The sequence below is a fragment of the Haliotis rubra genome, unplaced genomic scaffold (assembly GCF_003918875.1).
Source record: "Haliotis rubra isolate DU_JTF1 unplaced genomic scaffold, ASM391887v1 Scf87, whole genome shotgun sequence".
In the NCBI taxonomy this organism is placed as follows: Eukaryota; Metazoa; Mollusca; class Gastropoda; order Lepetellida; family Haliotidae; genus Haliotis; species Haliotis rubra.
The window spans coordinates 2,311,059-2,383,147 of record NW_025767601.1 but is presented as its reverse complement, the minus strand read 5'-3'; the positions used below and the strand labels follow the sequence as shown (position 1 = coordinate 2,383,147).

Here is a 72,089-nt window from a genome sequence, read left to right as displayed (position 1 = left end):
ACCGTTAATCATCAGGCACTTAAATCTTAGGTACAGTTTATCATTACATCCACATCCTCTTGTTACCAGTTATCAGTGGGTATTGTAACTTGGTACTGGCATTTTAGTTCCCTCGTCATGTGATTGAGTGGCCATGAATGGCAGACACCGGAACCACCGCAATTCGCCATCAGGCACGCCAGAAACTTAACATTGTGGTCTGACATCCTCAATGGTTTCTAGGTTTGTCAACTTGTTAGTCTCACCACACTGGTGACGTCTGAGGCCTGCATCATTTTGTCCCTCCCACATTGAGGTATCCCCACAGACACAAATTTGTATAACTTGAAAACGGCATTAAACAAATATATTAATGTTAGAAGAGGTTTGTTTAAAATTCAAATTAATCTTAAAATTAAACTTTTTACAATGGTCAATACGTTTCACAGTTTGCCAGTTGGTAAACTGTTAGCCTCGTCTATGACCATGAGTGATCGCTCCGTGGTGTAGTGGTAAGAGCGTCCGCCCGGAGTGCGGAAGGTCGCGGGTCTGATCCCCGACCGCGTCATACCAAAAGACGTTAAAATATGGTATTTGTTGGTCCCTGCCTGGCGATCGGCATTAATGGGTACAACAAGGACTGGTCGGCTCGAGTCAGTATAATGTGGCTGGGTGGGGGTATTCATGCTTCACTGCGGCATGGTATCTCAGTCGGCTAACACTATAAAACCAGCTTAAATCTGGGCTAGTACAAGCAGCCGCACATACACATACACACACATGCACTTCGTCATATGAGCGAAATATTCTCAAGCACGACGTTAAACCCAATTCCACCACCACCACCACCATGACTGATCGTACTCGAAAATGAAACGTCCTGGGGTGTGCGTATTTTAACTGTGTCCTTTGCACTCTTGTAATGGCAAATTCATGATATAATACCTAACGAGTTCAGATTTGGACTGATCAATGGAAACACAAGTTTTAAAAAAATGTGTTCATAGCAGTCATCTAAACTGTATCTATGTCAACAGGTAAATGCTGAAGTGAATACTAGAATAAATTTTCCCTTGTTGGCCCGTCTCGTGTTTTTCTACCGCAATGAAAGGGTGAATGAAAATATTAGTGACTCGCTATTATAAATTATACGAGCATAAATGCAAATTGTAAATCTTATTAAAAATATAATTGGAGATACAACAGCAATATTTAAAAAATGCCCTCTCTGGTACTCTCACATTTATATAGAAGGAGTGAGTGGGTATGGATTTACCCCGCTTTTAGCAATGTTCCAGCAATATAACGGCGGGGGACACCACAAATGGTGAGAGAGAGAGACACACACACACACAGAGAGATAGAGAGATATAGATAGAGAGATATAGATAGAGAGAGAGAGAGAGGGAGAGAGAGAGAGACTATTACATAGAAGTGACATAATATATGATAAAAGTAACAATATGAAATTAGCCGTATAAAAGATGTCTTCTTCTTTGTTGAAGTATATAAAAGCAGGTTTGGGCTGTAAAATAAACATGTTCTTTAAATAGTAAAATCATTTTTTCATTATCACATAAATCTAGGAAGTTGGGATGGCTGAAACATATATGGCCATATAAACTTTCACGTAAATCATCGCACAGCGGACATTCCAACAGTACATGACGTTCATCCTCAATCTTATCACTGCATTGAAAACACACCCTTTCATTTACATTCATGTTTGAATATCTGCTTGTTCCAACTTTAGAGGTGCAGTACCGGATCTAAACTTGGAAAGGGCAGATCGATAAGAGCGCGGCATTTGCATACTTACATAGCTTTCGCAACCATACACACTTTTAAACATTCTATACGTCCGCAACTTATTGCTACCCACTCTGCCTTCTTGTTTATACAATGCTTCATACCACTCAGACATATACTTTTCCATACAAGTAATCTGTACCCGCTCACATACATTCTTCACACTCACACCCTCTTCCATATTCAGGCCCCATTCTTTAAGTTTGGCTTTCACACGGTTTTTTTTACACGTCCACCCGCGCACTCATCCGACCATATAAATACATATTTATTTAATCTACATTGCATTTTGTTAAAGCGGCAGTATTGCCTAATAATCCACTGTTTGACAAAAGGAGGAATCCAGCCCATGTCTCCATTAACCGCAACATTTGGAGCGTATTTACCCATCCCTAAAAAACCCTCAAAGCACGATGGTGGACGGCATTTACACATGAAATATCTCGATGACCCCAAATGGAAGCCCCATTACTCAGAACCAACCAGACCATCGTATCGTCAGTTTTGTATCAGTAGAGTACTGCATACCCCCGACTGCCTTATATTTGCAAATAAGAAGTCCTAATGCTCTACTAGCAGACTTAGCCGCTGCCTTCGCCATAGCGTTATAATCTAAATGATCAGTGAGCAATAGGCCCAAATAATTATAACAATCCACAACATCTAAAAAGGAACTCCCAACATTAAAAACAGCTCACGTTCTGTTGACACTTACGTTCCTAAAATGTACAATTTTAGATTTTCATTATTTATACAAATGCCATTATCTATACACCAGACATTTAAAACCTCTAATAGACTGTTCAGATCATCTGTAGAATCTGCAAGTAAAACTAAATCATCAGCATACGCTAAAGCTGCAATCACGGTGTCCTTGACATGAATACCAATCCCCACTTCTCCAAGTTTATCAAGTAGATCATTAATGAAAAAGTTAAACAGAATTGGAGAAAGTAAACAACCTTGCTTCAGGCCCCGATTTACACCAAACCACGGGGTTAAAATACCATTAATACGAACACTACATTTTATATTCGTATACAAAGATTGAAGAGCTAAACACATTTTACCATTTACACCAATATTTCTCACTTGTCCCATAGCACACCTCTATTAATACAATCATACGCCTTCTTAAAATCTATAAAAGCAGCAAACCTTCCTTTTTTATTACATTTGCTTGTTTCGATGATGGAACAAATAGAAGGAATATGATCTGTAGTAGATCTCTGTTCACGAAACCCGTTTTGCATATCGTTAATAACACCATTTGCATCAGCCCATGACTGCAATCGCTTATTTAAAACATTACAATATAGTTTATACATGGAATTGGTAATAGTGAATCCTCTATATGACATAGGATCCATAGGATCTAGAGTGGAACACTTGGGTATGGGGTTAATGATGCCCTTAGACCATATTGCAGGTATGGTCCCTGTATTAAAACAAACATTGAAAATATACTCATGCCAATAATGGTTGTCACCCCCTTCAATTATTTTAATTGGAGAGGGTGTGGGTGGGTGGGTGAGGTGTGGGGTGGGTTAGGGTGGGGAGGGGGACACAACCGTTATTGGCATGAGTATATAATGCATAGCAGTGACAATGCTTTTTGATTTAAGACATTCAACGTGAATGCCATCAACACCCGAAGCCTTACCAACGTGGCTTCTATCCAGAGCTGCGGTTATCTCAAAGAAAGTAATGTTAGCGTCAAACAACACATGTACGTCACCGGGCATGCTCTCCCCTTCAACACATGTACGTCACCAGGCATGCTCTCCCCTTCAACACATGTACGTCACCAGGCATGCTCTCCCCTTCAACACATGTACGTCACCAGGCATGCTCTCCCCTTCAACACATGTACGTCACCAGGCATGCTCTTCCCTTCAACACATGTACGTCACCAGGCATGCTCTCCCTTCAACACATGTACGTCACCAGGCATGCTCTCCCTTCAACACATGTACGTCACCAGGCATGCTCTCCCCTTCAACACATGTACGTCACCAGGCATGCTCTCCCCTTCAACACATGTACGTCACCAGGCATGCTCTCCCCTTCAACACATGTACGTCACCAGGCATGCTCTCCCCTTCAACACATGTGCGTCACCAGGCATGCTCTCCCCTTCAACACATGTACGTCACCAGGCATGCCCTCCCCTTCAACACACTCACTCTCCACAGTGACGTCACCATTCAGCAGTTCACAGTATTCAGTCTTCCATTTCTTTAACACATCACTCCAGTTATCAGACACACTTCCATCCATTAAGACCACTTTCACTCATGTGAAACCCGTTGACCACACGCATTTCGGGTTGCCCACACGCAGGGGAACAAACTTTTGACCAAAGGAGGACCCATGATAACCTAAAATTGGAGGTTGTAACAGAGAGATCAATTTAAAATTATCTAATGAAGTCTGATCTAATGATCTGTCAGACCCGTCTTATGTATATATGACCTTTTGTTTCAACATGTTTTTCCCATTGTGTTCTTGTCATTGAAACGTTTGTGTAAATTCACAAATTCGGCATGACTTCCAGTGAGTTTATGCATGAGGTTCCCCGGTGTATTGTTTTTTTATAGGATTGTAATTACTTTATGATGGCTTCGGTCATTTTGTGTCAGCTCCATGGCCGTGACACTGGGAAGAGCAGCATTTAATCAATGAGTATCGGTTACTGCTGGAGGGGGGCGGCGGGGTTGCCTAAAGGTTAAAGTGTTCGCTCGTCACGCCGAAGACCCGGGTTCAATTCCCCACATGGGTACAATGTGTGAAGCCCATTTCTGGTTTTCCCCTCCGTGATATTGCTGGAATTTTGCTAAAAGCGGCGTAAAACCATACTCACTCACTACTGCTGGAGGAAACACATCGGGGAGAGGGTTTAATAATTACCGTACCACAGGTAAGACGTGTAAGACGGCTTTGGCATAATGGCCGCCAAAATTGATGCGTAATTATTTGGGCATTCACAATATGTACAATTTCAACTTACATTAATAATTCTAAGGTAAGAATAGTGTGTTTTAGAGTATTTGTCAATTGTGTTAAGCTAACGAGCAAACCCGTAATTCATTGTAACATGTAAATATAAAATATCTGATGCAAGGCGTAGTAAGTGAGGTTGTAAATAATATTGTAATGGCGGTAAAATACACTGGAAGCAAGACACATCTTTGATCCTAAAGTTAATGTCCCACGCATCCATCAGAGCCAGAATGAGAAACTGATTCAATTATCAGAAGAAGTTTGCCTTTACATCCTCTGAATATGACTGGGTATATAAATGTTAAGACTGGGTATGTAAATGTTAGGATTCTCTGCACAAACCAGGAATTAGCGAGCTGGCTAAGGCGCCAGGCTAGTGATCCAGCGAGCTTGAGGTGTCGGGATCGAGCCCACCTGTGACCGGGTGTAAAAACCTTGGTGTCAACTTTGTGTGCAGACTCTTTCAGTGTTGTCACAACCCCTAGTGTACAGTACACAACCTTGTGCACTTAAAAGAACCCACGAATCCGTTGGTACATGACCAGATGGTGGCCACATGAATACGTGCAAACACCTAGTTACGGGTACAGCAACGTGCAGTGAACTTGGACAAAATACTGTGACTATTTGTCCCAGTCCACCCAGCTGGGGGGTACCTCGTTAGGATGAGAAAGCCACAATAACTCGGTCCGCCTAGTGGCAGCAAGAGTTGTATACTCCCCAGCCAGGGTGTTGGGATTGATAATACGATATGCCATTGAGATTGACATCCAATGATCGAGGGAAAAACATATCAGAGCCTTGAGCAAGCACTAGTTGCCTGGATATGTGCGCTATCTAAGTATCCTATAATAAGAATAAGAATAATAAGGGGGGTTGGGGGTGGGGGGGTGGTGGGAGGGCGAGGGCCCTGAGCTGATGATGAGCCTTACCAGCCTGACTGTGCAAGGATCACCCGAACCCTCTCTGCGCTGCATATTATCTTTAATCTGTAAAACATAATAAGGGGGAGGAGTTATTGAGCATCTTGTGGAAGATCAGGCCTACACCTATCTTGGAATGCAAGTTCGAGACAAGCTCCAGAACGCCCAAATTCAAGAAAAACTTCGGGCCGAGTGCAAATCTCGCTTAAAGAAAATCTGGAGCTCAGAGCTAAATGCCCCAAACAAGGTGAAAGCCACCAATTCTTTTGCTGTGCCAGTCCTCTCCTATTCCTTTGGAGTAGTTGATTGGACGAAACAAGACATCCAGAGTCTTGACCGTCTGACCAGAAAGATCATGTCTGATAACAGAGCCCACCACCCTCGTTCCTCTCTTAACCGTTTATATATGCCAATCAATTCTGGTGGTCGGGGTTTGATTAATGTGGAGGCTCTTCATGATAGAATTTTATTGTGTACTTTTGCACATATTTATTTATCGGATGATCCTCTGGTCATGCATGTGAAGACTCATGATGAAAGCAAGGAATTCCACAGCTATTTTAAGCGTGCCAAGGTTGTTGGACAGAATCTGAAATTTGAGGTTGACTTTGCTGATGGCGATGTACTGCTGGACGGTACAGCGATGGGAGTAAACCAGGTGAAGTCCTTCACCAAGTCTGCCCAGAGTCGGTCTTTTGTGGAGAAGCTTTCTGAGAAGCCATTGCATCGTGTGTACATGCAGTGTGTGGAACAGAATAGCAATCCCACCGACTCCCTGGATGAAGTCAGCTGGTCTTAAATGTGAAACTGAGGGCTTCCTTTTTGCTGCTCAGGACCAGTCACTTCCCACTCGCAATCGCCTAAATGTGATTCTTAAAGAGAATATTAACATGAAATGTCGACTTTGCAATGAATTCACAGAGACTGTCCAACACCTTGTCAGTGGATGCCCTTCCTTGGCACAAACATCATATCTTAAACGACATGATGGCATGGCTCGTTGCTTTTACTACCGTCTCCGACATGCCTGTGGCTTTGACTCCGAGGTCCATCCATGGTACGATCCTGAACATGTCCATGGCGTCATGGAAAATGATGCTTTCAAACTTCTCTGGAATAGGTCCATATACAGCCTGAGGAGAATTCCAGCCAACAAACCTGATCTTGTCCTTTTTGATAAAGCCAATGAATTTATATATATCATTGAATTTTCTGTCCCTTTTGACACCAATGTGATTGGCAAGATTCAGGAAAAGCATACTAAGTATGCGGACCTCGCCTTTGAAATGTCTCGCTTGCATCCCAAGTACACTGTCGTCAGGCTCCCCATTGTTTTCGGTGCCCTAGGTTTGGTACCTCATGGTCTCTTGGTGCAGATCAAGAGAGTGCCCAGGTTCTCCACCGGGAGTACAGCCCTTCTGACACTCTGGGTAATGCAGAAGGCTGCAGTGTTGGGGAGCCTTCATATTCTCCGGAAAGTTTTTGGTGGGTTCGACTAGGCAGCGTTTCCTGGGAGAAGTCCCATTCGCTGTCTGGGCTGCGTGTAGAGGGGGCAAGGGCCCTGAGCTGATGATGAGCCTTACCAGCCTGACTGTGCCAGGATCACCCGAACCCTCTCTGCTGCATACTATCTTTAATCTGTAAAACATAATATACATGTATCTTGAAAATAATAATTATGTCAGCAAATCGATATCTCACTTAGAACTAAATGATGGCACTCAATTAGAAAATCCAAAAGATATTATTGCTGAGGCTGCCACTTTTTATGAAAACTTCTACTGCAGCAGAGAACACTAATTAGTACAGGATTGTGACTAATGTTCTCTGCTGGATAGGATAGTCTTCCTAGTTTTAAACATGATGAGATTAAAGACATGAACAAGTTATTGACGCTTGAAGAATTGTTTATAGCTTTAAAAAGTATGCCTAACGGCAAGAGTCCTGGATCCGATGTTTTTTTCTGTAGAATTTTACAATTTTCTTCTGGAAGGAATAATCGGACTATTTTTGCTGAGATCTCTGAATTATGTCTGGAGAACTTTCGGTTACTCAGAAACAATGAGTTATTGTCTGCATCCCAAAAGGAGATAAGCCAAAGCAGTTTTTACAAATTGGAGACCTATCTCACTACTCAATGTACCATATAAATTGGCTTCATCTTATATTGCAAACATAACATCTAAGCTTATCAATGACGATCAAACTAGTTTTATGTCTGGCCATTATATTGGGGACAATAGACGGTTAATCTATGATGCAATCCTGTATGCTGAGAAGTATAAGCTTCCTGGTATGCTTTTGTTAATTGACTTTGAGAAAGCGTTCGATTCTGTGTCCTGTTCCTTCATTGAGAAATGTTTATCCTTTTGGGGTATTGGAGAGAATTTGAGAAAATATGTATTTACATGCTATAAGAATATTTAAAAGTTGCATGTCCATTAATGACCAATTATCTTTATGGTTTAACATGGAACGTGGTTGTCGACAGGGTGACCCATTATTACCGTATATTTTTATCCTCTGTGCTGAAATATTAGCAAATATGATTCCTTCAAATAAAAACATTAAGGGTATCCTGATAGAAGACAAGGAATATGTGTTGTGTCAACAACAGTGTTGCTTGATGGTAGTAGATCTTCTTTTGAATTATGCCTTGTCACTCTTCATCATTTTGCTGAGATATCTGGTCCTAAAATTAATTATAATAAAAGTCAAGTTGTGTGGTTAGGTTCTAGTTAGGGTAGCTCAGAAAGATTTATGGCAGACCGCCCAATCTGCTGGAATCCTGATGTATTTAATATTCTAGGGATTAGGTTTAACATGAACCTCGAAAGTATGGTGGAATAAAATTTTAAATATAAATTGTCAGAGCTTAAACAGATTATGAATAGATGGATGAAAAGGATGGTTACACCAATAGGAAGGATAGCAATAATAAAATCTTTACTTGTATCAAAACTTAACTACCTCCTCCTTTCATTGCCTGACCAATCTCATGATTTTCTTCTTACTTTAAATGACATGCTTTATAAATTTCTTTGGAGTGGCGAAAACGATAAGGTTAAAAGGTTGAAAGTTTCCCAACCAGGTTATGGTTAACGTATTTTTCTGTGTGAAATCTTTGAAAACAACTTGGTTGAGGAAATTGACTCTTATGGAATGTCCTAAATGGAAACAATTGTGAATCTATTAACCCAACATTAATGAAACTTGGAGAATTTGGTGCATGTTATTTTGAGAACGAAATCCCGAAAATCCATAATATGTTTTGGAGAAGTTGTTTTCAATCAAGAAATTGAAGCCAGAATCCTTTATAATCCTGATATTAAGATTAACAGAAAACCTGTTTTCCTTAAGCATTGGTATGATGAAGGTATGATACAGGTAATAGACATTGTTAATGAGGAAAAGGATTTTTTAACTTATGAAGAATTTATAGAAACGTGGGGCGGTGGGGTAGTCTAGTGGTTAAAGCGTTGGCTCGTCACGCCGAAGACCCGGGTTCGAATCCCCACATGGGTACAATGAGTGAAGCCCATTTCTGGTGTCCCCCGCCGTGATATTGCTGGAATATTGCTAAAAACGGCGTAAAACCAAACTCAGTCAGTCAGTTATAGAAACGTATAGTTTCCATTCTTCCATTTTAAAATTTTCTGAAATTGTAAACAGTGTTAAAAAGTATTTAAACACTCTTGAAGTAACTACACTCTCAAATGCTTCAGTAGAAAATTTCCGTTGTGTTATTAAAAAAATATGTAGTGTTGAGAAATAAAGGAAAAATATACATGTTTCGAACCTATCTTCTGATATTAAAACTAAACGTCGGGAAAAGTGGAAACTTCAGTTTCCAAAACAAGTTTGGAGTGAAGTGTGTTCAAAGTTATACAGTACAACTCAGGAAGTAAAACTTCGCTGGTTTCAGTATAGAATACAATTGTAATTGATCGAGTATTAACTACTAACACTTTTTGTTTAAACTTATTTATGCTCAGAGTTTTTTGTGTGGTTTTCGTAATGAGCGAAGGGAAACTGTTAGCCACTTCTTATGGGAATGTGATGTTATTTAGAATTTTTGGAATGAATATCTCCAATGGTTTAGGAAGGAAAATGTGGTTACCGACGAGATATATTTTTATTTTTTAAATTTTATATATATTTATATAGCGCCAATATCCAGATCACCTGCTCAAAGGCGCTTTGTTTTCTCTCGATCATTGGATGTCAGTCTCAACACCCTGGGGAGTATACAACTCTTGCTGCCACTAGGCGCACCGAGTTATTGTGGCTTTCTCATCCTAACGAGGTACCCCCAGCTGGGTGGACTGGGACAAATAGTCACAGTATTTTGTTCAAGTTCACTGCACGTTGCTGTACACACAACTAGGTGTTTGCACGTATTCATGTGGCTACCATCTGGTCATATACCAAGGATTCGTGGGTTCTTTTAAGTGCACAAGGTTGTGTACTGTACACTAGGGGTTGTGACAGCACTGAGAGAGTCTGCACGCAAAGTTGATTCCAAGGTTGTTACACCCGGTCACAGGTGGGCTCGATCCCGTCATCTCAAGCTCGCTGGATCACTAGCCTGGCGCCTTAGCCAGCTCGCCCACAATGCCCCCAATTGACTTTCTATAGCTCATTGCAAAGTCTCACCGTTATAGGTGCAATTTCCTAAATGTAAAACCACTTTTTATTCTTTTTAGAAAAGAAGATTCATACAAACATACATTCTCTCTGTGCATGTGTGCGTGTGGGGCGGAGGGAGACATAGCATTGGTACGGAATATATATAGTTATAATTTTAATTTTTTTGCAAGGGATAAGTTTTTCTAAAATAATAGATTTTTTAAAACTACAAACAATATTTAGTCATGTATTAGTGGATGTCTGTCTGTGTGTGTTTTGTGATGCCTCAACAAATCCAGATCAATGTAATGTGACATATGCTATAAGAGGTCCGTTGGTAACCTGGGCACGGCCCTCTAAATGTAACAGACCCGTGAAGATCCGGGGCAGAATAGGTCTTCAGCAACCCATTCTTGCCACAAAAGGCGAATATGCTTGTCGTAAGTGGCGACTAACGGGATCGGGTGGTCAGGCTCCTGGCTTGGTTGACACATGTCATCGGTTCCCAATTGCGCAGATCGATGCTCATGCTGTTGATCACTGGATTGTCTGGTCCAGACTCGATTATTTACAGATCGCCGCCATATAGCTGGAATATAGCTGAGTGCGGCGTAAAACTAAACTTACTCACTCACTGATACACTCATACAGGTATCATTCCACCGGACGACACGGGAACGCTATACACAGTTGCGCAACCCAACATAGCTCATAAACTTGTAACAACGACAGACACCTTCCACTTTAAACTAGAAAACAGTTTGATGATACAGGATTACACAGTCATGGAGTACTCGTGTCCTGTTTTGGATCAGGTACTTGGCGTTGCTCATGATAATACGTGGCGTTGCTCATGATAATTTCACGTATTTGTTAGTTGTTTGGGCATGGCGATTGTAAACTGAATATATAATACTAAATTAAATAATCCCTTATCATTAAATCATTCCCTGTCCTCGGGTGAGAGGCGTCATTAGCCACACTTTGCAGAACGAAGAGGAAGACATTCAGCAAAGGCACGTTCAGCTAACATAAAAAATGTTACCATGAACAGTAGACTCTATCAAGAGAGGGTTGTGACTAATTCCAACCTACATTAATCTTTCCAATATGCTCCACATGTAACAGAAAATTCTGAATTAAATTTGGAAATGTTTTTATCTCAGCAACACATCGACGCGTTTCACTGTAAATTTCGAATTTTACTCGATTATGTTCAACTGCACATCATGGGTGAGTGAGTGAGTTTAGTTTTACGCCGCACTCAGCAACATTCCAGCAATATGGCGGCCTGTAAATAATCGAGTCTGAACCAGACAATCTAGTTATCAGCAGCATGAACATCGATCTACGCCATTGGGATATGATGACATGTGTCAGCCAGGTCAGGGAGCCTGACTACACGATCCCGTTAGTCGCCTCTTACGACAAGCATGGGTTACTGAAGATCAGTTCGAGCTCGGATCTTCACGGGTATGCAGACCATGGCGAATGCTTGCTCGACATTGGCGTATTTGTACGAAATTCATAATGAAATGAAATCTACATAAATACAAAAGGTTTCGTTCCCAAATAACACGACCCCAAAATGGAATATCTCCGTACGTTTTTAATAATATACTAAAATCCTATGTATTTCAACATTATCAACCTATGAAAATTGTTTTGTCCTCTGTTGTAATGTTCCAAAAACGACGCCCACAATAACAAACACTATTATTTCGCTTTACATATCAACATATATTACCGCAAGTACACTGAGGGTGACGATGGAGGCCCATTCTTTGGAATTTGTTTATATTCCCCATTAAGTGAATACGGCCTAAACTGCATAAAATGTGTGGCTTTTATAGCATACACATGGAACTTAATTAAGTGCCCCCTGTTTTAGAAAAGTGATATGAACAAGAAGGCGCAAGAAGTTTCATGCTTACAGAGTCGCAGTAATGCCTGATTATCTGATGGAAGATTGAATAATTGACTGAAGAAATAACAAACGCATGTAGGCAATTTGTTAATGTGTATGCTCTGTACGTGGGGAATGCCAACACTATTCATTTTGTGAAAAATCAGTTCATTGAATTGCATTGTCCTGGCACCACACGTGATAAGATAGTTCGGATCCTGCTTTCTGTATACGCCCCTTGAAATATACCGAGGTGTTTGACATCATTATCTGGTATATCCGACACATGTCTTGATGCCAGCCTCCACCTTTCTCCTCGTACCACGCGTGAGCCTGCACATACGTTCTCCGCAATGCATGGGAACGATGTGGACTAGCGTTATCGTCCATGGACTGACTGACTGACTGACTGAGTTTTAGTTTTACGCCGCTTTTAGCAATATTCCAGCAATATCACGGCGGGGGACACCAGAAATGGGCTTAACACATTGTGCCCATGTGGGGAATCGAACCCGGGTCTTCGGCGTGACGAGCCAACGCTTTAACCACTAGGCTACCCCACCGCCCATCGTCCATGGACATGGGGCGGGTAACCAATAGGTGGTTATCAAAATGAGGCACAACAACTGGATCACGAATACCCGCGATGCAGCTCTGGCTTCTACATTTGCCAGTGTCAACTAACAGTCACGGGAGACACATACCCACACTATAACTGATCCTCCACCAAAGGGAGCAGTAGGATGAAGGTTCCTCGGCACATAACGCAGCGCTTCTGCGCCTCCAACCTCTCAGACAACCATCCGTAACATGAAGCAGGAACCTGCTTTCGTCTGACCAATGGATCCAACTCCAGGTTCGTCGAGCAAAACACAATTGCCGACGTTGCCTTTGACGTCGATGAATCAGCTGGAAGCCTTATGATCCTTCGGGATGTCAAACCAAGACACTTGACTTGTCTTGGTTGACAAAAACATCGGTTGGGCACCCAGATTTCAAACGAGTGCTCGTAGAGAAAGGTTCACCCCTCACTCCACGCGACAGATTGCATCTTCCGCTGGAGTGGTCTTCCTCGATTTGGTCTAGCCTTGGTCAGTCCTTGACAGCGCTTGTTATTTGGGTAAGTCTGCGGATGACAGAATGGCAGTAACCAAGCATGAAGCCCGATGACAAGCATACCCACTATCTGCCATCTCAGTCCCATTGAAAGTCTTCTCCTCGCCATGATAACGTATATGGATGAAACGGATAACATATTCACATTTTTTCCCTTGAACGGGGAGTCAGAGATACTGCTTTTCATGATATGAGTGGAGCATGTTTCACGTGTATGTAAGCTGCGTTTTGGCAAACCCTTTAAAACTGAAAAAATGTTTTCATTACTTGAAATGGGCTACTGAACAATGACATCTCACCATCATCGATAGCTACATCACTACGATGGAATGAATCTATTAGGGGGTGCATAATTATGTTCCACGTGTATACATGGCTACTGACATGACATGAATACACATGAAACTATAAAACACAGAAATCTAATTGAAATCAATCACATTCATCTGATCATCCTCACAACAGAATTCCGAAAATGCTTTCACTGCGGGGACACATTTTTCAAATCCGCCTGTATTCATGAGGTGTATTTCGAAATAATAAGAACTGATGTTGTGTGGTGGTGTGTGGTCCTGTGCGTAGAGCTCAGATCACGAATCAGTTGAAGTTAAGCAACGTCGAGATCGGACAGACCTTGGAAGGGTGACCGTGTTTGGCAGCTTCACTCCTGAGAGTTTCTAGGACGTCAGTCCTGCCCCACAACGAAGCACATGTGATACATGCGGTTTCACCTTAGGCAAGTGAGTTTGTTCAAAATAGCCTCTGTTCACCCAGCAGAAAATGGGTACCCGGTTGGATAAAGTCATGTGACTATAACCAGCTTGGGTTATCCGGGGTAATAATAATCAGATTCTGATTACAGCGTCCATTGAGCAACTAGTCAGATGGATACTAGGCGCTATATAAAAGAATTAGTATTCTTATAGGTAAACCCACATGTTTTGCCCAAATTGATGATAATCTTGACAAGAATCTGATTTCAGGTGAAAAAGGCGCAAAGGCGCAAATTTTATCTTGAATGCATATGATATTCACCGTAAATTTAAACACAAGTGGGAGGCATGTGGTAGAGTTAGAGGAGGGGTGGGGTGGGGTTGGGGGCGTATTTGGGAGTGAAAACTGCACACATATCCATGAAATTTGAAATTTAATCTTCAACTTATTCTGTTTGGTCTGAAGGAAACTTATATATACTGATAATGTGTTCGACCTGCTGATGCCCTTAGCTACATATCTTATCTATAAATGTAAAGGTTTAAGAACAACCCTATATTGTAATCACTTTAAACGTTATATCCACAACAGGGACGTCATTGAAAGAAATATTGCTTATAGCAAAATCTAACAAGCTAAGTTCTATACCAAGTGGATGTTGTACCGTGAACTAGCTAATGTTGATTTCGGAAGCTCAGTGATCGTTAATGGGTACAACAATTCCTTACGATTAGTTAAATCTGTGTTTTGAAATATCTATATTCAACCTTTCTATGGTTTAGTGTAGAATGTGAGTGAATCCCAGTGTGAATGAGCGTCTCTGTCCATTTGAAACAAAATATAACAAAAAATAGCAAGCGAAACTTCAGTAAGATCAGTCGTCTGCTTGTGACAGGCAATATATAAATAGGAAGCCACGTGATCACAACACTCCCTCGCAGTGCGGAGCGAAAAGTATGGCTCATCGTCGAAAACCCATACAAAATACCCGGATGTGGAGAGCGGCAACAATATTTTTGTAGGGAACACTTGATATTTTTGCGCGAAAAAGATGAATATATCCTTTATCACTCAGGGTTAGTAAAATAAAAACATTAAGTGATATTAAAGATAAAAAATACGTTTTTGTCTTACATCGTCGAAAACCCCTGACACCTAGCTAACATACATAGCGTTCACTGACATGAACATGACAGTGAACGCTATGAATCTTAGCTAGCGGCAGACACCATGCTTTTACATGCTATGACTTTCACGCGGAGTTTAATGTTCTTAGAGACAATCACGTGCATATTCAATGAAAACTGTTTGAGGATCCTGCACGTGGAGCTGGTTTGTACTTTTCGCAAACACCTGATCGCTAACTTAATCTGTTTGGGCGGATAACCGAGTGAGTGAGTGTGTCAGTGAGTTTAATTTTACACCGCACTCAGCAATATTCCCGCTATATGGCGGCGGTCTATAAATAATCGAATCGGGACCAGACAATCCAGTGGTCAACAACATGAGCATCGATCTACGCAATTATGATACGATGACATGTGTCAACCAAGCCAGTGAGCCTGACCACCCGATCCCGTTAGTCGCCTCTTACGATATGCATGGGCTACTGAAGATTCTAACCCGAATTTTCACGGGCCCAGACACCCGAGACTAGTGTTGTCTCTTGACGTGTTCGGGCCGGTGGGGTAGCCTAGTGGTTAAAGCGTTGGCTCGTCACGCCGAAGACCCGGGTTCGATTCCCCACATGGGCACAATGTGTGAAGCCCATTTCTGGTGTCCCCCGCAGTGATATTGCTGGAATATTGTTAAAAGCGGCGTAAAACTAAACTCAGTCAGTCAGTCTTGACGTGTTCAACTAGTATCCAGACTCTAAGAAGCTCAAATGATACATTCGTTTATATAAAGGTATCAGGGTACAGGGTATAATGATATTGAAATTTCATACCATTTGTTGTAAAAAAGCAATACGTAGTAAACTACGTGTAAATTACAATCCATTCATCAAGGGAAAATCAATGAATTTTGAACAGTTATGATTTATATATTTTCATCAGGAGGGCTGTCTACAAACCAGGCAAACAGCGATATGATAGCGATGGACTTAACATCATGGGGCGAATTTACCGGTTAATTTCTGTGGACTACAGGCCTCTATTATATATGTTTCTGTCAACCATACTTAAGTCATGGGTCGCCTAAACGTTATGGAATAAAGGTATAAATACCCCTTACTCGTGTGAATACTTGACAATTTTCTGTTGCATTTTTCTTCTTCTTCTTTTAATATCAAGCATTCCTGTACATGTATATCTATGTGGGTGTGTGGTGTGTGTGTGCGTGTGTGTGTGTGTGTGTGTGTGTGTGTGTGTGTGTGAGTGAGATGTGTATTGATCCTATAGTTAAAGCCTACTTTGAAAAAAACATGGTAATCAATAACAACGTGCCCGCCGACGAGTCCTTGTTGTACCCATAAATGTCGAACGCCAGGCAGGGAACAACAAGTACCATATTTTAACGTCTTTTGATATGACGCGGCCGGAGATCAAACCCGCGACCTTCCGCTCTCCGGGCGGACGCTCTATCCACTGCACCACGGAGGCGGTCGGTAAAGAAAAGGACACTGAGTACCAAGCTAACACTTAGTCTCTGAATACGTATAATTTCAATATAACAACAGGGTCATTCGTGACAAGGTTAAGTTGATTTTTTTTTTATAACAATGCAGTGAGCAATATTTCAGCTATGGCACAACAGCCTTTCACTAATTGAGTCTGATCCACGCGTACAATGACGTTCAATACGCCATTGAAAAGTGGTATTCGTTAAGTGGTTAAGTCATCGTTAAGTGGTATTCAGGAACCCATGGTCTTGAAGACAAATGCGTTTGTCCTCATGGGTAACGCTGTACAGAATCGTAAGGTCGAATTGGCCAACATGGTATTATGTCATCGTACTGCGTGGGTCGATGCTCATCATATCAGTCACCGGACTGTCTAGTCCAGACTTGATTAATTACAGACCGCAGTCATATGGCTGGGATATTACTGAAAGTTTCATTAACAAGTAAACAGACAGGCAAATGAATGCTCTAGTTCACATCCGATGCGGTTTATGCATTATTAACGGACAACGCGCGTGTGGAAACTCTTCAACATTGTGAATAGGACTGATATTGTACATGCGCGTTGTAGTTCGGTAGGCGTCCGCATGTTTGTTCAGGATTTTCCGCGGTTTAGTTTCCTCACAGTGCCAGGAATCGTTAACTCAAACACTCTTCCATCTGAGAGGGTATCGTGAGCGAGCGCCATTCAAAGAATGTTTATATCTACCACTTTTTAATATTGATAATCATAACAGATTATAGTAGCGTAAAGTCCCCATGTTCTCGAAAATGGTGGCCTAACTACAGATGCTGGTATTTTGTAATCGGATTTCATGTCGTATTATGTGTAGTCATGTTTTTATTCGTTGACATAATAGTTTTAAATGGAACACTGCGATAACCTCCTTATTCTATTTTCCATTGTGTACAGATTTATTATCATGATCGCTGTTATTTATCATTATTATTTGTTAAACAACAAACAAACAATATCAAGGCCCAACAATGAGATTCAAGCTTGTTTGATTTCTATACTCCCCATCAAAAGTTTAGACTCACTAGTGTAAATGTAGCCACTTACTTCAGTCAACTGATCTAAACTAGATTTTGAAAAATATTCTACACAGTTTAAGGGTACTGTTTACACATGAACTGATGTATTGTAAAACAAATTTGTAACATTGAAAAGTTTATTGTCGTGAGCAATAAATGATGAAACTCAGTGAAAATTGGCGAATTCTTAACAAAACTTTACACCAAAACGCAGCTGTTCACATGCACGATATTTGCACATACTTTTCGGCTAGTTGATGCATGATCCTCGAGCAATTCATTTGCATAAGGTTTTTCGGTTGGTTCCCCCAAGTTAGTGGAGAAATTCATCTTCGATGTAACCACATGTATATACATTATGATAACATATAGTGAGTGCTTTAAGTGAGTCTAAACTTTTGATGGGTAGTATAGGACAAGGAGAGCTCAATGACTCACGCAATCAGAGGTACAATAATGTCCGAGTAGCTAGGACTCCAGTAGGAGGTGAGGTGAAATTGGGTTTAACGTCGTACTTGAGAATATTTCGCTCATATGACGACGTGCATGCGTGTGTATGTGTACTAGCCCAGACTTAAGCTGGTTCATAGTGCTAGCCCACTGAGATACCATGCCAAAGTGAAGCATGAATACCCCACTCAGACACATTATACTGACTCCGAGCCGACCAGTCCTTGTTGTACCCATTAATGCCAAGCGCCAGGCAGGGACCAACAAGTACCATATTTTAACGTCTTTTGGTATGACGCAGTCGGGGATCGAACCCACGACCTTCCGCTCTCTGGGCGGACGCTCTAACCACTACACCACGGAGGCGGTCGACTCGAGTAGGAGTAGAGTATTTGAACAGGTGAGCAATTAAAACAGGCTTGGTTTTTTGTCATGTATATACAAGTTTGGGCTTCCTTAATAAACAATTTCATGAAAACAAGGACAATAAAACATGTGTACACTTTACTCTGGTTGAGTTACAATCTTGACTATCACACTCGCTCTCCACTTCACACATCAGGGTTATCTCTTTTTCCTGAAACAGACAAAATAGCATGGCTATGAGCTATACACTCCTTCAACATTGTAACACATTTCAAACACAATGCACCAAATATGTACATGGCAATTTTGTCCATGAAATAAATTTTGCATACTCACTCTGCTCCACCCAAACACTTGCTCAAAGAAACACCCTCTCTGGTCCACTCAAACACTCACTTGTTCTCTGTTCCACTCACTCACACGAGTTCTACATCCATGTACATACCATGTGAACTTCTTCCTTGCTTTGGCTTGACCTGGCTTCTTCCTCTCCTTCCTTCTTGGATCCCTTGTTAACAGCCCAGCTATAAGGATAAACCTTAGCATTACTCTAAGACAGAATGGATCACATAATATATAATATATATTTCAATAAAATATCTAATGCCAGGATTTATTTAACCTTGCTTGTAGCAAGTTATGTCAGTAAAAATTTCAAAATTTACAAAATAATTATTTCCCCAAATTGCCCGCCCAGGTCACTTCATCCATTACAAATCTGATGTCAGTATCAACAAGCTACTAACCAAGTCTCATTTTCTCCACCACATCTGGGCTGACAAAGCTGGTCAGTGCTCGTGCCAGTCCGAGACGAATTGCTCCGGCTTGGCTGCTAGGTCCACCGCCTGATACTTGACTTTCAATGTCAATTTCCCCCCAGCATGTTGACAAACTGGATAGGAAACATGAGCTGCTCTCTGAAAATATTGAACATTGTATCATGGTGATTAGTTACATGGACAGATCGTAATGAAATGTATCCTGTGTATAAATCACTTCCAGTTACATTTAGGAGCCTGGTGGTTTAAGTGTTCGCTTGTCAAGCTGCCAACTGGGGTTTGATTCCCCACATGGGTACAATGTTTGAAGCCTATTTCTGGTGTTGCCTGTGTGACATTGCTGGAATATTGCTAAAAGCAGCACAGGGATAAACCTACGAATTTGTTTGGGCGGGCCAATGCCCCACCTGGTTAAATGGGGGTGGGCCCCAATTCTTGATAGGAGGGTCCAAGTGCCCCACCAGGTTAATTTTAGGTGGGTCCCTTTTAGATTTGAGTGTTTGCAGTTTTCAGCTGAGTGTATTTACTTAATTTGTATGTTAATAAACTGTTTTAATAAGCTTGTAATTGATCATGACATGATCATTCGCGATCATGAAGAAAACCGAAACTGAAAATTGCCAAATGAAAGACTTTTAGAAACAGATGCTTTCATTGGCTTAACTTATTACAACAACCAATCAGGGATATTATTGCATGTGGATTAAAACTGGTGCACTTAAAAGTCTTTTGCGTGATTGTGGCGAAACGATAACAATATTTATTGCATTATATTTACTTAGGCCGCACTTGTATTTTTTTATGTCCACAGGACCTTAACTCAAAAGCGCATCATAGGTTTATCCCTGCCGCAACATAAAGGTTTATCCAGGCACTCAAACTCAATTTCAGTTACATATAGTGGTGTAAAGATCTGGGCCCACTTGCACAGAGCAATCTTAGTTACAATCAATCGTAGGACCCTACAATCAACTTTACAATCACCATACAATTGCCCTAATCCACTTGCACAAACCCGATCTTAGGGCGATTGTAAGCCGACATAGAGTTAAGATCACGATCTTAACTAAGATCAATCTCTTCAACGGTGGAGGTATGAATTTCTTAAACTCGACTCCTGTCTATAGTTGTCTGCAAGTGCGCATAGCATGCTGCGCAAATAAAAAGTGGAACTGGTTACTGCACACAACACATACGTCCCTCAAGGAAAAAATCCCATAAATCTTTGAAGGAAATGATTATGTGGAAGATAACATACATATTTCTACATTCAAACTGTCTTGATTTATGAACTAAGAATGTGATATTGCAATCACAAAAATACCTACCCATCTTTTATGAAAATACTGAAATACGAAAAAATACATCAATAAATTTGGATCTAGATTTAGTGACTTAATAATTATGAAAATTAAAACATAAAATATAAACAAAATTTCCTTATGATATAGCACCTAAATGTATGATTTGCTCATGTTTTTCAATGAGAGATTGTTTAGGATGCATTTGTTCGGGAGATTTGGAGTAAAATCCCAAATATAATAATATGAATAATAAATAATATTTCATGTGTGTAGTATGTGTTGTTAAATACCTATTCACAGTATGTTAAATATTTAACCAGATTTCGTTGATAATTGTTTTTTCTTATTGTGAAATTCCTTTTTACACAAATTTCAGATGCCTCTGCAAGTGTATTTATATTTAAAATGCATAGATTAAAAACCCTTGTTTCTCGTCGGACTCAATTTTAGATTTAGAATGAGAAAGAAACTTGTTTTGGCACTTTATCTAATTGTAGATTATTTCAATGATAAAATATAGTTGCAAGCAACGATGATGGCTCCTTGGCTTTAGTTTTATCTATTGTATAGTTCCCTCTTTAAAAGGCTGTATCTCCAGTTGTTCTTGGGTCTCTGGGTCAAAACAATTGTGAATAATTCATCTACCATATAAACTGTGCATATTTATGGTTATGGACTCAGTTATCCTTTGGATGTCTAGAGCTGATGGTTGGACCTCAGCTCTCTTGGGAGCAAACTACTCGACTTTTGAAAAACATGGCAAAAACTGACAAACTGTTTTAATATATTTGTATATTTTTATACTTATCATCTCAGGCCTCTCTCTCTTGCTTCCATTGGAGCGACTGTAAACTTTTTCCATGGCCTCCTTGTGCACTCCATGCTGCTCTCCTTAATTAGCTTCCTAGTTCTAATAAAGCTTGCAGCATGCTCCACTAATTGCCCACGTGACTACCTTGAATGATCATTCTCATCTTGGAGCCAACGTTGTAATCTGAGTAGTGGGGAGGCCGGGCGGGCATCCATCGCGTGAGATAGGATAAGTATATAAATATACAATTTACATTAAAATTTCCAAATTTTTAAACTTATCCAATCTCATGACTTGCACTTATTGCACGGTTGGACGGCGGGCCGCAGATTACCCTTCTGTCTGGACAGTGCGAACAGCTGGTCTTGGAGCTGTGTGGACTGATGACAACCGTCAAGGGAGGCCTGTTACGCATGCACGCAACTCCTATGCTTGTAGTGGGTTCTCCGCAACCACTTGGCTTACTAAGCACAACGACTCCCAGGGAGATGGGTGCTCCTGAGCGATGTGGTGTTCGGTCACAACCTTGTACAAGGCAAGGGATGCAACTCGGCAAGTAAGCCTCGCCTCGCCATGATTTACAAGGTACCCCCGTAATTAAAGTCTTGCGACTAGAATCGGGCCAGCCTCTGCTTCAAGAAGGCCCCCCAGACACCGACCGAGGCGGGTGAAAGAGAAACACAACTTCGGCATCTCCAAGGTTTAACGTTCAGTTCCGGGCAGCATCAAATTGACCCTCACTCCTTTGCCTAAGCTTAGTCAAAGGATGTGCCCGGCAACTTTGGAGGCAGAACGCAACGAAATCCACTGGAATTCGGGAGTGTCACACTTCACTGACGTAATTGCTCCGTGGAGTAGAGGTCAGTAAGCGTGAATGTCAAACACCTCTGCATCGTCATACTGATTGTGCCTCAGGTCCGTAGGGCCACACCTCTGCTAGGTGGCCGTATTCTGATGCCTTGGTATGGAGGCCAAGTGAAGTAGTTCTTAAACCCATATAATGAGAACAAAAGGTTGAGATCCAGTTCAACTTTTATTCAGTATATACAAGGAAGTAGTAACACGAATGCGGAACCGTCCCTCATCTGCGTTGTTGGGCCGATGTAAGCTGCTGAGCCAGTACAAGAGGTCCGAACTGGTGTAGTCCCTGGACATCCGTGACAGACAGGTCTCGCAGGTAATGTGAAGAGAAGACTGTATCAGAACGCCAGAAGCAACCTTCCATGATAGCGGTCAAGGAGCAGTTGCTATGGAGGACCATCGTCGAGGCTAGTGCACGAGTCTCATGAGGATTGGAAGCGGCTGGAGGAGGCAACCCTGCAAAGGTGTAGGCTCGCAGATCGTGGCACGCATCCAGAAGGCCAATATGGTCTGGGAACCTCAGTTCTTGAAGTGTTCGACAAGGGTATGAAGAGGCTCTTCCGTAGCCGTCGACGATCCATGGAGGCAGCAAGGGAAACGTGTAGAGCCCTAACAGGGCAGAGTGTCAAATCTTCATTATCATCAGGCCCAAGAATGGTGGACAACGGGGGAATGGTAAACATCCGGTCCGGTTGCCCTGGCAGTTGGTTTTTCGCAACGAAGTCCCAGCGGAGACCCAGGAAAGCCTTGCCATGCTTCTTCCACTCGAACCGCATCCGATTGACATCAAGCGCATGCAGTTCAGATATACGAGCAGCGGTAGCCAAAGCTACCAGGAAGAATGTCTTGAATGTCACTTGTTCGAAGTCCTTGTCTTCTAAAGGTTCATAATCTGTAGAAATCATATGACGAAGGATGACGGACAGATCCCAGGCCGGAGGTCTGAACTTCCTGGACTGGTCAGAGAGTCTATAGGAGCGTAGTAGACTCTGCAACTCGGGAACAGTGGAAATCTTCATGCCCGTGGTGGTAGCCAAAGCCGAGTTGATGGCGGCTAAGTAGGTAGCCAACGTAGTACCCTTGAGTTTCTTAGTAGTGTGGAGATGCTGGAGAAACTCAGCAACGACCTGAGCCGAGGTGGAAGTGGGAGATGCAATTCCCCTAAGCTTGCAATAGTCTTCAAACTTCTTCCACTTGTTGTCATACAAGGAACGGGTCGAAGTACGATGCGCTGAAGTGATAGCTGTGGCTACTCGGCGAGAGTAGCCCTTAGCTATGAGAGACCTCTGAAGATGCGTCAAACGTGTAGATTGAGAGTCTGAGGTGACCCGTGGCGCAGTTCCGAGTGAGGGTGAAGAAGTAGGTCGTCCCGCTTGGGAAGCGGTACTGGGTTTGGCTCTGCCAGGCTTCTTAGGTTGACGAACCAACTTCTTGCTGGCCAGAAGGTGCGACCAAAAGCAGTAGTATGTTGCTGGTGGCCAATAGTTTCTGTATTACTTTTGGTAGCAGAGCTGGAGGGGGGAACGCGTAGGCATTGAGACCCTCCCATGATATTGCCAACTCGTCGAGGTCCCAAGCCAAGGAGTCTGGGATTGGTGATACAAACTTTGGAAGTTGGTTGTTGAACCTTGTGGCGAACAGATCTATTTGAGGCCGTGATAACGGGTAGATCATCGACTGAAAGATCTGGGGCAGTAACTTCCACTCTGTCGGGGACGGTCGGTTGGATCGGGACAAGGCATCGGTGATCACATTTTTTACCCCGGAATGTGTCTGGCTCTGGCTACGATGTTGAGTGAGTCGATGAGATGGAAGAACCTGATCGCCCATTGTAGCAGATTCGCCGAGCCTGTCAAGCCTAGATGATATATATACCAAACCACTGTCGAATTGTCTGATTGGTTCAACAGACTGGTTGATTGAAGCTCTGTTGCCCAATGTGAGATGGCTTGAATTACCATCTTGAATTCCAGCTCGTTTATACCCGTTCGTCGGATGACCACAGCCCGGCCACTTGGTGGTCGAGGAAGTGAGCTCCCCAACCCATGAGGGATGCATCGACGAATAGGTGATGAGTCAGTGCAAAGGGCATCATAGGGACTCCAGCGCAAACATTCCGTTCGTCGAGCCACCATTGAAAGACTGGACGGCGGTTCTGGAAGGCAAATTAGTTTCTTGGGGTTGTCGGCTTGAAGGTGCGGACGCAGAAATCGCTGTATCGGCCAAAGTTGGAGCTGGCCTCTGTAATGTTAAGGCTTGAGCTGACGTCAGAAGGCCCAGTAGCTCCTGCCACTGTCGTAAGGTTCTTGCCTGAGACAGTCCTGGAGACAATGCATTGCTGAATTTTTATCCACCTGTCGTGAGTGTACATCCCTGAACATCATCCCCGATGAATTGGAGTTTCTGAGTTGGTATAAGAATTTTGCGATGTTCAACAGCCACTCTAACGGTCTGAGCATTGGTGGTGAACTGAGTGGCGGCAATATGATCGGATCCTATTGAGATGGATCAACAGCCACCCTAACCGTCTGATCCCTTGAAAGTGGAGGTGAACTGTAGCTGGCGAATCGGATCGATCCCATTGAGCCTGGATGCAATTTCCAAATGGTAGCTTTCCATTGGTAGTGATTCCCTCATTGAAAGTGGAGGAAGCTTCGCTGTTCTGGATGTATCGGTAATTGAAGACGGTAAAAGCCACAGCCAGATCTGGAAATCTGCAAATTGAGTGGACTTTCCATTGAAAAATTCCCGTTGAACACGTTGGTAGGGTGAACTGTGCAGTTCTACACTGTTTTAATGAGTCCTGGAGCTGTGACTTCTGTATCTTTAACAGTTCAATCGAGACTTGAAAGTGGGTTTCTTTATCAACTTTATTAGATACTTCTTGGATGCTACCATTGAAGAGGGAGTCAGTAAACCAAGGCTGGCGAAATCGCTCCTCCCATGAAGAGATGTTAAGGGGTCCATGTTGGCGAACAGCAAGAGTGTAGCCCAAAAAATGAGACAACTGATCCAGGACAATTTGGAACTAGTCCAGAGCTAAAGTCATGCTTCCTTGGATGTAAGCGTCTTGATCAGAGTAAGTATGCTCTAGAGCAGTGTTAACAGCCTCGTTTGCTTCAATCACGCAACTAATAGATGGCAACGTCTTTCTCACGGCCGAATCCATGTAAGCCAACTCTTGGTCCTCAATAAGGTAGAGCGAAGCAGCTCGTATGCCACACAGGGTTCCAATATCCTCATCAACTGTTGGAGCTGTAGAGATTTTTGTTAGGCCGTGGACATGAGAGGTAGAAGGATTATATCTGGGAGCAGAGAATCCGTAATTAATTCGTTTCAGGCTCTTGAAACCATCATTTAGTGTACTGGATAATTTCAGAATACAAGTTCGAGGTGGAAGGGTGATGGTAGACCAATCCCAGTTCCTAAGAGTATAAGAGTGATCCAGGTCATCTGATGAAGTACTCAAGGCAAGTTGGAGCTTCTCAACAATCCAAAGGAGTACCTGAGGTGTCTCAACTGCTGCAAAGCTACCCCAGGGGTAGATAACTCAGAGTGAGCGGGAGATGCAGGCATGGCTATTTGGACTGGATCAATCTCAGGAGGTGGACCAGAGGAAGAGCCAGGAGCTACCGAAGCCAGATGGGCTACAGTAGACGGCTGTATTTGGTTCCAGGCTGAGGTTATGGCCCTGATCATCATATTTAGATCCGGAGTCGCTGTAGGAGTGGAATTGTTATCAGGTTATCATGACTCAGCGATGATCCTAGAGTGAGTCGAAGGATTCTCAGAGCGTGTAGGCGGAACATCATAAGAGACTGTAGGCCTATTAGTGGTATCAGAGCAATGATCACCCGAACGTCGGTCAGAGGAACTGTATCGAGATCTCGACGTGGTAAGTACCGAAGTAGGTTGGTAAGCCGGTGATCTGGATTCCCTAGTATGGCTAGGTGATCCGGTATGATATGAAGAACTAGTCCGGGTCGCTGTAGTTCTAGTTGGTGATCTGGTTCTGATTGGAGCTCTGGTTCGACCATCTGAATAGGATCGGCCATGAGATGTGGATCTGTACTGTGATCCCGATTGGTCAGTGGCTCTGTAAGGTGATCTAAATCGTATAGGTGACCTGGGTTGGTAAATCTGGATTTGTAAAGTGATCTGGATCGATTCAATGCACTAACTGGAAACTGTGATCGTGATCTGGATCTATAAGGTGATCTGGATCGAACAGGTGATCTGGTTTGCAGTTGCGATCTGGCTTGATTTGGTGATCTGGATTGGTTAGGTGATCTACTTTGATGTTGTGATCTGGATCGGTTCGGTGATCTGGATCGGTCTGGTGATCTACTTCGATGTTGTGATCTGGATCGGTTAGGTGACCTAGATCGGTCCGGTGATCTGATTCGAAGTTGTGATCTGGATCCATTCGGTGATCTGGATCGGCTAGGTGATCTGGATCTGTCCGGTGATCTGATTCGAAATTGTGATCTGGACCCGTTTGGTGATCTGGATCAGTTAGGGGATCTGGATTGATCAGGTAATGTGGATCGTAGTTGTGCTCTGGATCGTGACGGCACGGTGATCTAGATCGTTGTGGTGATCTAGAATTATGTGGCGATCTGGATCGGCGATTAGGTGACGAAACCTGAAGTGTTGATTCATGATGAACGTCCCCCGGCGACCCTGTTGTAGCCAGCTCCTCCGGAACTGTGGGGGACAGTTGGCTGGTTGAACGCGGTTGGCCAGGCTCCAAACAAACTGAGACAGTCGAGGGGATATGTACCAATGATCTGGATGATGATAGTGTCGATCTAAGTTCCCCTGGTAGTGCAGATGGGACAACAAAGAATTGTCGATCACAACCAACCCGCAAGTGATCTGACGCTATGGAAGGAGGTGATTGATGCGTACATAATAGGTGCCGAACGTCCTCAGATAAGTAAGAATCTGATGAAGTGTCCATAAAATCCTCTTGAACCACAGACGTCGCTCTCTTGTGTTAAGGTACGATTTTCTGTCGCTGCAACTTGATACGTTTGGCGGGAGTGGGATTAGATTCTGTTAATTTCCTGTCCCTCTCAGCGATTCTCCGGGAGCACACACGAAGGTAGGCCTTAAAATCCTCATCTTTTAGTGAATTACACTTGCCACATCGTTTGTTCCAGTTACATTGTCAAATACAGTCACTGCAAGACGAGTGAGGGTCGAGGGACGAATAATTCGTCTTGCATTGAGCACAAACTTTCCTTTTCCATGACTGATTATCAGTTTTCCCCATGATGTTAGGGTGAAATAATGTCCCTAATATACAGCACGTCCACACAGTCGTGCGACAAGAAAGAGAATGATCATTCAAGGTAGTCACGTGGGCAATTATTGGAGCATGCTGCAAGCTTTATTAGGAACTAGGAAGCTAATTAAGGAGAGCAGCATGGAGTGCACGGGCGAATGAACAAGGAGGCCTATGGAAAAAGGTTTACAGTCGTTCCACTAAAAGTCGAAGCAAGAGAGAGAGGTGCAAGTCGTGAGATAGGATAAGTTTAAAAATATAACTGCCAAACGGTACTTTTTAGCGACTCGATATGTCCAGGCAAAATTGTTGGGAATCGATTGTGCATCTGTACAAGAGATTTGGAAGTGTTGGAACCATTAGTTCTTGAGATATTTGCTGTCAAACTTTGAAATTTTGGAATTAATTTTGAATTATCTCCCCTTTGCTATTGGGCCTAGAGCCTAGAGATTTTTAAGGGGAATATCTACACCTCGGTGCACATCTGTGTGATTTTTTGTAAGCGATTCAGAGCATTGGTTTAGGAGTTATGTTTGGTACAAAAATCGGCGGAATAATAAATAATAATAATAATAATAATCCGAACGATTACAATAGGTCTCCTGCCTAGAGGCAAGGAGCCCTATCTAAGACCAAATCAACGACACAAATGTGACCGACAAAAATACATGTGAGCTCAGCGATGTCACATCAAATACATTGGACATTGAAGACTCTACGCCAACGGCATAGTATGCAAAGGGAAACCACTCCCATCTTGCGTAAAAACTAAGATTAGCTGCCCTTGAGTTATTGCAAAGGTCAGGGCCATTGCTAATAGCATGCAGACGCCTTTCACTACTATCCTTTTGTTGATTATCAAGAAGGTATGTTGTTTCACTCTTCTTCCAACACTGAACCGGGTGGGAATAGTACTTTATGATATTGACTCATTAGTTATGTGGTTCACTACCGCAAATAACAATGTTTCTGACGTTAAATCGATGGTGACTTCTCTGTGTTGTTGAAGTGTCGAGGTGAATCATACACTTTTATGCAATATAAAAGCAATCTCCAAACGTAAAGCTGAGTATTTGCTGAAACAGACACTAACTTGAACCATTTTGCCACAGACTACAATGATCTTAGCCTACAATCGCTTTGTGCAAGAGGATGGCGATTGCAGCCAAAGCCTAAGATCGCGATCTTAAGGATTTACAATAATTGTAGCGCTAAGATCGTTCTGTGTAAGTGGGTCCTGGTAATCCAGGATTGTGCCCAGATACATGGCCCCTGATACAACACATCGATTTACTAACACTGTTTAATGATACATATCATTTGTTAAATGACAAGTTATATTGTGTACAACATAAAAAATGCTGAAAAAAACCCCTGTTCTACAACCATCTTTTTTTGGTGTGCTGTACAAAAGGCTGACTGACTGACTGAGTTTGGTTTTACGCCGCTTTTAGCAATATTCCAGCAACATCACGACGGGGGACACCAGAAATGGGCTTCGCACATTGTACCCAGCTGTACAAAAGGAGTAAGTGAGCATGATTCTGGGCCGACAGAAACAGGTTTCATACATTTTACCCATGTGGGGAATCGAACCCGCGTCCTTTACATGACAAGCAAATGCTTTAACCACTAGTCTACCCTACCATCCCTACTATAAATAGCACAACATTCAAAGAAATCTCCGGCCTACATATTTGTGTTCCACAATATCGAATGATTCAGGGTTGTGATTCAATTGCAAAAGAAGAATATCAACTTAAGAAATCTATGCGCTGTACCGCACCTCCAGGCCTGATAGCATATAATATATGACTGCACTGTGGCCCAACAATATCGTTAGAACTTCTACTTCAAACATTATCTATTGAGTGCTAAGTAATTTGTTGAATCCATTTATTGCTTTATATGTAAGCTGAGTCTTACACAAAGCATGAGATGCTCGGGACTTTTTCTCACCACATTCTGGGTGAAAGTTCTGATATGTTGACTACTTGATGGCATCATACCTGTGGAATCAACATGTGCAGAGCTTGTCTAAAATGTAACTGAAAACTAATCAACTAAATTTGAAACACCTTTGGCCGAAACAAAGAACTAAACCTGATAACCATTACAAATGATAAACCATGGAGGATTTATAATCAACTAAATGTGATTCTCTTAATGTGAATGAAGAAAAGGCTAACTAGAGCTAATTATCTACTCAGGGCCTCTAAGTCCTACAACATTGTGATTAAAAATAATTCAAGCCAAATAAAAGCCTGATCTATCGTTTCCCACCATATGAAATACTTTTAAACCACCTTGCATTTCAGGTGGACTCCTACCGATCGTTTTTTCCTACGACCGGACCAGTATGCAGTGAGTGGTTTGTGAGAGCAGTTTTATTGCAAAACCAAAATGTCTTCAGAAAAATACCTGTGCATGTTGAGAGTGAAATACTCCAAGTCTGAACCGTTGATGGTCACCTGCCCTGAACCATGTCCTTGTACGGTCACAGCAGCCACAGCGCTTTTACGATAACCTAAACAGAAGGTAAACCAATCCATTGTTCATTTGGCTGTTAGCATGTCGTTAAAGGCCACAATGACCAAAAAGAAAATATAATTGATACAGTATACAGTAATTGACATTAGCATCGATATATGTTGTTTGTTTGTTGTTTAAACCACTCAACAACATTGCAGCAATATGATGGTGGTTTATAAATAATTGAGTCTGGACCAGATAATCCAGTGATCAGCATCATGAACATCGATCTCTGCAAATTGGACACGTGTCAACGAGGTCAGCGAGCCTGTCCACACGATCCTGTTATTCGACTGTTATGACAAGCATGGGTTGCTGAAGACCAATTCTAACCCGGGTTTTGCAATTTGGATTATCGACAAATATCAGAGAAATAACTTTGAGCAAAAACGCCAAAACAAATCTGAAAGACATCAATATATTTCATACCACTGGTGAGTGGTGACATGTTTGGGCATGGGTTACTAACAAAACAGCATCCTGAACATAATTTAGAAGAAGCCTATGAATTAAAAATCTAATTTTGTGTATTGCATGAGAAAATCAAAACTTTTATGACAAATTTTATGTATGATACTATTGATAACACCATTTTCAAACAGAAAATCATCACTGGGTTGTCTGGTCCAGATTCGATTATTTATAGACTGCCGCCATGTGGCTGGAGTATTGCTGAGTGCAGGTAAAAATAAACTCACAGGATTTGACTACATATTTGTTTAAATCACTGACATAGGATCAACATCAGTTACCTTCAGCAGTCATAAAACTCCTCCCCTCTTTGTCAGTCTTCAGCTGCAACACATACATCAGTCAATGTAGTATTATCTTTCAAGTAACACATGAAGAGGCACTGGAAGTAAGGTGTGTTTAGGTAAAATCGCAACCATTACACTACTCGAAGTGAAAGAACAACTGAGTCTCTCATATGGAGGGTGGTGGGGTAGCCTAATGGTTAAAGTGTTTGCTCGTCACACTGAAGACCGGGGTTTGAATTCTCACGTTCTAGTGTTCCCAATCGTGATATCGATGAAATATTGCTAAAAGCGGCGTAAATACATACTCACTCACTCACATGAATATATTCATTCTGTTAGTGTTATGAACACAGGTGTCCTCCGCTGTGATACTGCTGGATTATTGCTAAAAGCAGCATAAAACCTTACTCACTAACTCACTCATACGGATATATTCATTCTGTTATGAACACAGGTGTTCTTCAATTTCTTCTGAGATAATCCTTTGACATTTTGGGGGCAAAACTTTTCAAGTATCTAATTTAAAAGTTCAATTTCTTCACTATATTTGGTTGTTTAAAACAGTATGCTAACTAAACAATCAAGCCATGTGGTATCAGGTACAGTCTTCCTGGTGTCAACATCTACAATCATTCAATGCCAAGATATCACTCACAGAATTAACAAGTAAACATATTTATTGAGCCATATTATCAGGTGCAATGTTATTGGTGTCACCATATATAAGTAATTCATAACAGAAAAACACTTGGATTAACCAGTAAACCTATTTATTAAGCTATATTGTCTCAGGTGCAATCTTCCTGGTATCAACTGGGTGGTGGGGTAGCCTGGTGGTTAAAGTGTTTGCTCATCACGACAAAGACCCGGGTTTGACTCCCCACATGGGTATAGGTCCGTCTCCTATTCTCGCTGTAAACACATTTTTTTTCTGAAATCGTCAATGCGCGGCACTTAGAGGTTGTTTACATCACCGACTTCCACTAGGAAGTGGCCCAAGTCTGTGAGTGATCAAAATCTTGCAGTGTCACGAATATTGGGGAGTTTATACCAACTTGGACATATCATTACTTTTACCCGCCTTTTCCGGCAGGATTGCTCTTACATACACTCAAAAACGTTAATTCCTGGTAATACCGCGAGAATGGGAGAAGCCTCGTTTCGTCAATGGCGGATGGCATTGTTTATCACCGGGCTCACGAGTGGTAATTCACCTGATGGATCGGGCAGCGGATAGATGTAGATGTTAGAGGAGAAGGCCCTTCATTTAAAAACAACAAGCATGAATACGATAAGAATTGTTTGTTATTTTTTCAGCTGATATCCGTAAGTACCGCGAGAATAGGAAACGCCTTCCTACAATGTGTGAAGCTCATTTCTTGCGTTCCCGGCCATGATATTGCTGAAATTTTGCTAAAAGCGCCATAAAACTAAACTCACACATTCCTGGTGTCAACATCTATATTCCTTCAATGCCAAGATAATACTCACTGGATCAACCAGTAAACATATTTATTGAGACAAATTGTGCAGCAATCTTCCAGGTGTCAGTGCATGTTCAAGTATTACTAGGATCATACTCACAGGTTTAATCTTGTCTCCAAAGCTCTGTCTGTTCAGCCGCTGCCGGAACTTCATGATGTACTTGGCCTCCTTGTGGGCAAGCGGATGTTCAACAAACCTGGTCATCAGCTTCAGGAACTGGCCATACTAAAGTAAAGAGGTAAGTGCTACATCTTATACCACACCATAACATCTCTAAGAAGAATCCTGGAATCTTATTGGTTTCCACATCATGTGACAAATTAATCCATACTATAACGGTCAGAATACACCAGAAAATGACAGACTTACATCTTGTTGGCTGATGTCCTCCATTACCCTTGCCTTCAAGGTGTCATAGCTGATCCACTCATTCTCATGGAGAGGTCTGCAGATAAACAGTACATGAGAGCCATGGTTACTTTATCATTGAAATATTTCTGATTATTGTCAAGGTTAATTTTTGAGCTTACCAAACAAAGGTACAAAAATTGCGACTCTCATTACTGTGTGGTATTCGATTTATCAACATATGACATGTACCCTTGTGCCCATCATTGAAAAATAATAATAATAATAATAATAAAAATACTTAAAACAATACACACTGCTAGGTAGCTAAAATTAGTCTGATGAGTCATTTAAAATGGCTATACTAACAGGGGTAAAAGAACATTTGGCACGTTTAGTTCTAAGTTTTGGCACTTGATATCTGCGGCCTGATGGCAGGAGGACATATTTCATGTTGAGGGCATGTGTTGGATCGGCTACTACTTTGCTAGCAAGGGAGAGAACTCTGTTGTGGTGGATGTCATCTAGCCTGGGTACAGGTGTCCCGGCAATCTTGCTGCTGATGTTCAGGATCTTGTTCAGCTTGTTCCTGTTTTTTCACTGATAGAGAACCATACCAGACTTGTATGGAGAATGTCAGGACACTTTGTATGAAACACCTGTAGTATGAGAGCATTATTCTTGTCTCCACTTGGAAAGATCTGAGATTGCGCATGAGAAACAGTCTCTGCTGGCACTTGGTGCAAGGCGTTGGTGTTGGTTGGCGTTCCAGTTGAGCTTACTGTCTAAGACAGTGCCCGGATACTTATACTCTGTGATGCTCTCAACTACCGTACCATTAATTGTCACGGGATGTAATGCCTCTTTCTTCATGTGAAAGTCTATTGCCATCTCTTTGGTTTTAGATACATTCAACTGTAGGTAGTGTCTCTCACCAGTCTGTAAAGTCTGATATTTCTGTTCGGTAGTTGTCCTCAGCACCAGTTATGAGAGCAACAAGAGAGGCGTCATCAGCAAATTTGACCAGGGAGCAATCGGGTTGCTGAGCAGAGCAGTCGTTCGTGTAGGTGGTGAATAACAATGGGGACATCACACAACCCTCTGGGGCGCCAGTGTTAGTGGTTTAGATGGATGAGTGGACGTTATTCACTCGTACAAACTGCTGGCGTTCTGTTATGAAGTCCGATATCCACAAGACATGTTTGGAGTTGACGTTTGTGTCAATAAATGTCATATGTATTTCTAAATGCACCAAGTGCTTTCAAAATTCTTCAGATTTGTGTCTGAATAATCGTTACTTGTTCACACAACAACAGGGTGGTGGGGTAGCATAGTAGTTAAAGCGTTCGCTGGTCACTCTGATGACCCGGGTTTGATTCCCCACATGGGTACAATGAGTGAAGCCAATTTCTGGTGTCCTCCGCCGTGATATTGCTGGAATATTGCTAAAAGCAGCATAAAACCTTACTCACTCACTAACTCACTCATACAGATATATCCATTCTGTTATGAACACGGGTGTTCTCCAATTTCTTCTGAAATAATCCTTTGAAGTTTTGGGGGCAAAACCTTTAAGTATCTAATTTATAAGTTCAATTTCTTCACTATATTTGGTTGTTTAAAACAGTATGCTAACTAAACAATCAAGCCATGTGGTATCAGGTACAGTCTTCCTGGTGTCAACATCTACAATCATTCAATGCCAAGATAACACTCATTTAATTAACAAGTAAACATACCGGGAATCCTGGTATTTAAGCCCTGTCGTTATTAACCCCATGGGTTTAATAACTTGAAATTTAAGCCATAAATTTGAAATTACTTTTAGAGTGATCTCACTGCTGAGATGGGCTCACTACTGGACACGATAAGAACAGATTTACCCTGGTCTTGGGCATTTGCATGGATGGTCATATTCTCAAAGTTATGGTGATCTTAAAAAATCATGTGAATGTTCCAAAATGCGAAGTCCCCCAAAATATTGAACTTTTTGTTACAAAAGGTGGATCAATGACCGAAGCCCTGATTCCAATGCAACAGTTTGAATTTTAAAAGAGTTCTCTCAAATTATAATAGTTATGTTGAAAAAATGATTGTATTTGCTCACGGAATAACATTTGTTCCATTAAAACTTAAAAAGAACGTTTTGTTATATTTTACCTTCTCTCGAATTTAACCCCAGCTCTAATTTCATAAAAAATGTTTCTTAGATGAAATAGGTCAAATTCGAAATTAATCCCAGGGCTTAAATCTTGCATATATTGAGCCATATTGTCTCAGATGCAATGTTCCTGGTATCAGTGGGGCAGTGGTATAGTCTGGTTTTTAAACAAAGACCCGGGTTCAATTCCCCACATGGGTACAATGTTTGAAACCCATTTCTTGCATTCCCCACCAAGATATTGCTGGAATATTGCTATAGCAGCGTAAAACTAAACTCACTCACTCACACAACAACATTCAATAAAAGTTATATTTAAAATACTACATCAATAATCTCTGTGTAATGAGTGTGAATACTTTTATGAAACTGATTGTAATTAAAGATTATGTGCTCATGTTCCAAGTATGTTTAAGATCAATACTTCATTAATCTATGGCAGCAGACAGGCCAATCTTTCAACTCTGATAAATTTAGAATACCAGGGAGCAGCTGGTTTTGTGTGGTGCAACTAGGTTTTCAAGTCAATATGTGTCTGATGCAAATTCCAGCCCTTAAATGAAGCCCTACTTTCCACATTGAAGGTATTCAAATCCAAGTCAATAGCTGAGAAACCAGCCCTCTTCTGTTGAAAAAACCCAGAACTCTTGGGCAAGAATTGTGTCAGACTATATATTTACTGGAAGGAATTTAATATTTTTTCAAGGTAGACATCCCTCTATAGAATTCCGGGTCAGAAAATGTGACCCCAGCAGCCTATCCTGACCATAACGGGGTACTACACCAACAGAGTGGTCAGTGAGTGAGTGAGTTTCGTTTTAAGCCACACTCAGCTTTATTCCAGCTACATGGCGGTTGTCTGTAAATAATCGAGTCTGGACCAGACAATCAAGTGATAAACAGCATGAGCATCGATCTACGCAATGACATGTCAACGAAGTCAGCGAGCCTGACCACCCGATCCCGTTGGTAGCCTCTTACGACAAGCATTGGTTACTGAAGATCAATTCAAACCCAGTTCTTCACGGGTGGGTGGTCAGACTCAAAGACATGGTTGATTCCATGTTTTCATATTCAAATATAATACACAACATTTATAACTAAAAACTCTTATAACGAACTGACATATATGACGAAATGGTCTCAGACACTTGCTAAATATTTCAGTCAAAATGCCTATACCGAACTAAAGGTGAGGTGAAATTGGGTTTAACGCCGTGCTTGAGAATATTTCGCTCATATGACGAAGTGCATGTGTGTGTATGTGTATGTGTGGCTGCTTGTACTAGCCCAGACTTAAGCTGGTTTTATAGTGCTAGCCCACTGAGATACCATGCCGCAGTGAAGCATGAATACCCCACTCAGACACATTATACTGACTCCGAACTGACCAGTCCTTGTTGTACCCATTAATGCAGAGCGCCAGGCAGGGACCAACAAGTACCATATTTTAACGTCTTTTGGTATGACGCGGTCGGGGATCGAACCCACGACCTTCCGCTCTCCGGGCGGACGCTCTAACCACTACACCACAGAGGCGGTCCCGAACTAAAGTGGTTTCTTTGACTTCGTTATTAACTCAGTATACTGTTTTGTGCATTGACATCCATAATGTCTAACATCACTAGATCAATGATTACAACTGTTTGTGAGTACTGGGGATCTCTTCTACGACAGTCCTCGCAAGGTAGGAATTGGCCCCCAAGGCAGCTTTTATCAACCTGTCAACAACCAGGACACCTGCGCTATCACCCATTATCAGCCATTCCTCTCAGGTGCTTGTATCCCGTTTCTTGTTGTTGTTCAACAAGTGAGTGAGTGAGTATGGTTTTACGCCGCTTTTAGCAATATTCCAGCAATATCACGGTGGGGGACACCAGAAATGGGCTTCACATATTGTACCCATGTGGGGAATCGAACCCGAGTCTTCGGCGTGACGAGCCAACACTAAACCACTAGGCTACCCCACCGCCCCTGTTGTTGCACAAAGTTTGAATCACTGAAACCTGAAAAGTCAAAGGATGTAACATCTTGAATTAGAACAAAGGTACTTACAACTTCTTTGCCTTCTCTTCAATCTCGTGAAACAAGGCACCCAGTTTAAGGAGTTTGTCTTCTTCTTTCTTCAGAACCTCAAGCTTCCATGTTACTTTCTGAATCAGACATAATCGCATATCACAGATATTTAGTTAGATGAGGACAAACCTTATTGATGAACAACTTCTTTATTCCGGCGATGTGATATTTCGATACAGATTCTTGTATCGTTGTCAAGCAGGTCATACAAGAATCTGTATCGAAATGGTGCATCACCAGAATAAAGAAGTTGTTCTTCCATACAGTATGTCCTTATCTGACTCTCCAAATTCTAAAAATGCCTCTCAAAAAAGTTAATATTTAGTTGTCAGGCACCAGTGACACACTTGTAAATGGACAAAATATAGTACCCATGTAACTAACTTGATGGTGAGCCAAAGCTTTAACCGCTGGGCTACCCCACAGTAGTGCCATCACCTCTGTGGTGTAGTGGTTAGAGCGTCCACCCGGAGAGCGGAAGGTCGCGGGTTCGATCCCCAACCATGTCATACCATAAGACATTAAAATATGGTACTTGTTGGTCCCTGCCTGGCGCTCTGCATTAATGGGTACAACAAGGACTGGTTGGCTCGAGTCAGTATAATGTGTCTGAGTGGGGTATTCATGCTTCACTGCGGCATGGTATCTCAGTGGGCTAGCACTATAAAACCAGCTTAAGTCTGGGCTAGTACAAGCAGCCGCACATACACACACATGCACTTCGTCATTTGAGCGAAATATTCTCAAGCATGACGTTAAACCCAATTTCACCTCACCTCCTAAGACATTGTCTACGATCAAAGTTAAGAATTCTTAGGGCTACAAACGTTCTGAGAATAAGGGCCTGCTGGAGTCATATGCTAAATACACTGGGACCTAATATCATCAACAAAACCCTGATCTCCTGTGTTTCACCAACAACATACTCACGTAGAGAAGCTCATAGAACTGGGGCTTGCCGGTGTAGAAGAATGCATGGAAAGGCCGTCCATCCATCCCGAACTGAGCATCTGAGTGAGAGAAATGTCATGACAGACTCTGGGAAGTTTGTGTCGTCAAATGTGGGATGACAATTACATGTTTTATTTCTTTGACAAGCTACAAATCTTGCTCGTGGAATGCAGGTGGAAATCTTGAAGAGTTCAATGTTTTTGTCAAATAAATATACATGCTATGTTCACGTCGTGTTAATTCTTCAAAAACTATCAATGGAAACTAACAATCACACTTATTTCACATCGGTTGTTTATTGTTAATGCTGCACTCAGAACTATTCAGGTTATATGATGGCAGCCTGTTGGTAATGTAACTTGGACCAAGCAATCCAGTGATTGACATCATGAGCATCTACCTATGACATTCATCAACCTGATCTTAGACAGCCTGACCACCCATTCGTCACTGGTTAAGACAAGCATGGGTTGCTGAAACCCAGCCCAAGCCTGGAATCTTCATGGAGCTCATTGTTAAAGACCAATTTTGACACTTATCCAGAGGTACAGATAAGTTGCGTATCTGCGTAAATTACACAAATATTTATGTGAAAACTCAATTCCTATTAAGCCTATTGCGTACAAGTACACTTGAACTATTGTAAATACTCAATAAATGTGATGAGGATACCCAATTGAGATGAACACAAGTGAGTACATAGCTCAATAACCCAAAAAGTTATCTGTAGCTCTGTTATCATTACCTCTCGCCATGTTCCCATCCAATCAAGTTGGTTCCACGGTGATTGATTTCATTTGGGTCAAGCGCTTTACTTAGTGCCGCAGAGCGAACCAGCCTCACGTACAAGAGACGCTAAGCCATCTCGTGTACACATTACGTCTCTGACTTATGATATTCAACTTACCTTTTCGTTTAGGAAAGACTTTTTGAGGTGGCTGAAAGAGTAGTTTAAGAAAGTGATGATCACAAATGAGGAGACATATTATTATTATATGATATTTATATGATATTTATATAGCGCACATATCCAGGCAACTAGTGCTTGCTCAAGGTGCTGGTATTTTTCGCCTCGATCATTGGATGTCAGTCTCAACAGCACATCGTGTTATCAAACTCAACTCCCTGGGGAGTATACAACTCTTGCAGCCACTAGGCGCACCGAGTTATTGTGGCCTTCTCATCCTAACGAGGTACCCATTCACAGCTGGGTGGACTGGGACACATAGTCACAGTACTTTGTCCAAGTTCACTGCACGTTGCTGTACCCGCAACTTGGTGTTTGCACGTATTCATGTGGCCACCATCTGGTCATGTACCAACAGATTCGTGGGTTCTTTTAAGTGCACAGGGATGTGTACTGTACACTAGGGGTTGTGACAACACTGAAAGAGTCTGCACACAAAGTTGACTCCGAGGTTTTTACACCCGGTCACAGGTGGGCTCGATTCCGACACCTAAAGCTCGCTGGATCACTAGCCTGGCACTTTCAGTATGGTTAAGCTGTTATGTGGTGGCAATGTTTTATGATATTCAGTGAGTGTCTGAGTGAGTTTGGTTTTGCAATAATCAAACCATATGACAGGAAGTAATACCAAGCAAATTGATACCTTGCTCATTGTATCAGTATGGGAGAGTGGGTTAGTTTCACACCACCTTTACCAATATTCCAGCAATATCATGATGGGGGACACCAAAATGGGGCTTCACACATTGCCCCAATGTAGGGAATCGAACATGGGTCTTCGGCGTGACGAGTGAACACTTTAACCACTAGGCTACCCCATCGCCCTTCAGTATGAGCAACAGAAACAAGGCCATGAAGCTAACACTTAAAGTTAATAAGTTTAATCACCAGACCACCCACTATTCATTACATTACAGTAATACAGAGCACAAGATAAGCTGTGTATTCACAAAAATATGCTAAACATATCATCATTACTCAATTAATTAGTATATGAAAATATGCATGAACTCTATTTTATGATATTACACTCAGAGTGAGTGAGTGAGTGAGTTTGGATTTATGTCGCTTTTACCAATATTCCAGCAATATCATGGCGGGGACACCAGAAATGGGCTTTACACATTGCACCCATGTGGGGAATCGAACCTGGGTTTTCGGCATGACGAGCAAATGCTTTAGCCACTTTGCTACCCCACCTCAACCGAGATGAGAAAGAAAATCCAGATTGCAGGGTAATAATAATGTAGTCCCATGTGTATTCACATGGGAATAGGATTTGGGCTCACTATGACTTATCAGCATTATCATTACTGGTTCAAGACATGATGATGATGATGATGATGATGATGATGATGATGTAGAATACATACAATAGCATTTTCCTAAACATCAAGAAGCCTATCTTGTCATATATATAATACAGATATGTATAATGGAACTGGCTCATGTCAGGTAAATTTCAATCCATTAACTTTGTAAAGCTTCCATTTCTAATGTAAGAGGACAGAAAGAAGTCCCACCTTCATCAGAGGTCTTGAAGACTGGTCATACAGTCCTGATGGCAGCAGGTACCGGATCGATTCCTGAAAATAACACAACATCAGTTTTTATGAGCATGAAATTCAAAGAACAATATCAAAATGGTCAAAATCAGAAATGATCACCATGGTAACAATGGTCAAACAAAAAGTAACAAACCAATATGATGAAAAAAGTTGCATGGGGAGAGACTGAATTGTTTCACTGCTGCATTGTGACTGAATTGAATTGATTAGCTGCTGTATTGAGTTTGAACTGAATCCACAAAGAATTCATAATGTTACAACCTGTCACAACCTGGTAGTTTACAATAGGCTTACGAATGTCATAACACTACGAAAGCTTTGTGAACTGTGACAAAGAGCTGTATTAACATGGTTAAAGGTGGCACTACAATGTCAGGAGCTCTCTCACCTTGCATATCAACATACCGATATATGAGGACATCACAATCCTACCAGATTCTTTCGGTGCATACCCGCTTCGCATAAATTTCCTGCTAAATATTTCCCCAAACGCCTAATGAGCAGACATATCAGTACGCCTAATATCTATAATCACTGAACCGTGGAGTCTCACTGGAACAGGCTAAGTTCCCAAGTGAGGGTGTCCCTTCTCCCAGCACTCCATTACTTCTTAAAACAACATAAATGAAGCTAAAGATGTTAAAGAAGCTTTAGGTAACTTGGAGATAAATTTAGAGCAGGATATGTGGAAATATATCAGACAGGCTATTTTTACCATGTTACATTATCGCAATGGCGAATGTACAAGTGTCAGTATCTTTCATACATCGGCGGATACAAGTACCAAGTAAACAGAAATAAAATGAGACAGTATATTAGCGCTGTACCGAATTTCGCTGTTAAGGTACTGTAAAACATTAAGTCTTGTATTCTTTGACCTGAATGCAATCAATTATCAATTTACACCTATTAACACATATACAAATGTATATGGACAATCGACAATATTGTACAAACAGTTTCAAAAATGATTTCTTTGACCTGGGTAGATGAGGGCCTGTGGGATAAGCTTGAATGGAACCACTTTGCAGACTGAGACGTGCAAAACAACCGATTGAGACGTGCAAAAGATAGACTGGTTGCCGGTGAAATCGAAGTGATGCACAACATAGACTCTGTTGCTCATCTTCTTGGTGATTGGGAGTGAATGTGACTGAATGTATGACATGAGTATGACATGTGTTAATGACAGAAACTGTATGTTGTATAACTCATCTACTATGTGTGATTGAGTGGGACATGTGTTAATGATATGTTAATGATGTGTATAAAGTATTAAATATATATAAAAAGGTCCCTTGCATTTTGTCATTCTTTGAACACCCCTCTGATCACTACATGTGGACGCTCCCATTCCCACTTCACCTACTCCTTAGTAATCATCCAGGCGTTACATACCCACATTGCCTAAAAGATTTTCCGTACCTAATGGGTTAAAATTAGGCGAAGTGAGAGGACACCATTCTTTCATACTGCTCTATTTACTCTGCTATGATGACCACGCGATTATTATACGTAAGCAGTCTAATGAGAAATTTGACAAACCTACAGTTGTTATTTAACGAAAACGGGACAATAAATGATGAACACAAGTTCCAATTCTAGGAGGATCATCACATTATGTGTTTTTGACATTATATGTTTTTGGTAAGCAATGTTTTCTCACGCTGTAAACAAAGTGTGTCTTAAACACTGTAAATACTTGGGTGATGACATGTGTTTATGATAAGATTGTTATTAATAACTATAAGTTATTGCAATGTTTCACAGCTGATGATTAACCAATAATACAATAAATGCTTCTAACGCATTTGTAAACACATAAGACGAAGATATACAACGGATGCTTTTTATTACTATGTGAACTGAAATACTGGTATGCTACTTAATCCATATAAGTTTTTATAACATGATTAACTTGATTTCTTGATATACTATTTCTGATGACATGAAGATATTTGATCGTTGGGGAAACTGTATGTCAAACATTATGACCACCAGATTATCTCACTAATACAGTGTTATAGGGTGGTCGTTGTTGTTTAACGCTACACTCAGCAATATTTCAGCTATATGGCAGCAGTCTGTAGATTATCAAGCCTCAACCAGACAATCCAGTGATCAACAGCATGAGCATGATGAACATCGATCAACGCAATTGGGATATGATACAGTGTTATAACAAGCATAACAAGTTATCATGGTTATAAGTTTTATTGGAACTGCCCTAAACATGACTGCTATTTGCTATGCAATGAAACTTTGCGCACATACCTTCACATCTCGGTCTGTGATATGGTCCGGGTCAAGGCCCATTATATTTGCAAGGTGTCGTTTTCCAATTTCATAGTCAGCTGTCTCCTTCTTCAACATTTCATCTGAAAAGATGATATGTACGATATTACAACTATATGGCGGCGGTCTGTAAATCATCGAGTCTGGACGAGACAATCCAGTGATCTACAGCATGAACATTGATCTTTCCAAATGGGATACAATGATATGTGTCAACCAAATCAGCTAGTCTGACTACCCGATCCTGTTAGTCGCCTCTTACGACAAGCATGGGTTGCTGAAGACCAATTCTAACCCGGTCTTCACGGGTCACCCCTCTGTATACACAGTGTAGGTTAGTCTTTGTTTAGCCTTATTGCAAGAGTCCAGGCAAGGAAACAACAAACATCAGCTGTTAATGTTTTTGAGATCAAACCAATGAAAGTTTCTTTACCTATAAAAAAACACAACAGCATCGAAATCCTGAAAAAGTAGCATGCTAAAAATGGTAACTGAAATTATTCCAGTTGAATATGTTAATGTTATGTACCATGAGCTTGAGCTCTTTCCATGTATGCTTTCATAGCTTTGCTAATCTTTTCTGCTTTTGTTGGAGTTGACGTGTTGAATGCTTTAGATGACTTTGGGCTGTCAGAATCTAATGTGCAGCTGTAGTGAAGTTGTCTCTGAAATGTAAGTACTTAGCAATTAGCAGTGATGAGGCTAAACATGCTAAATAGTGAGCCATACATTTGCAAAACTGCATTTTACCTCGGGATAAACACATTAACTGTACAGAGTCTAGTTATTTTCAGCAACAATTTAGTTACATGAGCTTTTAAACCCAAAATAAAATCTGCAGACTGGTTGGACTAACCAATGGTAGTTTAACAATGGTTGACATTGGTTTAACCAGGGCACACTGATGCTCAAATGTATATCTGCCTGTTAATTTTGTGTTGTCATTGCAAACAAATACTCTACATATTGTGATTATTTCCTGCATAATAGTAGTTCGCGTTTTGTTCGCTATATCCACGTTACATACCACAAGCAGGTCCCAATATCATTATATTATTAGGCTATATATGTATATTGCCACTATGCAGTTCATCGCACAAGAGTTTCTGTTTTCCACAATCCACATTGCACCACATGCTATGTCAACTGTTATGGCCAAATCCCTAAAGGTGCAAACGGTAATATCAGTAGATGGCGACAACAATGATGTTCTCAGTTTACACACAACAGGAAAAAGGACACTCTGTGAGTGTCACAGTGTGACATGCCCTATCTGAATCACTGCGAATGAATCGATATTAACATCGTGCGAAATGTATAGGGAAGTTAAAACGCATATTGGCCTGAAACATTAAAAACCCAGTAGTTCCGAACTTACTGGTAGTACATCAGACACGATGACTCTCCAATTACTCAATAAGGCCTGATTTGTCAAAACGACATGCCGAATTCGGCCCATGTGGGCGGCCATTTTGAACGGGAGCGGTTATTGTGTTAAGGGAGCATACATTGTTGCTAGCTGAATGTTACTGTTGGCGCTGAGATGAGCGGCGAACCAACATTTGATACGTTATTTCAGGTGGGGTCCTTTGCAGATTAACCTGTAAAGTAAATATAAACGATACCAATATGGAATAGAGATTGCAAGTGATGTACAATGCACTCAGTGCAATGTATTATTGTTAGTGTTATTATTTGTATATATTTTAAAAAGTTACAAACTGTTTTTTCAATACAATTTTGGTACAGACCAGTTGTTTCACTGTACATTGCTGGTTTTTTGGGAATAGTAAATGTACAATTTATTAACTCTCATTACTGTACAGCGTGTTCCCATTTCTGGTATCCTCCGCCGTGATGTTGCTGTTGCTTAAAGCGGCGTAAAACCAAATTCAGTCAGTCAGTCAGTACATCGTGTTCAAGTCATAATTTTGCTGCAATATTACTAATGAAATTTTAACCTACTTAGAGGTGAGGTGAGGTGAAATTGGGTTAACGTCGTGCTTGAGAATATTTCGCTCATATGACGACGTGCATGTGTGTGTATGTGTATGTGCGGCTGCTTGTACTAGCCCAGACTTAAGCTGGTTTTATAGTGCTAGCCCACTGAGATACCATGCCGCTGTGAAGCATGAATACCCCACTCAGACACATTATACTGACTCCGAGCCGACCAGTCCTTGTTTTACCCATTAATGCCGAGTGCTAGGCAGGGACCACCAAGTACCATATTTTAACGTCTTTTGATATGACGCGGTCGGGGATCGAACCCGCGACCTTCCGCTCTCCGGGCGGACGCTCTAACCACTACACCACGGAGGCGGTCCTAACCTACTCAGACACTCAATTGAGCATTATTATTTGTCAAAACGGCAACAAAAATCATAGTACAACACATTCATCACTGATGTATTCCACACAAGCAGACAATATTAATCAGAAGACCAATTCTAACCCAATTCTAACCCGGGTCAATAATACATTGAATTTCTCTTTACTGACGATGTAATCCAAATATTTTGATTTGGATCGAGAACTGTCAATTCTATGTACGAAATAAAAGAATTGAACCTGATGTACGAAAGTGAGATGACTATTAAGAAATGTTAAACGTATATTAAAATTGCTACTTTTCTTCATTAAAGGGAGCGGTGGGGTAGCTAATGGTTAAATCGTCCGCCTAAGACCTGGGGTACAATGTGTGAAGCACATTTCGGGTGTTATCCGCCATGAAATTGGTGGAATATTGCTAAAAACGGCTTTAAACCATACTCACGCACTCGTCATTATAAAGTGAAAGAGAGCAGTAAGAGATTTTACGTGCGCTTCAAATTCTCAGTCATGCGATTTCAGCATAAATGGATTGTATTCTCGAGGCATTAAATCAACCCAAATGCACATGGTATCACGATCCGATTAACATACAGAAGAGGGCATGCAACAGAATCCCCTTTCAGTAGGCCAGATATATCGATTCTACACGTCCTCGCTGAAGAATCTTAGTAAACCACTTAAAATATCAGAGGGAAGTTTCCCAATGAAGAAGTACCCATGTCAACAATCATCTCTGCAAATCATTTGCCAAATACGATAAATTTTGCGACTCGCTCATCCATTGTATTCATACAAGGTTTCTTAACCGCAAGGCTCGCTTAGTGCAATATTTATTCCTAATGTGATTTCATTATGATACTAAAACACACTTGAATAGTAATCTCTTTGTCTAGACAACCTCTGGGGGGCAATTTATGCACTATGGGCATGCTGTCTCTCTGCATTAATACACGAAAAGTCCTATATTGCTGAAAGTATGTTTACAACCCTTGTTGACAAATCTGTATTAGCAGTCTGTTGGGAACACTTACAACACGCGTATCTCCTCTGTCCGCAATCGAGGCATTCCGGCATCTGCCGTGTAGAGCGAGTTCAACGTTCTTTAAGTGGCATTAGTGAGTGAACGAGTGAGTTTAGTTTTACACCGCACTCAGCAGTATTCCAGCTATATGGCGGCGGTCTGTAAATAATCGAGTCTGGACCAGACAATCCAGTGATCAACAGCATGAGCATCGATCTGCGCAATTGGGAACCGATGACATGTGTCAACCAAGTCAGCGAGCCTGACCACCCGATCCCGTCAGTCGCCTCTTACGACAAGCATAGTCACCTTTTGTGGCAAGCATGGGTTGCTGAAGACCTATTCTACCCCGGATCTTCACGGGTGTTAAGTAGCATTAAGACACTGGTATGATGAAGAGGAACAAATTTCATTGATTTCTTGTTCATTTAGATGCGACATTTCAGGGTAGATGTTAACACCGTTATCAATATTTTGGACAAGGAGAATATATGCATGAATGATATTTGGGTTTACACAATTGAAGAGCTTGATATACAATGTGATGGCATAACCCCGTTAGGATGAGAAAGCCACACTAACTCGGTGCGCCTAGTGGCAGCAAGAGTTGAATACTCCCCAGGGAGTTGAGATTGACAATACGATGTGCCGTTGAGATTGACATCCAATGATCGAGGGAAAGAAATGCCAGCGCCTTGAACATGCACTTGTTGCGTGGATATGTCCGTTTTATAAATATCCTATAGTAATAATAATAATAACTGATAGTTGTGATTATAGAGTTCAACACGTCCTCAGAGTAAAATCTGTGGTGGCTGAGTGGGTTAGGCGGCTGACTTTGTGTGCTGGCGGTTAGGTGCCTGACTCTGAGGGTGTGGGATCGAATCCCGGATGGGCCTCAACCGAACAAAAGTTCTAGAATCTGTATTTTCTTGAGAAAGTGTAATCCCAAATATAACCTATGTTACCACTTTCTAAATGACATTGTGTATTCATAACGTTTTCTTATTGCTATAGAATGATTGGTAGTGTAGATTATGAGCTTAGATTGTTAGTGGCTGTATCCTCAAAGGGGGTTGAAGTAGCGTAAAATTATTGTCCTCCTGAGAGGGTACGTAAGTCCCAAAACTTTCAAAGTAAAATTTTCACGTCCTGTGTTTTAAACGTAGTATTCTTGTCATTTTAATTGTTGGCTACATTTTCCTACTTTTCGCCAACAGCTGAAGGGATGGCGTAAATCCAGCTAGGGTCCATGCAGGTAGCAAAAGTAATGTGAGTCCCCATGGTTCCTAGTATGGTGATCTACCTTCAGTTGTTGGCGATCTATAGCCCGTTTTTATATTGTATTGTCTTCGTAAATGAAATAGTTTTACATGTTCATGCTAGTTTTAGACTCCATCTGTGATACTCTAGTTATTTTACAGTCCTTCGATGACTGATTATTTAGCAACTTTAATTTATTGTTTATGTAAAACATTTCTCGTCACTATATGGCTGAAATATTGCCGAGGTGATGTTAAATTCTAACTCACTCACTCACTCTCTATTGCTATAGATGCGACATTTCGGGAAAAATGCTAACACCGTTATCAAGCAAGTGATACACAACACTATGGACAAGGAGAATATGTTCATGAAGGATATTTGGGTTTATGCAGTTGAACAGCTTGATATACAATATGATAGCATCACTGATAGTTGTTGAGAGTATAGAGTTCAACTTTAACGTTGGACCGCCGTTAATTCAGCCATAGGTGACCTGTCATATAGAAGCACCCCACTACAAATCAGTGACTAGTAGACCATGTTATGTTTATTTCAGAAACACCCAATGACACTGATTAGCATGCTTGAGTGAGTTTGCTTTTACGCCGCTTCTAACAATATTTCAGCTATATCACGGCAGGGGACACCAGAACTTCCCTCTCTGAAATGGTGTCATCGGCGTGACAATCGGACGCTTTAACGCTACCCACCGCCCCTCGATTAACAAGATTTCGTGTCAGTTACGTAGCTGTCTGATAGGAGTTTCCAAGCTTCTTTTTAAGTTCAAACCGATCTGGTTGTTTCATGAGCTCATGGGATTTCTGTTTACTGTCTGGCATGTAATTAAGACATTTCAAGTTCGTTAGTTCTTCCAGGTTTCTTCCAGTTTTCCAAGTCGATCGATGTCTGACCTATTAGAAATATAAGTTCTTTATCATCGCGGATGTCCAATGGATTCGCTGGTAGACCTCGCGGCCAGAAACGAAGCAAGATACTTTGACGTCGAGATTTGTTTGTTTGAAATGTGTAATTACACACTGTATTGCAGACAATATAGAAGTTTGTTCGTATATTTGTAAACATACAACGCAATGGATTACGACATATCATCCAAACGTCACAACATGCTACAATAAACGCGAAGTTGTTATCCATCAACTTGTATGTTTTCTTACATGTAATTACCAAGGCCGATTCTTAAATTATTAATCTTTATTTGTAAGTTGGATTTTGGCGATTATACGTAAGTAGGAACGCAGGTTTTCGCTTCATCTAAGGGACGGTGGCATAATGTTTACAGCGTCCGCTCGTAAGGGCGAAGACCCGGCTTCAATTCCCCAGATGGGTGCAGTGTGTGAAGCCCTTTTCTGGTGTCCACCGCCGTGATATTACTGGGATATTTCTAACATCGGCGTGGAACCATACTCACTCACTTCATCTAACATTATTCCATCCAGGTTGGGGTTCAGTTGTGAAACCAGAGACCATATAATATCTATTATATGGTCTCTGGTGAAACTGTGGATTCGAATATATACCCTTTACGTTCCTCCTTGGAGAGAAGGGTGTAATTTTACAGTTTTGCATTTCAGGGAAGTGTCCTCAAAGGTAGTTAACAAATCGAGTCAGAGCTAATGGTGTTTACAGCAAACAACGAATGTCACAGAAACTGGGGGTATCGACGATCATGTTTTCTGTACACGAGCCCAGAATCCATCTGGATGGACGTGAACGCGTCTGGAGGCATGCGAACGTTAACGTATGGTATCATGACAAAGTCGGATGTGGGTCTGTGATGACATTGAAAGGGATTACTGTGGCGTTCTAACGAACGTCATCGTATGGTATCACGACAACGTTAGATATGGGTCTGTGACGATATGAGGAGGAATCACCGTGGTGTACTAACGAACGTCATCGTATGGTATCACGACAACGTTAGATATGGGTCTGTGACGATATGAGGAGGGATTACTGTGGCGTCCTAACGAACGTCATCATATGGTATCACGACAACGTTAGATATAGGTCTGTGACGATATGGGGAGGAATCACCGTGGTGTACTAACGAACGTCATCGTATGGTATCACGACAACGTTAGATATGGGTCTGTGACGATATGAGGAGGGATTACTGTGGCGTCCTAACGAACGTCATCATATGGTATCACGACAACGTTAGATATAGGTCTGTGACGATATGGGGAGGAATCACCGTGGTGTACTAACGAACGTCATCGTATGGTATCACGACAACGTTAGATATGGGTCTGTGACGATATGGGGAGGAATCACCGTGGTGTACTAACGAACGTCATCGTATGGTATCACGACGTTAGATATGGGTCTGTGACGATATGGGGAGGGATCACCGTGGTGTACTTACTAACGTACGTCATGCGAACGTCAACGTATGGTACCATGAAGTTGAATGTGGTGCTGTGATGATATGGGGGTGGGGGGAGGGTGTATCCCCGTCACTCCCAGAACACCGCTGCATATTGTCAGTGGAATGTACTACCAAGACAACAAATTGTCCCCAATACAAATGACACCGTGTCGTCCTCGCACCATACTGGTCACGTTTTGTCTTTCAAGACCATAACCCTCCCGACAACAGTGCATGGACCGTATCTGACTAACCCCAGCAAAACATATCACCACGAAGGAATGGCCAGACATGAGTCCTATTCTTTCCTCCCCAGAGCACGTCTGTGACATGATAACGAACGTGTACATCGACGACAAACGACTTCCGCTACATTAGCAGAACTGGTAAAGGCGATACAAGAGTTGACACAAACTCTCTCAAATCATCATTCGGAAATTTATTCAGACCTTTCCACGAATGAATGTTTAAACTTGTAACTGATTTTATCTCAAAGCGTTCATGTTTTGCCTGCAAAGCCCTGTCTATTTTCCCGTTTGTTCGAGCCCTGAAAATACACTACATGCGCTGTTGATTTTCTTCCTACATCGTATCCATAAATCACCATCACGCGATACATGTAGTACTTTTTAATAATCTGATATTTTGAAATATCTCCCTGTGGAGAGTACAGATAGTGTTACGTATCAGCATGCGCTACCCATATCGATGACATAGCCGAGAGAGTCGATAAAGTTAGATATTTACGACTGAAAGGAAAGCATTTAAAGAGACAGAGTCATTTTCCCACATGCTGAAAAATAATGAGAAAGTCTCGTCTCGGTGTGCAGTGGTGGTGAAATATGGTCCACCTTAGTGCTATTCGGTGTTCTAATACAACTGGCAGTAACAACGCAAGGAAACCACGACCTGTAAGAATGGCATCTTTAGATGCAGAATGTAAAATATGGGCTAGTAGGAAACCGAAGGGAACACAAAATCGGTATCTCACATGACCATAACGTCAAACACAGATGGACACAGTGACGCGTGTCTGAAAGGATAAATATGTAATAAAACATGTTATACTTGTGATTACATTTTCTCTTTATAAAGCACAGAATGTCGGACATATTGTGGGTGAGTATATCAGTCATTACTCTTCACAAGTCCATTTTGTGTGTGGCTGGCGATTAGGTGCCTCCATCTGACAGTGTGAGGTCGAATCCCGGATGTGACTCAACCAAACGAAGTACTAGAACCTTTACTGAAGTTTAATCCCAAATATAACATGTTATATTTATTGCCTAGACATTGGATGTTGATACCACGAAGATTCGTAAATTTGACCAAAATCTCTATAGCTGACCAACCTCCTCGTGACAACAGGAACACTTCTCGACAACGCAAGACCTATGGTGATGAGGATTAGAAATGTTCTTCAGCATCATATGCTTGTCGTAAGAGGCGACTAACGGAATCGGGAGGTCATGATCGCAGATAATTTTATGCATGTTACCGTATCCCAATGGCTTTGATCGATGATGCCAATGGCATGATGGCAACCATTTGATTGTCTGGTCCATACCTGATTTTTTACAGACCTCCGCCAACTTCCTAGAAAATTGATGAATCACAACTATGCAAATGCCATCTAAATTAAAATGAAAATACAACAAAGGAAGGATAACAAAACTTTGTCAACATACACTGAAACTCACTGCTGAATATTGGAGCATGGTTATTTCTTTTAACCTTGAGGCAGTGCCTTTTCTGGACATCAGTGCATAAAATGTAAACGTGAATATTTTTTGAAAGGACATATCGTTAGAGTTTGTTCGATAAAAGCAACATAATTGTCTTCAAGAATGGTTGAACGTTGAATAAACGTACACTAGCAACGATTCAGAACAAACAAGTCACATACATGTATATTACCTGGAGCGTTGTTTGTAGGACTGTTCATTGGCATCCTACAATGCATACAGGAAGTTCGACGACATTTGCCGTAAAAACGTTGATTATGTCTGAAATTGTTTTGCCTCAAGTACTTTTCAAAGTTTGTTTCGGAAATAAGAGTTTTTGAAAAAGGAAAAAGAAAGACCAACTGAAAGAATGCAACGCCTATAAACACTTGTTTTGAATAAGAATTAATACACTAAGTTTATAGACGAAGGAGGAAGATATCCAGTCTACAAAATGCATATACGTTTTTACAAAAGGTGTCCTTCATCCTGGTTTGAAATCGCTTCCGTGACAGAGTCACGTTATTTAACAAACAAGCTCTTTTCTGAATCAATATGCAAGTAAACACCTAACAAAACCAACTCGGCAAGGTAATGCAAACAAAAATACTGTTATTTAGGGATTTTCTGAAGATGGTGCAAGCTGTTGTTTACGCCGAAGAGTGATGGACTGTTTTCTAGAAAAACAACAACCCGACAACAAAACAAAGAATGTGCTATTAAAGAAACAGGACAATATGTTTCCTAACTCGGTATCGCCACCTTAACATCCATGTGGGTTCTATTTCAGTGTTATAAAGGATATTTGACAAAAAGGAACTTTCAAGGTATGTGTAAATTTTCGACTTACAAAAAGTAATTATCAAACTGGTAGGATTGTCCTTGGAACTGTCTGTTGGTTACTTTGTTGTTTAATGCTGCACGCAGCAATATTATAGCCATATGGCTGCGCTCTGTAACTAATCTAGTCTGGACAAGACAATTAAGTGATACACAGCATGAGCATCGATCTACGCAATTGGGATACGATGACGTGTGTTAACCAAGTCAGCGAGCCTGACCACCCGAAGCGTTTGTCGCCTGTTTCGATTAGCATGGGTTACTGAAAACCAATTCTAACCCGGATCTTCACGGATTAGGATCTGTCTGTGTTTGAATAATACGTACTATAGCTTTAAATATCTTCCATATATCTCGATGTGCAAATTCCTGAAATTACTCTTAAACGATTAGCTCTCTTTGAAAGTAAAGCTATGTTAAAACAATAAGTACATGATTCACTTAATGTAGCCTTACAACTGGTCTCAACACGGACTCTTCTTGAAATATATATCTATATTGGATGTCGAACCTCATTCTAAATTTCCCAATGTGTCATCGTGTGACTATTAGACAGAAATGGCAATGAGACTGAATCGATGAGTAACGTGATGTTGAATAACGTCACGGAACAGTCTATCCTTTTTTCTAAAGAACCTTTTTGTACATGTAATTTAATCCGGTATTTGCATGTACTCCCTTAGTTTAGAAGCCTGTAATCAGGTTCTACCAGGGACGTAGTCCATACATTGAAGGTCAGTCAAGGATAAGATTAACATACACGCCTTGGTTAATGCAGCTTCAACGTTGATGGTTGTTTGTTGTTGGACATGAATGGGCCTCCAGGAAAAGACAAACGGCGAGGTAACGTGTGATTCCCTGATTCCCTATGTCCTGACACATCTCATAAACAAACACGATACTTTGTTTGTCTCTGATACCTGACATGGTCAAAGTGCACTGAATCACAAAAGGGTTTGATGTTTCTCTAAGGAACATTTATTGTATAGGAAAGGAAGTATATATACACATTGATTGTCCTTAAAGTAGGATCCCGAACACGTTATGCTACACCCAGGAAATCAATTCCTTTAATGACATTCGGAAGTGACACATGTAATGGAGGAAAACGTATGGATATCAAATTCTTTGTTACGGAGCCCGTAACCAATACTGCGAACAGTACATTGGTGGAACCTTCATTCCTCGATACCAGACTCTAAGAACAACAGCTGTCTGTTCACAAACGTGACTACAGATCAGCTATTTCCGAAAACATCAGCAAGAACCAGAACCACACCAATATATTGGTGGAACCTTCACTCCTCAACATCAGGCTCAAAGACCACCAGTTATCTGTTTGCAAACGTGACTAGAGATCCGCTATTTCCGAAAACATCAGCAAGAACCAAAGTCCTGTCCACCATCGACAACTGGCATCCAACGATGTCAGGAGAACACTTTCACCCATGAACCGTGACCAGAGAACATATCTATCTTGCGCTTGGGATTTATTGATTTAATATACTTACACCAATGTCTCCATCCATTGAGGTTATTAGGTCATCTGGCTCACTTTTATCAGCTACTATCACAAATTAGAACTAATGGACTTCTGGTGGTTTTTTTTTCTCGAGTCTTGCTGTTACCGATGAACACCAGTGAACTACTTGCCCTTTCCACATTCATAAAAAATATCTGCTAAAGTCAGAGCCGATTCTAACCATATCATAAGCAGATGTTTATGAATCACTATCAAATAGTGATGATACCAGGTGTTTGCCAAATGATCAGCATAAGCAAATACAAAGGGTAGTCAATTGTTCAACAACACAAATCCTGTAAAAAACAACAACACGGGGAAGTATGGTTCCAGTCAAAAATAGGAACTGCACTGGACAATATTTTGGGCATTGATGCGTCAAATTTGGAAATGTCCTCCAGATGTCTACCTTAACAAAGGTACCGGTAGCCTTTTTGATGGCTGTACTTAGGCCTTGTTGTACTACTTTTGTAACCTTGATCGAACAACTTCTGAGCAAGAATCATAGCTCTTTGAAATCTGTACCTCCAAAGTTCTGAAATGTTAAACACCAAAGATTGGAGCTGTTGGATAATTGATCTCTCTTCTTATAAAACATTGTAGAGAGTTGTTTACCGCTCAGAATCGTATTGAATAAATCTAAATATGAAACACACGAGGCGGTTTCACTGGACGCCTATATTTCAGGCATAGCTGGGTAAATCAGTGGAAGGGAATTGGCTATTTGATGTTTATTGAACAACCAATCTTCTATATACCTCAGGATTACGTTAAACCGTTTGGTTGAACTACCCTTTCAGCTGATGACTAAGTAAGAATATACTCCGAAACGTTCTGTTCCTTAAACTTCAGTTTACATCCATAAATCCCACGCTGACGCAAATCAGAAGTCAATGAATTAACAGAATCTAGTCACTGTAAACATACCTTTGAACATGGGTAAAGTAAATATCTTATGACGGCGTAAGCATTGCAGCAGATTCCCCCGCCGTGATATTACTGGGATATTGCTGAGAGCGGCGAAAAGCATACTTACTCACTCACTCACTTATTGCCGAAGTCATCCCATGTCACGCATCAAGAATGGACTTCAAACGCTCTACACAATAGGTGAATCGAAGCAACGTAACATTAAAATAATGCAGTTATGTAAATGTTATCTTTTTTGCACAACAGCAGTAAAAATAAGTTAAATATGCGTCAGATCGCGTTATTCAACTTGCTCGTTACCCAATCCCAGATAGTTTGAGAAATAGTCTTTTAGCTGATTATTTTTAAATCAATGTTCATGAAACCCAATCCCATGTCTTAACATGAAATATACCGACACTCATCAAAGGCGTGCATGGAACCAATGCACTTTATCCTTCATGTACAAACATGTTTCAGTTACCGTCACTGGGCTCTAATCACGCATGAGGTGAATAAAAAGTACAAGTTTATCATTACCAGGTAAATGACGGTATTTGTGAAGTCATTGACCTATATAATTTATTTGTACAGACCTCTCAAGATCTCGTGGTCTCTGCAGACAAATTATCAAAGAGCCCCAACATGATTGGCAGGTGCTCATTTGGAAACGACAAACGTTGTCTACGGGAACACCAACATTCACTTTCGGCCTGGTCACAGTAATGAAGACCGCACAAATCTGTGGCTAAAACCCCTGTTGGACAGGTTGACATTGTGTTGGCGTCACGTCGACTAATGCACGGACGTTTTGGTGGTAGCGAAGTCTGACATATGTCAGATAAGTAATCTTTGAGCTAATTATTCAAACTTAGAGTACAAATCCCAAGTATCAAATCGGAATGAACATTGACCTGACTCTCTAGTTATGTAGACTAGAAAGAAGCCAGCTGACATATGAATGTCATGTCGAAAGATATTTGTTGCTGGGGTTTTTCAAAGGAAGAGCGATCTCCAAGCTAAAGTTTCTTTTGAATTGTCATACAACATGGATTTGTTTTCATATAATCAACCCTCCGGTCTTTTGACATCAACACCGAGGCATGTCGTATTTTCAGATGATCGTTTTACCTGATAGTGTATCAAATACCACTTCTTTGGATTATTTCTTAATGACATACGGCATTAAATGAAAAGCAATTCAGCATCTGTTTTGGTGGAAATGCTGCAGGCTTCTTCTATTTCGTGTGTGCGACATATCCATACAGATTCTTGTACCGTTCTTGTTTGACAACAGTTGTACCGTTCTGTATCGAAACGTTGCACTCACGAAATAAAAGAAGTTGTTATCCATAAAGTGTTTTCATTATTGTACTTCTCAACTTCTAAAATACCACTCAAAGAAGTAATGCTGCAGTCGTTCTGTCTTTTATCGGTCGGTAGGTATATTTGACAACGGTATAGGTCTTCACAGTATCGGGTGTTGACGTCAGACAGGTGTGAAGACATGGTATCATTCTCGTCATACTCCCATCAAAGTTTATCGAGCAAAGACTCAAAATCGATATCCTCGGACGTAAGCGTTAATCCACCCCTTTGTCGTTCGAGATAAAATTCTTTTCATTATGCCCGCCATGGTGTTGCCGGAATATTGCTAAAAGAGGCGTAAAGCCATACTCAGTCACTTTCCATTTTGCAGATGTGTTGTGTTTACGACGAAGAAATAACTCAACGATAATAATGATTATATTGATGATAAAAATAACACTGATGGTAATATTCGATGTCAGTATTACACTATACAATCAAGAAAAAGCTTTCAAGCTCAAACCATATCGCATCAACTCATCGCCATGATGACAGGTATATATGGTGAAGGGGCCATGTGATATGTTAATAGTCCGTTACGAGAAATAACCCTCTTAGGCGGTCTGTAGCTGTCGAATCAAACGATTTATGGTTTGGTATCCTCCTAGACTGGGATTCATGCCCTTGCTTTGAAAATGACAGACATGTTTGTCAATCGTCCGTCCACTAGCTTGTCCAGCTAAATTGTGTTTTGAAATGTTCTTCCCATTCCTTCCGTGTTCAATGCTTTAACTTTGTACGAATCATACCATCGTTACGGCTGAATGTCGAACAAACCTCTTAACAAGGTCTAAAGAGATGAGGAGCCGATATGGATTTGGTAGCCTCAAAGAGACACAGAGGTACACAGTTGCAATAGGGTAACCTGAGTTCTTTAACATATTTTAATATATCTGCCACCAGTGCCGAGACCTATAGTTTTGGGTGTTGTATATCATGGTCCTCATAAGTCACAATTACCTTACTGTAACACCTGGTGTCCAGACTGATTCTCAGCGGTCCATTTTAGGCCACCTGCGAATGGCAGTTGCTGCCGGTAGAGCAGGACATCAATTACTCAGTACACCTAGGACGTATTAGGGGAAGGCATTTATTTGATGAAACTACAATAGTGGAAGAACCAATTCAAGTTTCATATACCTATTCCTGAGGTCTTTAATAGAGGCTATTTGTAACGCAATCGGTTACATTTAGATACTTTGCATCAACGAGGGCTGGATTGGCTGAAGGATCCTACTATGGTATCCAGTCATTATGACGTTTCGCGAAGGACGAAAATACCTTTGGCAGAGAAGAGAAAAAGTGCTTGATAGAGGCAATAGATTCCTGACAGAAAGGTCATATTTAAATGTTTTTTTAAAAACCTTAAAAGTCAAATGACAACATTTGAAAAAGATCTTGTTCAAGCAATATAGGTATCCTCTCGATTCATGTTTCTACCTTCTTCTTTGAATATTCAAAACGATACATTCTGGGTTTGCTTATTACAGGCAATATTCTTTAACATACATGTTTTGTATTGGGAGGAAGAGTAGTCTAAGTTAACGATCCTTGTCTTCTTGAACGAGCAATTTAACTTGATGCTGATTCAGTTTACTTAATACACATAAAATGAAGCAAAACATAGAGCTCTCTCCTACCGGCAGTGCATGACCAGCGCTTGAACCATTCATCTCTTGCTTCCATATGAAAGCGTCTGGAATTCGTAAGGCCGTAATTAGGAAACGTTATATCTTCTAAAATCACAATAATGTAATTTAGAAGTTCTGTGTACATTTCCTACCCCTCCTTGCAATTCGCAAGTTTCTAATGTAATGGTTCTCGTGGTAGATTAACGACAAGAAAATCTTTCCCAATGTCAATTCAACTGCAAAGTTCTGTCAATTGGGATCGTGCTGAGAATATGAAAGTTTCCGGGAGGAATGCCAGAGGATTGTAAATCTATTTTATAGATTAATAAAACTTCAGGAAATCGTTGCACTGGTACATTTTATAAGATCTGTATCGATTTTCACATGAATACCAGGAACTGGGACAAAAGATTTAGACGTGAAGCTAGGGAACATTGGGAACTGAAATGCCATGGCTATAATTCATATTCCGAGGATCAACGCACTTATGTAGCAAGTATAACGCAAGAGTTAGATGCAGACAATAAGGTCGCGGAGACCAGCACGGAAAACCTCTGTTACTACATCTGGATCTCACACCATCGAAAAAGGACCTCCTTGTTTACGTCACACGTGTATTTGCTTACGACCCATGTGGCCTTGTTTAGGTCCAGCTAACTGTAAACTACTCGTTGATAAGTATTTCTTCAGCGATTTCAGCGGCTGCAGTGGTATTTATTTCATCCCATGTGGCTTCATCAACTTTGATGTAGCCCTTGCTTTGCTTTCCTTCGCCAAATGAGAGATTTTTCACAAACCGTGTTACTTATTCAGTGAAATTTTGAAAGTATAGGAACCATAGTACTAATCTCAGACTTAATTAACGATGTAGACCCAGTCGCTTTGCTAACTGTAGTTTCGATAAATGATATGAAGAAGAATTTTGTGGGTGGAAGGTTAATAGTATTTGTTTTATCACATCGGGACACATCGGCGGTTAAACCTGTCGGAATGATAATTCAGTGCGGTCTGGAGACTGGAAACGCAGAAATAAACACGGACATTTTACGATATTTTACGTCATCGCATTCCCACTGATCTGCGATCATCAAGCGTCATTACACTACAGTGCTCGTCTTTGCACAGCTCAAGTCTGTGCTGATTTCCGGAGAGCTCAGAAGAGTAAAGTATTGCGTGGTCACCGGAACTCAACCTAAATGAGCATCCGTGCGATGAGATAGACACACGTCTTCGAGAAACTTCGGCCACAGTCACGGACTCAGCAGTAATTACGCCAAACTCTTTAAAGAGAGTGGGTGCCGTTCAAAAGGTGACACTGCAGGCTGCAGGATTCTACGGGAAGGGCGCAACGTCGCATAAACTACTGCGTCAGGTGTAATGGCGGATCTCTGACCTGCATGCGGAATGGACTATGGAAAGAATCATGTTGGGTCTGTGACAAGTAAGTAAGTGAGTGAGTTAAAAGTTATTTCAGCCGAATCATGACTAAAAGCAGGTATAAACTCGGGAGAAATATATGTATATGAAACTGTCGACAAAGGACAGTAAAAACAACAAGAGTATCACAAAATCAGAACTTAAAACAAGCGTTTATCTCTAAAACTTGATTTCCATACCCAACAAGACAATATAAAAAGTGGCTATAGATCACCCAAAACTGTAGGTAGGTCATCATACTAGAGACCTTGGTGACTTACAGTTCTATTGCTACCTGCATGGACGCTAGCTGGATATACGCCACCACTTCAGCCGTTGGCGATTGTACTTTAACAAGTAGGAAGGTGGGAATGTGACAAGTATGGTGGTGGGTCTGTGACAAGTATGGTGGTTGATCTGTGACAAGTATGGCGGATGATCTGTGACAAGTATGGTGATAGGTCTGTGACAAAATGGTGGTTGGTCTGTGACGAGTGTGATAGTGGATCTGTGACTACTATGAAGGTGGGTCTGTGACAAGTATGGCGGTTGATCTGTGACAAGTATGGTGATAGGTCTGTGACGAGTGTGATAGTGGATCTGTGACTAGTATGAAGGTTGGTCTGTGACAAAAGTGGTGGTTGCATTTTGCCTGACTGACTTACTGACTGAGTTTGGTTTTACGCCGCTTTTAGCAATATTCCAGCAACATCACGGCGGGGGACACCAGAAATAGGCTTCATACATTGTACCCATGTGGGAATTCGAACCCGGGTCTATGGCGTGACGAGCCAACGCTTTAACCACTATGCTACCCCACCGCCCCTTTGACATTTATGAAGATGGGTCTGAAAATGGGTGTGGAAAACTGGATATTAAATCCTATCGCTACAGTCTTGCTACAAAAGCTATTGATCAATGATGTCAGCTTATAGCCAATCAAATACAAATAGCATAACTGAAAAGTGATATGTGCATACGATGCTAATATTTCAAATATTCGAACTATCCAATACACGTCGGATAAAAAAGCCACAATACTGCCTTACCATAGTTTGACGCATTTGATCTAAAGCATTGCCTCATACTGATATAACTATTGACAGTCGAGTGTAGTATCGATGTCAGATTGTGAAATGTTATATTGTTGTCGATGTATTTCCTTCAGGTTATGTATACTAGGATGTCAATGCTGCAGCATGTTAATCACACAGCATCTGAATCTTATTACCAAGCAGCACGCTGAGTGTCTTTTACATACGAGACTCTCTGAGAGATGCTCTGAGAACCCGTGAAGATCCGAGTTAGAATTGGTCTTCAACAACCCATGCTTGTCATAAGAGGCGACTACGGGATCGGGTGGTTTGGCATGCTGATTTGGTTGACACATGTCAACATATCCCAGTTGCGTAGATTGATGCTCATGCTTCTGGTCATTGGGCATCGGCGTGGTTTCCTACGGTATCCCACTTCTGACACCATGTTATGAAATGACAAGGAGTCAAGTTTCATAGATGTAATGTAAACAAACAAGTTACATTCCAACGATGGCGTCTGCTCGAATGCACATGGTGATGCACTGCGCATGCGCGTCTCAGGGAGCGCTTATTGTCCATTGTCATTTGGGACCCGTGAAGATCAGGGGTAGAATAGGTCTTCAGCAACCCATGCTTGCCACAAAAGGCGACTATGCTTGTCGTAACAGGCGACTAACGGGATCGGGTGGTCAGGCTCGCTGACTTGGTTGACACATGTCATCGGTTCCCAATTGCGCGGATCGATGCTCATGCTGTTGATCACTGGATTGTCTGGTCCAGACTCGATTATTTACTGATCGCCGCCATATAACAGGAACATTGCTGAGAGCGGATTAAAACAACAAACAAACAAACAAACAAACAAAGGAATGTACCTACTTTTTCTATTATAATAATTATGGACTTTTGGTATCAAATATTCATGTTATATACTTATGTAGTTATAAAATTTCATTATCCTGCAAATAACACATGTATCTACACGAAATGTCATATATTACATATTTAAACCCAAATAGAACATACTAATTGTATGGATGTTGGTAAATGGAAACATTTCGTAATTCAAATTCTTATGAAAACATCCATTGGCATTAGCGTTTATACATCGAGGGTGTCATCTTCCAAAGCTTGTGAAGAATGGAACGTTATTTGATACGAAGTGTTACCTATTTCTGTCTGCCTTTCTGCGTAGGATTTAAAATGTTCACAGTTTCTTACGATTCACAGTCAGATGGAAACTTTCGTAGAAAATCGAATTTATTATTTTTTAAGGCAATATATTTTAGCATCTATTATTTTTTAAGACAATAACCTTTTGCATTATGTGATGGTGACTGAACTTTGAATGTATGAAAGAAGTTTTAAGTTTCCTTAAAACAAAATTACATTCATTTACCCGAAGGCACGAGTTTTTACGAAATCAGGGGTTTGAACATGAGGCCAGGTCAGACTTAAAGGCGTTTCACACTTTTAATGAGTGCTAGCGTTATACTGATGGAGAAAAGATAACAAAGCAGCTTTTGTTGCAACATTACCTGCAGTACTTACAGTGTATCGTCCTAGCGTGATATAAAACATTCGGTGTCATTCGGCGAGTATTTTTGTTCTTAAAGTTTACTTCAACCAGCAAATGTTTAGTTTGCGTGATTTATTGCACGAATCACGATTTACTAGAAAACTGTAAAAACCCACGGTGTCTCTTAATGGCTGCTTGCTTTGAAAATTCTTTCTTTCAATTGTTTATTGACGTTTCCGTCTTGTCTAGTGACTATGGAGAATCTTGGTTTGTTGCCAGAAAATTTGAATACGATAGTGGAGTCTTGTTTCCTGCTGTGCTAGTTAATGTGGGTTAGATCAGCCCTCTAACAAGTCACTAGTGACATAGCCCCATTTCGTAAACCAACGCAGTTTCTGTTTATCTGACCGCCTCCGTGGTGTAGTGGTTAGAGCGTCCGCCCGGAGAGCGGAAGGTCGCGGGTTCGATCCCCGACCGCGTCATACCAAAGTACGTTAAAATATGGTACTTGTTGGCCCTGTCTGGCGCTCTGCATTAATGGGTACAACAAGGACTGGTCGACTCGGAGTCAGTATACTGTGTCTGAGTGGGGTATTCATGCTTCACTGCGGCATGGTATCTCAGTGGTCTAGCACTATAAAACCAGCTTAAATCTGGGCTAGTACAAGCAGCCGCACGCAGCACTCAGCAATATTCCAGCTATATACCAGCGATCTGTACATAATCGAGTCTGGACCAGGCAACCAAGTTATCAACAGCATAAGCATCGATTTACACAATTGGAATACGATGACATGTGTCAACCAAGTCAGCGAGCCTGATCACCCGATCCCGTTAGCCGTCTAAAACGGCAAGCATGGGTTACTGAAGTCCAATTCTAACCCGGATCTTCACGGGTCCATACAATATGCACTCATACACAATACCAAGTACATGCTTAATTACGTTTAAGTCAAACACAATTTATGGATAACAACTGTCTGCAATAGCGACGTATTAGTGTAGATCATTACACTGTTGTCAAACAAAACAGAACAATAAACATGGCAGAAGTACTTATCGTACATGGAGGAATAACAGTGAAAACAGTTTAAGAAGATTAAACCTTTATCACAAATTTATCACGAGGCATATTAATATGCTCTCATAGTCACTGCTTCATATAAATATGATTTTTAGGGTTTCAATGTATTTTCTTATCTCTGTATGTTACATCAATGTGTTTGCTGATGTAAATGGAAAATGCCATTTGTTACAAAACTTTGACATTTCACAAGTAAAGAAAGGACAGATGATTATCATTAAAAATACCAGCGCATCTGATGTCAGAAATGTATTGTTTTCTTGTATTATTTTCCCAAATGATTGACTTGTCCAAGAAGTTGGTGATACGTTCTCATTTGTTTCTTTCTTCCCAAAAAGACTCGTTCAGGCTTTGCCAGAAAATATTAGGCCTCCTCATTTTCTTTCACATTACGCTTCCATTACATCTGTGTTGAAACCTGAGAAATATTTAATATGAAATGGTATTTCTCTACGAACGATTTGTATGTTTATAATCTATTTACATTGTTTTAAAATACAAGATATTAGGAGGAACTGAGAAGTAAACTGTTCAAATATGTTTGTAAAGTTTGCAAATCTAGGTCTATTTAAGACGTGTTTCACGTCCTGTTTATCTGCGATATTTCACATCCCCAAGAAGGGGATACATACATATGCAAATCACTACGTAATGTACAATGTACTTTCAAATAGTTTCAACACTGCGGAATTCTGCAGCTATCATTTTATCATTTTGAAACACGTTTTACGTAAGATGTCTAACAATTTTTAAGCTAGCAATTTTATTTGTCAATTAAGGTCAATTTGTTCACTTAATTGTTTTCTCGGCCACATGGCCGAAATACTGAACCAACTCTCGTCTTGTGCTGTATGTTGGCCGATTGGTTTGTTGTTTAACGCCGCACGCAGCAATATTCCAGCCATATGGAGGCGGTCTGTAAATTATCGAGTCTGGACCAGACCATCAAGTGACCAACAGCATGAGCATCGATCTACGCAACTGATGGCACGTGTCAACCAGGTCAGCAAGTTTGATCATCCGATCCCGTTAATCGCCTGTTACGACGAGCATGGGTGTCTAAAGACCAGTTCTCACCCGGATCTTCACGGTGTCCTCCATGCAGTCAATCTGCTTAATTCAGCAAATTGGGACACAACATACCAAATCGCAAGCCCAGTTTGTACGTGATTCTGAGTGATTGCAGAGTTATCATCGTAAGTTAGCACGGCGACCTTTTGATGGCATTTGGTCTTTACCATGCAGGGTGCTGTTGTACAAAACAACCTTAGCGCTAAGACTACCTCAAGTCTATGTTAAGGTATGGGAGTTACGGTCACCTTAGCGCTAAGACTACCTCAAGTCTATGTTAAGGTATGGGAGTTACGGTCACCTTAGCGCTAAGATTGCTTTGTACAACGGCACCCTAAACGATTTCAGGCATCTTATTGTTATTGCTTCCTATCATCAATCGTCATCACAGGTTTGGCTGGTGCTAAACAAGCAATATCCTTAATTATTCAACACGGATTGCTGAATGAGGCCCCCAAACCTGTCTTAAATCAGAAAGATGACGTTGCGGTAGAAAAGTGACAAAGAACAGTGTTAAATGTCCCTGCTTAAATCCCGCAAGCGCAACAGTTATATCTGCTTCTGAATGTATGGACACTAATTTGAACGGTGGGGTATTTTCCAGACTGAACACTTTAGTTTTTTGTATCACGATGGTCTCGTACTAAATTGTAACTGGCAGCAAATGTGGGGTATCAAGTTTGTATACAATATTAATAACGCAAACAGTGTCCACCGTTAATATCCTTAGCAAAATGTAATGTCAAATCTATACAGTAAAGATTGTTACATGGGATCCCACTTACATCAGAGCATGTAATTCCTATCTATTCTTCGAACATTTACATTTCGGACGGTTTGATGTCATGAACAATCAATATTCTCATGCAAAATCTATAAACGGACAACGTGTTGGTCGAAATTAGTCCTAATGTTTAGACATACAATAGAGTCACGAACGGCTGTCAAACCAAATCATGGTCACCTCTAAATCTTGGCTCACTCACTAACGTATGTCACTCTGCTCCTTCCAGGTCATACTGAATGTCATCCCAAGGACAAAACAGTCTGCACGCTGACATAAGCCATCCGGACAAGCTGTTTCAAGGATCAAACATCTCTGTAGCAACGGATAGCAAAGACGGTATAAACAACATATGTTGCGCGGTTATACACTTTGTCGTTCTTACTGTGAGTGTATACTACTGTCCATGTCGCGGCAGTTGAACGGTGAGGTTAGGTTTTTGCAATCGACCAAGGTATCAAATCTCATAAATCTCAAACATTTACCACACAAAATGATGCCGTTTATGAAACATACATCATGGTGGGACCAAACTTTAAGTTAGTGTGACAAGGCAGAATATGAATATTTTGAACTGATCTACAATGCGCTCTTTCATATCGGACAGCTTCCTTGGTGTAGTGGATAGAGAATCTGCTCGGATAGAGTTGAAGGTCCACTTTGGGAACTCTAGCTGCGTCGGGGTTCTGTTCGTAAAAGTGTGATGTTGTCAATGTTCGGACTCCAATATAGTTCAAATATTCTGAGGTGGGTATGTCATCGTCCCCTTTAGTTATCAGGTCAACAGTAAGTTTTGGAACGTTTAAGCCTCAAATCAACTGACACATCTTTTCACCTAGATGACATGAACGTCGTTCATTATGTACTGTTTGAGAGGCATTCTAGAAATTGTAAGCAATAGGAATGACAAGTGTTTATGGATGATCAACTTCTTTATTCGGCTTATGTGTGTATGTTTTGTTAGCCCTCGTGTACCCTATATATATCCTGCTGTACTCATTCCCCATATCATGCTTGAAATCGGTATAAGCATCTATACAGAAACGTCGCAATTGTACAATAAAGAAGTTGATCATCCATAAACACTTGACCGCCTCCGTGGTGTAGTGGTTAGAGCGTCCGCCCGGAGTGCGGAAGGTCGCAGGTTCGATCCCCGACCGCGTCATACCAAAAGACGTTAAAATATGGTACTTGTTGGTCCCTGCCTGGCGCTCAGCATTAATGGGTACAACAAGGACTGGTCGGCTCGGAGTCAGTATAATGTGTCTGAGTGGGGTATTCCTGCTTCACTGCGGCATGGTATCTCAGTGGTATAGAACTATAAAACCAGCTTAAGTCTGGGCTAGTACAAGCAGCCGCACATACACATACACATACACATGCATGCACGTCGTCATATGAGCGAAATATTCTCAAGCACGACGTTAAACCCAATTCCACCACCACCATAAACACGTGTTATTCCTGTTCATTATGTATGTATCTTGCCGTTATAACCTGGGATCCTAAAGTATTAATGTTAATACTAAGTATGAAATCCAAGGTCCGTGTTGACAACAAATCCTATGCAAGAATGTTTACATTTGTAAAGTGAAATGTCAATGTACATCCGATAGCTTACAACTGCCGTACGCAGTAACAGCACACACATGCGGTGTGTCATTCCTGGTTCTGACACGTTCAGGCGAGGTCGATTAATGTAAGTAATTCATGCGCCATGAGCATGCATGAGTGGGTGGACACTGGCGCTTTACAAATATCTCACTATTATTATTATTATTATTAAAACATATTAATTCTGCATATCAGATAGTTTTGACGCATTTACTTGAGTTCATGTATTATTCGTGTACCAGCGATGCGGCGTCATGAATGCAGCATCTCCCTCCCATTAACATGATGTAAACTATCGACATTTTTCAGGGTGTCACTGGTCAGCTACAACATTACAGGATCGATTGGTTGATCGAGATCGATTTTAATTGCTGCAAACAGTCATCAGTTAGAAGTCAGACCATTGCAGATCGTCCACGTGGAATATATCTACGATGGTCACACTTTGTGTTGACATTTACAAATCGTCACTGCTTACAAATGTTAGTGGCGTATACAACGTAGTGATTGGACTTTAAACTCGTCGCTGGTTAGGTATCATGTTTTCAGATTAGTCTCAGATTTATTGTTCGTTTGGAAACTTTCCGTCAGAAACGTGGTCGTTTCTACAGAAGTAGAATGGAACAATCATGACGCCAATGTCAACACGAGACCTCTCAACAGATTTGGGACGAAACACATGTACCAATTTGCTGTTTCCGTTTGCAAGGCGTGTAGGTCGACGGTTTTTCTGTCAGGACGACAACCGCCGTGTTTACTTTGCACGAATGTTCAATGCTTATCTCCAGCAGCACACCATCCGTCAAATGTCGAGGCCAGATCTTTCACCCGCTGAACACTTCTGGGGCACGATAGTCGCCATGGCCGTTGGCGGTCAGCTACTTGTTGTGACGTGACCGGTTCCTTCATCACTGTTATGTTTGTAGAAAACGATATATCTTTTAAGTTTTGACATGTTCTTTAATAAGTGAATGTATCGTGTTCCTAATGTGCAATAAAGGGGTACCATTGTGCTCATTCTGCCTTCTGCAAGTAGATGGACAAACTTCGTAACTCACATCGATCGCGAGTTGAAGTTTCAAGTGAACTTTCCTCAATTCGAAAAGTGTTCTGACAATGCTAAATGTCAGCGCGTAGGATGTGTCTGTTCTTATCTATCTTAAATGTGACCTTTGAAACCAATCTGAAGCAACCAAACCATAAAACCGCATGGTATTTCATTACACAAAGTGTATAAAATACCAAAATCATTCTAAACGTACAACAGTCGTTTTAGTTTTACGCCGAGTAGTGCAATATCACGGCGGGGAACGTAAAATGGGCCAAAATCATTCTAAAACGCTTAAACGTACAACAGAGCCTTTGCAAATAATGTATTTATGTTCGTGAAATGAGAATATCCATGTTCCTCTTGTTTGTTTTCGCCCTGATAGGATCGGCGTTAAGTTGACTCTTGGTTGTTGTTGATCTGTTTAAACACAACATGCACGATGCCTTGGCTACATCCCATGTGACCGTGTGCATATTATGAAACCCATAAATGTTTTGACAATGTCACTTCGAGTCATTGAGGATAGTAATATTCATTCAAATGATTTTTCAACCTCATAACTTATGTGTGTTTTGTTGGTAATCAATGAGGTGTACATGTTTAAAGCGATACACCCAGAAAGGTTTCCTCTCCTTCAATAACAAAACCGCGTTGTATTAGAAATGTGTGCCCAGGTGTCCTTTGAAGGATATTGTGTTATTGAACCAATTTGGCCCGGTACTTATCTAATAAAAAGCTTACCCGTGAAGATCCGGGTTATGCTTCTTGCAAGCGGCTACTAACGGGACCGCCTGGTCACCCATACATACAATTTTCACCGCTATTTCTCATTATTTTCCCTTTGGAATTTGTTTACACTGGTTACTCTTAGGCGTTGACGATATACGTTCAGATAAGGACACCATAGTTGTCATGAGTATTGGAATCGTCACCAAATAGGTAATCATCTAATATTACTTTCCAAAAAGGCAATGAATACTGACTGTTACAGTATCGTGCAATGATTACTCCCAAATGACAATGGAGTGAGTGAGTGAGTTTAGTTTTACGCCGCACTCAGCAATATTCCAGCTATATGGCGGCGGTCTGTAAATAATCGAGTCTGGACTAGACAATCCAGTGATCAACAGCATGAGCATCGATCTGCGCAATTGGGAACCGATGACATGTGTCAACCAAGTCAGCGAGCCTGACCACCCGATCCCGTTAGTCGCCTGTTACGACAAGCATAGTCGCCTTTTGTGGCAAGCATGGGTTGCTGAAGACCTATTCTACCACCGGATCTTCACGGGTCCATAATGACAATGGACAATAAGCACTCCCTGAAACGTGCATGCGCAGTGCATCACCATGTGCATTCGAGCAGACGCCATCGTTGGAATGAAACTTGTTTGTTTACATTAAATCTATGAAACTTGACGCCTTGTCATTTCATAACATTGTGTCAGAAGTGGGATGCCGTAGGAAACCACGCCGATGCCCCAAACGAACTTTGTGAGTGATTCTGTGTCATAAGCTGTGATAATTCGCCCTTTATGTCTGGATTCAAGGCGCCGGAGAATTTCAATTTCGATCGACCTCAGGAATGGCCCGAATGGAAACAACGTTTCTGTCGCTTTTTCACTTTGTCTAAATACAAGGATGAAGATGGCGAATTACAAGTAAGTTCACTCGTCCATGCGATGGGTAGAGAAGCAGAACATATCATGAAGTCTTTTCATTTTCCTGATGAAAATAAAAAGAAAGACTTTGATTTTGTTTTGAAGTTGTTTGATAATCACTTCAGGGCATGAAAGGGCATGTTTTAACAAGAGATCACAACAACCAGGTGAATCTGTTTAAGCATTTATTCGTCACTTATATGAACTGGCAGAATATTGCAATTTTGGGGACAAGAAAGGTGAATACATTCGGGACCAAATTGTCACAGGAATCCTAGACCAGGATCTAGCACAAAAATTGCAAATGGAGGAACTGGCATACCTTGGTGAATTCGTCGCGACACATCCCTAAATGGGGTGGAATACAGTTTTCGTGTGAGCGCTGTAAGAGGACAGAGCAGTAATCTCCTGAGTAGGGGGGTCTCCTCCGCAATGGGACTGGTTACCTACAACAATATCTCGCACGTCACAGAGACACATGCCGATGTTTTCGGTGAGATAGGACTACTGCAATGCGAGCCCGTCAAAATTACTTTGAAGAAGGATGCAGTTCCCTACAGTCTGGCCACAGCTAGAAGAGTACCGTTCCCACTCCTAAAGAAGGCATAGGTTTAACCGACAGTTGGTTTTATTGCATGTAATTTATTTATACCTACTTGGGTGTCCCACTTCTTTTGCATCAGATCACGGATATAAGATCTAATAGCAGCTTTGTAATCAGAGTATGGGATCAGAAGTGCTGTCACAGATTTGTTGAGTGCTGCCTTAGCAGCAAGATCGGCCATTGTGTTCCTAGAAATGCCAACGTGGCTGGGTAACCAACAAAAGACGATGTCGCATTGGCCAGTAGCAAGCTCATTATACAATTCAATAATTTCTAATAAAAGTGGATGTTTACAAGAAAGATTTTTAGTAGCCTGAAGACAAAGTCTTAGACCTTGGTGGTGGACAGAATCTAATACTTTGAGGTTGCTTTTGCAGGCTCCACCATAAACGATGGAACCATAATCAAGTTTGGAACGTACCAGTGATCGATATAGATGTAAGAGGGTAGCTTGATCCCCTCCCCACTTAGAATTGGACGCGACTTTCAACAAGCCAAGTGCCTTCAGGCATTTAGTTTTAAGGGATTTAATATGTGGTAGAAACGTTAAGTGTGAGTCAAAAATAATACCCAAGAACTTGGCCTCCTTCACAACTTTGATGGGTGTGTCATTTAGAGATAGTTCCGGGTCTTTATGCGGTTTGTATTTACGGCAGAAATGTATACAATTAGTTTTCGATTTAGAAAATGTAAAGCCGTTTTCTAGACACCATTTATTTATCTTGTTTAAACACAACTGCAGTTGCCGTACAATAGTATGCATATTTTTACCACGACAAGAAATATTAAAATCATCCACAAAAAATGATCCATCGATTGAATCAATTAACGCCTTGGATAAACTGTTGATCTTGATACTAAATAAAGTCACAGACAAAATATTGCCTTGTGGGACACCCTGACCCTGATTGTAATGATCAGACAGGGCAGAACCCACTCGGACTTGAAATTGTCTGTCATTTAAAAAGTTAGCTATAAATTGAGGCAAACGGCCTCGCAATCCGAAGCCATGTCAATCTTTTAAAATGCCATATTTCCACTTAGTTTTTTCAAGATAAAGAAAGATAGACACTGCGTCTTGTTAATTAACTAGAGCCTTTTTAACAAATGATTCCAAACGCACTAGGTGATCGACAGTACTTCTGTTTTTACGGAAATTTGTTATAAGGTTATTAGTTTCCAAGTACCAAACAAGTCGATTATGTATCATGCGTTCCATTGTTTTGCAAACACAGCTTGTTAGTGAAATCGGTCGATAATTGGACGGACCCGTATGATCACGTCCAGGTTTAGGTATTGGTACTACTATAGCGTCACGCCATGAGGAAGGAAATTTCCCTGACGTCCAAATATCATCATAAATGTGTAAGAGCGTCTCTAAACATGATTCTGGTAAGTGTTTCAGGAGTTGATAATGTATGTTATCAGTTAGCAGTTTGACATAAAGCACGCCTTGATCCTTCATCTCTGACACTATGTCAAGTTCCGACATGTCAGCAAACAATCGATCACGGTCTCTGACAATACCTTTACTTGTGTTTAATATTTTGTGAGCAGAGACCGTGACCGGAATACCCACGAACGATTCAGTACTCATCAGGTTGGTTGATTGTTGTTTTTCCCCGCACTCAACCAGCAGCGCACCCGAACGTAAGCGTGTGATGTTCTTAACATCCCAAGCAATACCTTGAATACCCCTAGATACTGCAAAAGGGTTAAACTTTAACGGTGTCTTGTCAAGAATCTCAATCACAAGGAAACGTGACCAATATTCAAATGATAGGGACGGTCTGTGGTCAGTATCAACAGGATCAGTGTCGAGTGGACGGGGTTTTTTTAGGGGTTAGTGTAATATGGTTAGTGTAATATGGTTCATCATCCGAGCACCCCACCCACCACGGAGTATCACAAGGACAATGCTAAAAACAAGTGGGTCTCCGACTTGCAGCACCAAGGATACTCGGATGATATACTCAAGCAGAAAAACTAAAAGATTAATTTTTCCACCAGATTGGCCCATGATCCACCCGCCTTCTTGGCATAAGACTCTAGGCAAAGTTCATAATATACATATTACAAAGTCAAATGCTGTTCAATAACAAAGGGTGCCAAGACCAAAATGTAAACAATTCCAAATCAAATTTTGTGCAGTTACGTAAAAGCCATGCACAGGGCTTGGCGTGACCAGCCGATTGATAGAACCGGGCCAGTTCAACCACCCGTCAAGGTGAAGTAAGGGGCGAAGTGGTGTGTTGGGCAAAGGAACACTGTTCCTGGAACCAGTGCCCTCAACCACCAGACTCCCGTCCTCCACCGACACAGGGGCGCAACCCACGGCAAACGGGTTGGTGGACCAAATATACCCCCGGGTCCACAACGGGGTGGGGTTGCGGTGTTGAAGAGCTCTTAGCATTACCCAGCACCCACCACGAGGAGGTGGCTCTTCAAGGGTGCCCGTCTGATGAGATTCAACCCGGTGGCAGAACACGTAGCAGGGAAGAACAT

The 72,089-nt window shown here is 41.3% G+C and overlaps 2 protein-coding genes across 2 annotated transcripts in view; one reads left to right on the top strand and one right to left on the bottom strand.

Annotated features, from left to right (window-relative positions):
- Positions 1–18,674: 18,674 nt before the first annotated feature.
- On the bottom strand, positions 18,675–44,219 carry LOC124263172 (28S ribosomal protein S9, mitochondrial-like). Its single transcript, XM_046697739.1, is given in 15 exon segments — positions 18,675–18,764; positions 18,999–19,077; positions 19,300–19,429; positions 19,431–19,470; positions 30,020–30,125; positions 30,883–30,925; positions 32,473–32,598; positions 32,743–32,818; positions 36,938–37,035; positions 37,889–37,968; positions 38,817–38,847; positions 40,400–40,462; positions 42,719–42,822; positions 43,269–43,404; positions 44,118–44,219. Coding segments are annotated over 15 exon segments (1,218 nt in total). The 5' UTR covers positions 44,211–44,219; the 3' UTR covers positions 18,675–18,751.
- A 27,826-nt stretch (positions 44,220–72,045) lies between these two features.
- The window catches only part of LOC124263187 (uncharacterized protein K02A2.6-like), a 918-nt gene continuing 874 nt past the window's right edge, over positions 72,046–72,089 (top strand). The window contains exon 1 of the mRNA XM_046697761.1: positions 72,046–72,089. This exon is cut by the window's right edge and continues 874 nt beyond it. Within this exon, the coding sequence (XP_046553717.1) occupies positions 72,046–72,089 (44 nt within the window).